General features: G+C 49.5%; 6 protein-coding genes across 13 annotated transcripts; 3 read left to right on the top strand and 3 right to left on the bottom strand.

The window, feature by feature from the left end:
* Positions 1–12,478: 12,478 nt before the first annotated feature.
* LOC120664954 lies at positions 12,479–15,640 on the top strand. Its single transcript, XM_039944353.1, has 6 exons — positions 12,479–12,789; positions 12,923–13,072; positions 13,165–13,423; positions 13,512–13,730; positions 14,324–14,466; positions 15,155–15,640. The coding sequence occupies exons 1-6, from the start codon at positions 12,532–12,534 to the stop codon at positions 15,452–15,454; spliced, it is 1,329 nt and encodes a 442-aa protein (XP_039800287.1). The 5' UTR covers positions 12,479–12,531; the 3' UTR covers positions 15,455–15,640.
* Positions 15,641–16,604: 964 nt separating this feature from the next.
* LOC120664955 (lysine-rich arabinogalactan protein 19-like) lies at positions 16,605–17,481 on the bottom strand. Its single transcript, XM_039944354.1, has one exon. It carries the CDS (start codon positions 17,393–17,395, stop codon positions 17,036–17,038), a length of 360 nt encoding a protein of 119 aa, XP_039800288.1. The 5' UTR covers positions 17,396–17,481; the 3' UTR covers positions 16,605–17,035.
* A 1,514-nt stretch (positions 17,482–18,995) lies between these two features.
* On the bottom strand, positions 18,996–20,774 carry LOC120664953 (translation initiation factor IF-2-like). The gene is made up of 2 exons (XM_039944352.1): positions 19,794–20,774; positions 18,996–19,710 (listed from the first exon to the last, which is right to left on the bottom strand). Exons 1-2 carry the CDS (start codon positions 20,619–20,621, stop codon positions 19,312–19,314), a joined length of 1,227 nt encoding a protein of 408 aa, XP_039800286.1. The 5' UTR covers positions 20,622–20,774; the 3' UTR covers positions 18,996–19,311.
* Positions 20,775–23,659: 2,885 nt separating this feature from the next.
* On the bottom strand, positions 23,660–29,575 carry LOC120664952. Of its 7 annotated transcripts, none has more exons than XR_005671062.1 (8): positions 29,207–29,575; positions 26,652–28,220; positions 26,486–26,558; positions 24,583–24,634; positions 24,433–24,502; positions 24,112–24,235; positions 23,943–24,009; positions 23,660–23,870 (listed from the first exon to the last, which is right to left on the bottom strand). XR_005671062.1 is itself a non-coding variant. In XM_039944345.1 (8 exons), exons 3-7 carry the CDS (start codon positions 26,721–26,723, stop codon positions 24,152–24,154), a joined length of 351 nt encoding a protein of 116 aa, XP_039800279.1. In that variant the 5' UTR covers positions 26,724–26,759; positions 28,003–28,220; positions 29,207–29,575; the 3' UTR covers positions 23,709–24,009; positions 24,112–24,151. The 7 variants fall into 7 exon arrangements, 6 of the variants coding, with proteins under 6 accessions (XP_039800279.1, XP_039800281.1, XP_039800284.1 ...); XM_039944345.1 differs by having other exon boundaries at positions 23,709–24,009; positions 26,652–26,759; positions 28,003–28,220; XM_039944347.1 differs by having other exon boundaries at positions 23,709–24,009; positions 26,652–26,767; positions 28,156–28,220.
* Positions 29,576–33,865: 4,290 nt separating this feature from the next.
* On the top strand, positions 33,866–36,305 carry LOC120664950 (PLASMODESMATA CALLOSE-BINDING PROTEIN 3-like). The gene is made up of 3 exons (XM_039944344.1): positions 33,866–34,054; positions 34,489–34,762; positions 35,524–36,305. The coding sequence occupies exons 1-3, from the start codon at positions 34,003–34,005 to the stop codon at positions 35,882–35,884; spliced, it is 687 nt and encodes a 228-aa protein (XP_039800278.1). The 5' UTR covers positions 33,866–34,002; the 3' UTR covers positions 35,885–36,305.
* A 25,799-nt stretch (positions 36,306–62,104) lies between these two features.
* On the top strand, positions 62,105–64,700 carry LOC120664949 (transcription factor PCF7-like). Of its 2 annotated transcripts, none has more exons than XM_039944342.1 (2): positions 62,105–62,556; positions 63,437–64,700. In XM_039944342.1, exons 1-2 carry the CDS (start codon positions 62,551–62,553, stop codon positions 64,316–64,318), a joined length of 888 nt encoding a protein of 295 aa, XP_039800276.1. In that variant the 5' UTR covers positions 62,105–62,550; the 3' UTR covers positions 64,319–64,700. The 2 variants fall into 2 exon arrangements, with proteins under 2 accessions (XP_039800276.1, XP_039800277.1); XM_039944343.1 differs by having other exon boundaries at positions 62,122–62,556; positions 63,412–64,700.
* Positions 64,701–69,353: the final 4,653 nt, after the last annotated feature.

The following is a 69,353-nucleotide window of genomic DNA, read 5'->3' as shown; positions in this document are numbered from 1 at the left end:
AGATAACAAGAGCAAGCATCGCCATGATTCAAGCGATGATGAAGAAGAAGAAAGGAAGAACAAAAACAAAAGACTTGGGAAGAAGAAGAGTCATGACAAGAAGATCAAGCTCTTCCCAAAGAAGAAAGGGCACACCAAGAGAAGCTTCTTGGTGGAAAAACAAGAGTGGGTGACCGATGTCTCATCAAGTGAAGACTCAAGTGATGAGTAAGAAGATATCGTCACCATCGCCCTCACAAATGAAGAACCACCACTACCTCCGCCTCCTATGTGCCTCATGGCAAAAGGTAACACCAAGGTATGTGAGGTGGATAGTGAAGATGATAGTGATGAAGAGCTTGACCCTTATGAATTCACTAACCTCATTAATGAGTATACATCCATCATCAAGAGGGGAAAGGGCAAAGTCAAGATTCTTGAGAGCACTCATGCCAAGTTAGAGCTTGCCCACTCCGACTTTCTTGGCAAGTATAATGACTTGCTCAAAGAGCACAATGAGTCACTTGTACTCGCTAAGCAAGTTGAAGATAGCCACAAAAAGCTTAAACAAGAGCATAGGGAGTTGGCTCACAAGTATCAAGAACTTGAATTTGCCTATGAAGCAATTGACCCAAGTCTTGAGAACTTTGCTCATGAAACAATTGAGAAGGTCAATGCTTCTACTTCATGTGATGACCTACTCATCAATGATAATGCTACTAATGCTTTGCCCAAGCTTGCTTCTTCTAGGGAAAAGGAATTGATGGATCAAGTAGCAAGCCTCAAGAGTAGTGTGGAAAAGCTCTCAAGAGGAGAATACATCCACAAGGAGATTCTCTTCAACAATGCCCGTGACTATGGCAAGAGAGGTCTTGGTTCATTTCCGGAGCCAAACATAGCTACTACTCCTTCTCCGGAGATCAAGATTAGCTTCATCAAGAAAGTTGGTTCATATTGCCAACATTGCCAAGTCACCGGGCACCACACTAGGGAGTGCACTTTACCATCACGTCCTCTTCCTAATTTACCCAAGAATTACTCATCAATGTTTCAAAATAATCATTTTCTCTTGAGTAAAGTGAAGGGCAAGGTGAAGGCCAAGTTCATTGGCAAAATTGCTAAGGAGTCAAAGAAGAAGCTCCCCAAGTAACTTTGGGTCCCAAAAGCTCTTGTCACACATGTGCAAGGCCCAAAGCTTGTTTGGGTTCCTAAAACTCAAAAGTGAATTCTCATGTGTGTAGGTGAACTACAAAGCCGGTGGAAAACATTGGGTACTTGATAGCGGTTGCTCTCAACACATGACCGGCAATGATAGCATGTTCACCTCTCTTGAAGACCCCGGTGATCATGAACATGTCACCTATGGTGATAACTCAAGGGGGAAAGTCTTAGGTTTGGGTAGAATAGCTATTTCTAAATATTTATCTATTTCTAATGTCTTGTTTGTAGAATCTCTTAGTTTTAATCTTATTTCTATTGCTCAATTGTGTGATCTTGGACTAATGTGTACCTTTGACAAGAATGGTGTTGTAGTAACTCATGAAAAAGACAAGTCATTGGTATTCACGGGGTTTAGGCATGGCAACATCTACTTGGTGGATTTCTCTTCAAAGCAAACAAGCACCATGACATGCCTCTTCACCAAGTCGTCTCTTGGGTGGCTTTGGCATAGAAGAATTGCTCATATCGGCATGAGCAACCTCAAGAAAGCCCACAAGAGAGGGATGATCACCGGCTTGAAGGACGTTACCTTTGACAAGAACAAATTATGCAAAGCATGTCAAGCCGGGAAGCAAGTTGCAACACATCATCCCATCAAGACGATGTTGTCTACCTCCAAACCGCTCGAGCTACTTCACATGTATCTCTTTGGTCCAACTACATACAAGAGCATTGGTGGTAACCTCTATTGCTTAGTAATCGTTGATGATTTTTCACGTTACACTTGGGTCATGTTTCTAGGCGATAATGGTGAAACTCCGGAAATCTTCAAGACATTTGCAAGAAGAGCTCAAAGGGAGTACAACTCCCCAATAGTGAAGATCCGGAGTGACAACGGCACCGAGTTCAAGAATATGAAGATTAAAGAATGGTGCGATGAAGAGGGAATCAAGCATGAGTTCTCCGCCACCTACACGCCTCAACAAAATGGAGTGGTGGAAAGAAAGAACAAGACACTCATCACCCTAGCAAGAGCAATGTTGGATGGTTATGGCACGTCCGAGAAGTTTTGGGCGGAAGCAATCAACACGGCGTGTCATGCATCCAACCGAGTGTATCCTCACCGACTCCTCAAGAAAACTCCATATGAGCTCATCACCGGGAAGAAGCCGAATATATCCTACTTTCGAGTCTTTGGTTGCAAATGCTTCATCTATAAGAAGAAAATGCTCGGTAAGTTTGAGAGTAGATGTGATGAAAGTTTCTTTCTTGGTTATGCATCAAACTCCAAAGCATATAGAGTATTCAATCAAACCTCCGGGTTAGTTGAAGAAACATGTGATGTGGAGTTTGATGAATCTAATGGCTCCCAAGAGGAGGTTGTTGGCTATGAAAATGTAGGTGATGAGGAGATTGACGAAGCTTTGAAGAAAATGTCCATTGGGGATATCAAGCCGGAAGAGGTGCATGAAGGCAATAATCAAGGGGGGGGACCTTCCTCATCTACACCAAGCACCTCCATGGCACCCCAAGTGGATGAAGATCAAGACAAAGATGACACACAACCTCAAGAAGATGTGCCAACGCCAACACCTCAAGTCCAAGAACAAGAAGAGCAAAGTGTTCCACCACAAGCACAAGTCACCCACGATCCACCCCAACAAGCATCCACGCAAGCACCGCTAGTGAAGCATGGTCGCATCTCCAAGGATCATCCAATTGGTCAAATCATTGGTAGTCCTTCCAAAGGAGTAAGAACTTGCTCCAAGCATGCTTCATTTTGCGAATATTACTCGTTTGTTTCTTGTATTAAACTCACTAGCATAGAGGAAGTGCTTGAGGACTCGGATTGGGTGATGGCCATGCAAGAAGAATTGAATAACTTCACCCGCAATGAAGTTTGGGTCCTCGAAGCTCCTCCGAAAGACAAGAACATCATCAGCACCAAGTGGGTCTTTCGAAACAAGCAACATGAACATGGGGTGGTGATACGCAACAAGGCAAGACTTGTGGCAAAAGGGTTTTCTCAAGTCGAAGGTTTGGATTTTGGCGAAACTTTTGCTCCGGTCGCAAAACTTGAAGCTATTCGCATCCTTCTTGCTTACTCTTCACATCATAATATTAAGTTATATCAAATGGATGTGAAAAGTGCATTCTTAAATGGCGTAATTAACAAACTTGTTTATGTTGAGCAAACTCCCGGGTTTGAAGATCCGAGGAATCCTAATCATGTTTATAGGTTGCACAAGGCACTCTATGTACTCAAACAAGCTCCAAGGGCTTGGTATGAGAGGCTTCGTGACTTCCTAATCATGCAAGGCTTCAAGATCGGGAGGGTGGACACCACTTTGTTCACAAAAGACGTCAACGGGGATCTTTTCATTTGTCAAATTTATGTTGACGATATTATCTTTGGCTCAACTAATGATTTACTAAGCCATGAGTTTGCTACCATAATGTCTAGGGAATTCGAGATGTCCATGATTGGCGAATTGACCTTCTTCCTTGGTTTTCAAGTCAAGCAAATGAAGGAAGGGACATTCATCCATCCAGAAAAGTATACTAAAGATATCTTGAAGAAGTTCAAGATGGATGAGTGCAAGCCAATCAAGACACCCATGGCAACTAATGGGCATCTCGACTTGGATGTGGACAGTAAACCGATTGAGCAATCCCTCTATCGTTCTATGATAGAGTCTTTGCTTTACCTTACCGCATCTAGGCCCGATATAATGTTTAGTGTGTGCTTGTGTGCCCGCTTTCAAGCTAACCCAAAGGAGTCACACCTCTCGGCTATGAATAGGATCCTTCGGTATCTCAAGCACAGCCCTAGCATAGGCTTGTGGTACCCCAAAGGCGCTAGCTTAGATCTCTTGGGATACTCGGATTCGGATTTTGCCGGAAGCCGTGTGGATCGCAAGAGTACCTCCGGGGGTTGCCACTTGCTTGGGCGTTCTCTAGTTTCTTGGTCGAGTAAGAAGCAAAATTCCGTGGCTTTGTCCACCGTGGAAGCGGAATATATAGCGGCCGGTGCATGTTGTGCCCAAATCCTATATATGAAGCAAACCCTTTTGGACTTTGGTGTGAAACTAGATAGGATTCCACTCCTTTGTGACAATGAAAGTGCCGTAAAAATTGCCAAGAATCTGGTTCAACACTCTCGCACAAAGCACATTGATATTCGCCATCACTTCTTGCGTGATCACGAAGCCAAGGGGGACATTTCCCTTCAAAGTGTGAGATCCGAGGAGCAATTGGCGGATATATTCACAAAACCATTAGACGAGAGTACTTTTGTAAGGCTAAGGAATGAGCTTAATGTTTTAGGTGCGGCAAACACCATGTAAGTTGCCATGTCATATAGAAAAATGCATACATATATGACACTTGTCTAACCATGGTAAGATAGTGATGAGCAAGGGTTTAGCTAGAGGTGGTGGTCCACTTGTTTTCCTCTAGGCTTGTAGAAAGGCTCATCATGAGGAAGCTTCCCGTGGGTTCAAACTTGACAAGTAGATCTTAATTTCTTGTTATGCATTTCTTGTCATATAGATGTGCACTTCATGTTTACTTTACTTTCGCATGTGGTTGTAGTTTGCATTATCATTGCATGCGTAAGGGTCACAAAGGAGATCACTTGATGAAAATAAGACTTGTTTCATATACAAGATCTTAATTCATGAAAAGTGAATAGAGCAAAGTGTTAGGTGCGTTATTACCTAGTGAGTCATGTCATGATGAGTTTGAAGCTCTCTATCTTCAACATTCCTATGACAAGGCTCATACATTTTATTTGGCGTTTTGTCTCTCTTGCGGCTTTTCCTTGTGTTTGAAAAGAAAATTATTTAAGCTAGTGAGCTATCCTATTTGGTTTGAGGGGTAAAGTCGCCTATGCAAGTCTATTAACTTGAGTTTAGTTGAATTTTATAAGTTTATTGGACTTAGCATAGAAGAGTGAGCTGAGTGAGGGGTTTTTGGCTTCACCGGTTAAACCGACGCTCAACGGATCTATACCCATCGATTTAACCGGCGTTACTAAGTTGTGTGTCAGCTCAGTCAGTTTCAGGCGTTCAACCGGCGTATACAAAAGTGACAGCATCGGATCAACCGGTGAACATAACGCAGTTTTGACCTGTCAATCAACCGGTGTTAGCATCAATCAACCGGCGAGTTCAATTAACATATCGTCGGTTCAACCGGCGTTCAGAAGGATTTCTGCAGGAGTCTCGGGTCAACTAAACCGACACAATCAACCGGCGTTCAAACCCTATGCGTCGGATCGACCGGCGTTAAGAAAATCCGTGGGGTCCACCTATCATATCTCTCTTGCCCCCGCGCCGCCGGCTTCACTTCCTCTGTTTCACCCGCGTTCTCCCTTCACGCCACCGCCCGACTCGATTCGCGCCACCGCCGCCGTTCCACGCCGCCGCCGCCGTTCCACGCCACCGCGTCCTCGCTCACCCACGCTTACGCCGCCGCTCGCCTGCACGCCGCAAGCCCGAGTCGCCGCCACCGCGCATCCACCTCAGCGCATCCTGCGCCGCTCCGCTCCCGCACCCGCGCCCCCGCCGCCAACGCGCCGCCCGTGCGCTGCCGCCATCGTGTGCCTCCACGCCGCCGTCAGGGTCAGAGCCGCCGTCCCTGCACCACACACCGCCCACGCAGCAGCACGCTTCACCGCAGCCGCAGCCGCAGCGCCTTCTCGCTCGCAGGGTGCTCGACGTTTTGCCCGAGCCACTTCTTGCGCTGTTTTCGCGCTGTGTTAGCTTTCCAGCACTCCCGCGCCACGTTCTAGCCACCGACAGTCGAGATGGGTCGCGAGAAGAGGAAGGGGAAGGAGGTCGTTGTGGAGAAGCCCGTCCGCAAGCGGACTCGCGCAGAGGGAGAGGCCGAGAGGGCCGAGATGGTGGCCAAGGCCGCCGAGGAGCAGGCGTCAGGCCGCGCTCGCCCGTTTGCGATCAGGGAACCGCCAGCCAGGGGCAGGGGCAGAGGTCGAGGTATGGGCAGAGTCAGAGGTGCCAGGGCCACCAGAGCCACGACTGAGGTAGCAGCAGAGTCAGATCGTTCACTTTCAGCTGCAGAGTCAGATGCAGATACAGAGGCAGAGCAGTCTGAGCAGTCGCAGGGGCAGGGCACACAGGAGTCACCGACTCTACGACGGTCTGGCCGCACTCGGCAGACGTCCCCAGCAGGAGACACTTCGCCAGCGACCGGGCGTCGCACTGGACCGAGGACGCGAGGAGGTCAGCAGCCACAGGAGCCTCGCAGGTCCGCAGCAGTAGCAGCAGCAGCAGCTCGTAGAGCCGAGGCCCTAGAGGCCGAGCGCGCAGTGTTCCGTATGGACACTGTTGTGCGTCTGGAGCCAGGTGTGCTGCTCCAGAACTTGACCAAGGCCAATGCGGCGAAGGTCAAGAGGCTCAGGTGGAGTGTTCAGGAGGAGGACTGGTTCCCCGTGACCCGTGACAGCAGGGTCGACTGTAGGTTCTGGACGCTTCTTCAGGCCAGTTTCTACGAGACCTACCAGAGGCGGGGCCACAGGATCTTCCTGCACAGAGTACTTGACTGGGTGTCACTGAGGACAGCCGCGGGGGGAGCAGACGTCAGAGAGCACTTCGCTCACTTCAGGGGCCTGCCCAGGTTACTCCAGATTGAGCAGAACAGATATATCGAGGACTGGGTCAGAGTCTTCTATGCCACGGCCTGGATTGCTCCTGAGCGTCGAGCAGTACACTTTGTTTTTGGAGGCCAGGTCTTTGGTTTGTCGAGAGCGACGATAGCAGGGATACTTGGAGTTGACTTGGTTGACGTATCCCTGCACGAGATGGTTTACGGAGATGCAGATCCACCGCGTAGAGCCATGATTGGCGGGATTGCACCTTCTCACGAGGCGATCTCTCAGTGTTTCCGCCAGCCGTTCCCTGCCTCCTACGCCAGAGTTCCCAGCCTGCTGACGCCAGAGGCATACGCAGTACACATGGCACTCCGAAGGACTTTGCTACCGAGGGGTGGCTACCCAGAGGGGTTTACAGGTCTGCAGCAGCTCCTGCTTCTACACATCCTCACTCACGAGCCGTTTGACATAGTTGACTTTATTCTAGCTGAGATAGAGGATGTGATCACAGACGGGATGGGTGTGGTGCGACAGTTACCATATGCACACTGGATCAACTATATATGTTCTATGATTGTGCCAATAGAGTCACCCATCAGTGCTCCTTACCGTCACGACGAGGCTCCCCGGTTCCCAGTTTACCGTCCGACAGCACCACAGGACCGGAGGAGAGGCAGACAGGCCGAGAGAGCTGCCATGGCTCAGTTGTCCCCAGAGGCACAGGCCCGAGTGGCACAGGAGGACGAGGCACTGCTAGCCGCCGAGGCACAGCTTCCCGGAGGAGAGGATGAGATACACTGGTCTGAGCTTGAGTCAGACTCCTCCGAGGACGTCGAGTACTTCCCTGCAGCAGCCCCAGCTAGTCACGACCACGAGGCAGAGGGGTCCAGAGAGCCAGCCCCAGAGTCAGCCGCTGCTACTACAGTTTCTGAGTCCCAGGTGTCTCAGCCGTCCGAGCTCACCACACTTCTACAGCAGCTCGTGACTCAGCAGAGAGAGGGCCGGCTTGCACAGGAGGAGGCCAGAAGAGCCCATGAGGCTCAGCTTGCTGCCATACAGAGGGAGGCCGCCCGAGGGCGGGCTGCGACCGAGGAGCGTTTTGTCGGGCTTATTGACAGAGTCTCTCAGAAGACAGACGCTCAGTTCCAGCAGATGCAGCAGGGCATGATGGCGATGTTCAGGATGATCTCACAGCTTTACTCTCACACCGGACTCGCCCCGCAGCAGTCAGGACTTCAGGGTGTTGCAGCACCTCAGCTTGCGGTCACACCAGCTCCTCCTCCGGTTACTACTGCAGCTCCTGCTCTCTCGACGACACCGGAGACCACGTTCTCGATGTCAGCACTTCTTGGGTCTGCCGGTCGTCCGCTTTTCTCGCCACTGTCAGCGACCACACTCTTCCAGGACTCACCGTCGACAGTCGCTCTCCCCGTCATTCCTCAGACACTACTTTCAGGGGGAGGAGGAGAGGGGTCCTTACTTCAGCAGTCGACACAGCCGGCAGCTTCAGCACTCACTACGTCAGATGTTGACACTTCTTCTGATGAGCCGGTTACCACGTCTACGGACCCTCTTCCAGGCAGTGCTAGCACGAGAGCATCTACCACAGCTACACCCCCAAGTCAGTTCAGATCCAGCAGGCAGTACTGACCAGCAGCTCCCGTCTGTCACCGAGGGTTCACCGTCTGACGACGATGACGACCCGGACCGCTTCCTTGCCGTGCCACGACAGCCGGATCAGTAGCTCGCCTTTTTGGTACTTTGATGCCAAAGGGGGAGAGAGTCAGAGTCAGGGGGAGGGTAGAGTTAGAGAGAGCTCGTAGTTATCAGGACCTTGATGCTTTGTATCACATTTGGTGTTAGTTCATGGATATGTACATTTGTCGCTTGAGTATGCTGTGGTTTGAGACATATCTATGGATTTCGTTTGAGCCGTTGAGCTCTTTGGTCCTTCTTCGAGTTTGCTTGTATTTATCTTGTTTTTATCTTTCTCGCTCTCTCGTTATTTATGTTTGTGTTGTCATCAATCACCAAAAAGGGGGAGATTGTAAGCATCTAGGCCCTCAAGGTATGTTTCGGTGATTAATGACAACCATTATTGTGACTAATGAGTTTGTGCAGCTTAATAGATCATTATCGCTCATTTGGTCATATGTCAAAAGAGGCCCCTTAATTTCATTATTCAAAAAGGCGATCTCGGTATTCAACTCATATATATGTCAAGACTAAGGATCTTTCTAGTCCTAAGTGTCACAAGGTTGAGAAGGACACTTATGTTAGTATAGGTTTTATAGTTTTGTAGTGATCGCACTATTAAGAGGGGTTAAGGCCAAGTAACTTGAGCATGGACATGGTCAATCAAAAATGGATGCACACTATGGTCACTCAGGTTCCTAGAAGTTCAAATAAGTGGCTTTCAACTTATATCTCAAGAATATTTGGATTTCATTCAAGACTCAAATCAGAAAAAGTCGTTAACACCGGTTTAACCGACGCTCTCCCTTTTATATATGTCGGTTAAACGAAGTCAGCAGAGTCTGGACAAGTCAATACACCGGTTAAACCGACGTGTTTGAATTTAACGTCGGTGCATTAGTCCAGAGTTGGTTTTTCCAGGGTAATTCAAGTTCTATACACCGGTTAAACCGACGCTATTTGAAATGAGACGTCGGTGCAATTGACCAGTGAGATGGTTTTTCCATGGATTCCTGAAGTTGTACTCACCGGTTAAACCGACGATGGTTTTGAGTTAACGTCGGTGCAGTTGTCCAGAGACTTGGTTTTTCAGTTAATCAGTGGACAACTACACTCACCGGTTAAACCGATGATACGTCGGTTAATCTGCCCAAGTTGTAACGGCTAGTTTTCAGAAGGGGCAGTTTGCATTCATCGGTTAAACCGACGATGACTATTGGAGGTACGTCGGATTAACCGGCGCTACGCAGTTTTCTGGCAGCTTTTTCTCCAACGGCTCTATCCGTGTGAGCTGCCTATATATACCCCTCCAATGGGTCATTTTGCCACTCTTAACACCAGGCAACATCCAAACACTCATACTATAGTCAAGAGCCACCTTGAGCTTCATCTTTCACATACTTGTTCATTCAATCAATCAAGAAGCAAGATTAAGGACTTGAGTAGAGAGAAGCTTGTGTGCATCCGTTCTTGGTGATCGGTTCTTACTCAAGTGAAGGCCTTAGCTTGTTACTCTTGGTGATTGGCATCACCTAGGCGATCTTGGTGATCGAGGTGTTTCTCGCGGAGCTTGCCAAGGATTGTGGGAGCCCGGAGAAGAAGATTGTACGTGGCTTGATCTCCACCACGCCGGGATGGTGAACGAAGAATCTTAGTGAGCGCCCTCGTCTCGGTGACTTGGGAGGTGACAAGACTCTTTGTGAGTGTCACAACGTGGATTAGGGGTGTGTGCCAACACATCGATACCACGGGAAAAAATCCGGTCGTCTCTTGTCCACTCTCTTTATTCAAGCATTTTCTTTCATGCAATTTATTCATGTGCTTGACTTAGAGATCATAACTTAGCTCTACCTTGCTAGGCTTTACTTCTCGTTTTATCTCTCATAGCTTGTGTAGATAGCTTAGTTATCCGGTTGGTGAATTGGTGCCTTACTAGCATTGCATAGGTTAAGGTTGCTTAATTGTGTTTTAGAAATTGAAAAAGGCCCAATTCACCCCCCCTCTTGGTCCATCGATCCTTTCAGACTCGAATCGGCAAAGCCCGCGAACAAATCCCGATGTTGAGTTTACACTCGCCCGTAACTTTTGCAAGTCATGATCGATCCGACCCACCCGCTCCTTATCTTCTCTTTTCCCCACTCTTTTCTTCTTTTTCCCCGTTTGGCGATGTGGGAGATGCGGCAGGGGCTCCCATGCTGCGGATCGAGCGGCACCACCAGCCCCCTCGGCGCCTCCCTGTAGCCACCGCGCGCTCCCCACCGCCGCCTCCCTAGGTCGCCGCGCATCCCCGCCGCAGCCGAGCTGAGTTTATTTGCGGCGCCCGCCGCGCTCCCTGGGGTCGCCGCTCCCCCTGGGGTCGCCGCTCCCCTGTGTTGACGATCAAAATTGGCACTGGTCGAACAGACCGGTCTGACCGGTGCTTGAGAGCGGTCTGACCGGTCTGGACCATGTAGCCGGTCTGGCAACACCGACCGGTCAGACCGGTGGGTCACCTGGAATCCGAGTACAACTAGAACTCTTTGTAGATTTAGATTTCTTGCGGGATAAGTCCACCCCACCCTATAAATATAAAGGGTCACGGCCGATTAGGATATCCAATCGATCAAATCAATACAACTTTTATCTTTTTACTTTTTTTTTGCCCTAACTTTTTCCCATCTATTATCTGCTGTTCCTCCTTCGTCTCTACGTCGATTGAGGGCGTTCTAGGTGGCCTGCCGACCCTAGAACTACCCTGCGTGCGCCTGCCCCGACGGGTCCTTCCCGGGCGACGTTCGTTGGTTTCGCCGCCGGCCTGCCCGGCAACAACCGGTCTGACTGGTATACCCGACCGGTCTGAGCATCGGCGTTGCATCGTGTCGTCGCTCGCTGCGCATTCAAGCATTTTCGTGTGTTGTCCCTAGTTCTGCGCCAACACCTTGAAGCCGTCGTACCCCCGCCGCCGCCGCCTCCCTAGGCCGCCGCGCCTCCCCGCCGCCGCCGCGCACTGGGTTGTGCGGCCGCGCGCCGCCTCCCTGGCCCCGCGGCGCCGTTTCCGCAGGGGAGCGGCGGGCCGCGCGCAGGTAAGTGATTTTTTTTGCAAATTTTTTCTACATATTTTTCTGATTTTCTTTGAGTTTGGATGAATTTTTTTTTATTCGAGCCTTTTTCTTTTTGTTTGGATGCAAAAATTTTTTTGTCAAAGCTTTTATGTTTTGAATGTAATAATTTTCTTGTCAATTTTTTTGTTTGTTTCTTGAAATTTTTTCTTCCAAATTTTTCTCGGCAATTTTTTTTGTTTCCTCAATTTTTTTCTTTAAAAAATTACAAAAAGTTACTAAAAAGAAAAAAACCGTCGGAAAATAAAAAATTACAAACTAGCTAGCCCCGAACAAACAAGCCTTCGGTCGCGTCACGAGCAGGGTTTACGTTACCGACCGGTCCGGCCAAACCGGCGGGGTCCGGTACCGGTATACCGAACCGGTTTGGCCGGAAACCGGTCCAAACCGGTCGAAGTTAAATTTGAATTTAAAATCCTCTGTGCAAATGGTTCGTATGGGTATACCGGTCGGTTTGACTAGTAATATTTTTTTTGTTTAACTTCAAATCCCGGCAAACTATACTAAATGAACAAATTTTTGAGAATATTTGACACCATTAGATTCGTCGCATCTTGAAGTATTTTCAGAAATTTTTTATTTTTTTGAATTCAAATTTAAATTTTAAATTTAGGCCGGTTTGATACCGACCCAAACCGGAACCGGCCCGGACCGATTTGATCGGTTTTGTGAACCCTGGTCACGAGTCGCGACCACGAGCACGGCCAGGGCGCATCCGAGTATCCGACCGAGAGTCCGAGACGGCGCTAGAAACCCGAGCGAGCGAGAGCTCCCCGCCAGATTCCAGGGAACCATCCGTTGCGGCGCGCTCGTCTCGACTCCACGGTCCACGGCGGGTGGCCACCAGCGCCTCCCAGCCACCCGCCGCCTCCGCGTGTCGCCCCATCCAGCCATCAGCTCGGACCGCCTGCAAATCCAGCGCGCTGTAACCGCCGGGGCCCCGAGAGCTCCCCCCAGCCGCAGGCTTCGGAACCGAGAACAGCAGCAATGGCAGCCGCAGCCGTGGCCTCCAGCCCCACCCCGCGGCCGCTCCGCCTGGCGCCGCGCCGGGCTCTCGGCGGCGCGCCCGACCACGTCAACGCCCCGCCCCTCCGCGCCCGCTTGAGGCCGCGGCTCGCCGTGTCGGCCTCGGCCGGGCCGGAGGCGGAGGCGGAGGCCCGCGGCGGCGAGCGGTTCTACTTCAACTTCACCGGGTTCCCCTTCCCGCTCGGGCCCTTCCTCAACCGCCGCACCATCCGCACCGAGGTAACCTCTCGTCTCTCGCCCGTAGGCAGCCCAGAGCCCTTTTTTTCTTCTCCCTCCGTGACGACGACCGGACGCCGCCGAGTTCCCTCACCATTTACTTCGTTGGTGCGCGCCGGCCGTTGGGGTGGGTCAGGCGGTGAAGGGCAGCATATGGCTGTTCGAGCAGGAGCAGGCGCTGGGCTTCAGCAGCGTCTCCACCAACACCCGCATGACCGTCATCAGGCTCAAGTCCGGCGGGCTCTGGGTGCACGCGCCCATCGCGCCGACCAAGGAGTGCATCCAGGTACGCCCGCTACGCTACCTACCTGCCAGCCCGGTGCGGTGAGTTCCCTTCCCCCCTGGCACGCCGCTAACGTGGTCGCGATTGGGTTGCAGCTGCTCAAGGAGTTGGGCGCGCCGGTGGAGCACATCGTGCTGCCGACCTTCGCGTACGAGCACAAGATCTTCGTCGGGCCCTTCTCCAGGAAGTTCCCCAAGGCGCAGATATGGGTGGCGCCCAGGCAGTGGAGCTGGCCGATCAACCTGCCGCTAGAGTTCTTCGGCATCTTCCGGGCCAAGCCCCTCAAGGACGAGGACGACGCCACCCCGTGGGCCGCCGAGATCGAGCAGAAGGTGCTCAGCTCGCCGGAAGTTGGTATTGACCCTGCAAATGTTCAGCGTTGTTTTCGTTCCATGCTGTGTGCATTTCTGTCTGAAAGTCCGAATATATCGATTTCTTTCAGGGATTGGGCCATACGTGGAGGTGGCTTTCTACCATAAGCCTTCAAAGACATTGCTGGTGACGGATGCTGTCATCTTTGTTCCGCGGCAGCCTCCGGAGTGTATCAGCAAAGAATCTTTGTTAGCTTCTGCCAAGAACGGATTGGCAGTAAAGTTATTGAGCAAAGGGAAAGAGGTTCCAGATGAACCAGTTGTGGACAATACACTGAATCGTCAGAAAGGTAACTAGGACAGTCAAACCTTACTTTGCACTTGTCAGTTTGTCACTACATTGATACACAAGAAAACAAGACAGATGAAATTAGTGAAACGTAATTCTCATATTTTAACCAAATGTAATCTAGAGTCTAGTAGTATCACATCCCTTTCGGACTATTTTTGGTCATCATCTGCTAAGTCGTCCCATATTGTAGCTTACATACTAGGAACAGATGATGTTCACATAATTCAACTGGTTGATCGATATTATCAAAAGAAATTACCCTGTAGACAGGCCTAATTTGCAAATGATGTTTTTTATGTCACTGATTAAGAGCTTTACAACAATTTTTTTTTGGACCTCCCTTGGTAACTTCATTCTCTCTGACGTTTTGGTGTAACCATGTTCCAGCTGGTTAGACTAGTGATTATGCAATATTTTCTATGTGTCGATTCAAGATTCTAGACAACAGAAATAAATGTTTTTACATATTTATTTTCTTGTCAAAGGTCAATATTTTGTGGAAAACAAGAACAGCATAATGGAATGCTGAATAGTAAAAAGTCATGTACCACATCAAAAATACTGATACAATCTTTATTCATTATACAACAGGATGGGAAAGGATGGTGCTTCAAATACTGTTTCTTGGCCCCTCAAATCTTCTTGAGCCAAATGCAAGTTTTGCTCAAATGTCACAAAAATTGATCGTCTCACCAATTGTCAAGACACTCGTTTTCAGCAAAGTTCCAGAGAAGGTATAAGTTTCTTGTGGCAATTGGAAACCTAGTATCACACATCACTGTTGATACCTTAGTGAGTTACTTGAGGTCGCTCTTGTGCTTATGGTTTCTAAACCATTTATCCCTCACAATACCAGCGTTTAATGTTTGCATCTTTGCACCAAATAGGCCATTTGCACCTGAAATATCACAGGTCCTAGGGATCAGAAACGTGTTCAAGAAAAAGAAAAGGATCATAGACAAATTATGATTTCACTGTCTTTCAGTAGGCATTGTCTATTAGCAAATTAGTTGTCAAATCGTCAACTTGTTAGCTGTTATTATGTGCTCACTGACACAAACCGTCAGCACGCAGCAGCATTCATCTTTTCAGTAACTGGTTAGTAACTTATATCTTCTTCAGATTATAGTTAGCATTTGAAATATAGGCATTCTTTTCCATGTGGTATTCTCAGAACTGAATGTTCCAGATACTTGTGTAATGATCTCATCTTACCAGTAATCTTTCTGAGGTTTCTAAAGTTGTACATCAATCTACACTCAAATTTAGAACACAATCGTATATGTTTGGTGCTAGTTCACTTATTCTCCAGCATTTGCATCCAACCCTAGATAAGGCGAAGTCAACACTACAAGCTAGCACTGCATAATAGTAGCCATTCAACTATTCAAGCTAATGAAGGTCATTTGCCACGATCCACAGGTGAGGGATTGGGTCGACAGGATCACTGCCGACTGGCCATTCCGACGGATAATCCCTTGCCATTTTTTGGCCCCAATCAACGCGAGCCGATCAGACTTCCTGGCCGCCTTCGCCTTCCTTGATGAGCTGCTCCCTGATCGCCCTGCCCCGGTGCCTGGCCTCTCCCTGCTATTTGCCTCGTTCATGGGGAAGGCGGCCAGCTACTTCCCTCCTGACGACATGAAGACGCTTTCGTCGCTGGACGAGTTCTTGGTTTCGGTTGGTGCTGTCAAGAAGACCGTCTCCGGAAGGAAGAGGTGATGCGGAGACAGCTGGTGGATTGTGCATAGTTTTGTAAGGAAACATAGTTGCTCATGCTTGGAGCACGGGTTACACTGTCAAATCTGTACGTAGTTAGTGGACAAAAACTGGTCCATTTTAGGCTATGACATAGGAAAGAGTACATGTATCTTCTTGCCTTCAATAGAAAAGCCAGATTTTACTGCATATGCATTTTGCCAGACTGTAGCAGAGCGATGTTTTGCCATGTTTGAACACGGGTGGCGAATTCGGTGCTGCTCATAATTCAGGCTACAGAATGCGCAAGATTGGGGCACTACTGTCTACCCACGGGCGATCGGCAAGGAGTCACCACTTGATCCGATCCAACTCTGTTTCAGTTAATGCTGCAGGTCTGCCGCCATGAGCAAGCGCACGCGGTACGCCAAGGCTTCTTTCACGCGTGAGAGCGTCGAACTCATCACAAGCTTGCAGTTCACACGTCCAAGGCTCGAAGCATCGTCGCCGAGATCCGGTCTACGGCTCGCGCGGCGCCGCCGCACGCCCGCTTTGCCGCTCGCCGCGCCGCCCAACCGATTCACCGCGGCCGTGTGCGTGGGCAGCGCGCGCCGGGGGACCAGGACGGGAGATCGTCTCGTCAGCGAGGGGGAGACGCTGCAGGGCTGTCAGCCCCTGTCACTGTCAGTTCGACTCGTCGTCAGAGCTTAGTACTGACGCAGCGGTCAGGCTGCCACGGCAGTTAAGTTCGTTACGACGGCACCCCGACCGGAAGTCGTGGAGTTTACCACGCCGTGGCCGTGCGCTTTTTTTACCGCGACCGCGAGCACGAAGGCGCGTCGCGTCCGCCCGTCGACGCCACGAAATCAATGCGGAGGAAGGCGAAGCCGTGGGGCGCCATTAAACCCCTGCGCCCCTTCCCTCCTTTTGCAGTCACAGGAAGAACCAGGGCGCATTAACTGTTCGGAGGCGTTGCGTCGCGGCGGCGATGCCGACGGCCGACGCGGACCACGGGGGCGGAGTAACGCGCGTGACCTCATCCCACCTGTCGCCTCCGGGTTCAGGTAAGCGGCGACGCGAAGCTAAAAAAAGATGGCGCGTTGGGGCACTCGTTTCGTCGGAGACGGGCGGCGCGCCCCGGCGAGGGCCGAACAGGAGATGGCGACTGGCGAGCGAGACGACAAATTCTGCGGACGTCACCGCGGGGAGGAAAACACCTCCAGTTTTCTGGTGAACAATGGAAGCCAAGAAGGCTACAGCTACAAGGGGAGGGGAACCCAGCAAGAAACAGAGCAGCGGCAAGAGCCAAGAAGTCAAGAATCGGGAAGACGACGACGAACTAGCCTATACATGCATGGCACACCCTCCACCTATCTATCCAGTAACAGTATCTCTGTTATTGTCATGCGGGCGCCGGCGTCGATCGGGCCTCCATTGTAAGTCCTTTCCGCCGGGCCGGAAAGCAGGAACAAGAGAGGCCGACGGGCGGCGACCGCATGGCGCTGCCTGCTCCTGACGCGCCAGGGACTTGGCGTCCAAGAAACCACGAACCGACCGCGCCGCGTCGTCGTCGCTGTGGCGCGGCGCGGCGCGGCACGCGTCTCATCAGTTGTGCAGCGGGTTGGGCCCCGTCGGCACGAGCCGCTTGGCGACGCCGTAGCGCGCGTCGATCTCCTCCCCGCCGCCGCGTCCGGGCGGTGGGAGCGGCGCCGGCTCGGGCCGGTGGTGGTGGTGGCGGCGATGATGCCCCGCGGACCCGGCGCGGCGCCTGAGGTGCAGGCCGTGGCACCAGGAGGCCGGCGCCGGGCGCGCGCTGCGTGGGTCGCACATGCGGGCGAGCAGCGCGTTGGCCGCGGCCGGCTCGGGCGGCGGCGGCGGCGGCGGCGGGTGCAACGCGGCAACGGAGAGGACGAGCAGGGACGCCACGAAGAGGAGGCGAAGGCCCCGGCACCACGACGGCCCCATGGCTGCGGCCGCGCGCGCCTGTCCGATCGGGAGGCCCGCCCGCCCGCTTCTTGAGGTTCCTGGGGAGGACGGGGGCGGGGGGCGGGGGGGGGGGGGTGGCGAGCAGGGGAGGAGGCCACAACTCGACGAGGAGGCGCGAGGGAGAGGAGGGGGATTGGAAATTTGGGAGGGGAGGCGGACGAGGGAGAGGGACGTGGGTGCGAAATTAGGAGGGCGGTGGGCTTAAAAGCTGCGGCATGAGGCGCATGAAAAGCTGCAGAAAGTGAAAAAACAACGGAAAAGAATGTAAAAAAAATTACGAATGCTAAACAGACGCCTGATTTCAGGCGTTTTCTCAGACGTCGCCGTCACCCTAGGAACTCAACTGGACGGCCGCGATGTCAAGTTCCACCACCTCCTCACCTTCTTTTTCAGCTGTGCGCGCTCGATGTTCGGAAGAAAATTGGGGTGAATCCCGGGCGCGTGCACTCCCACGCTGGATCCTCGCCACGTCCTGCGCTCCAATTTTCCCCTCTATTAAATACTCATGCCTCTATTAAAAACAGGTTAAAACTAAAAAAAATCCATTGTAGGCAGAATTTCTCCAATTTCAGGCTTAGTAGGTGAGAAAAAATAGCTGCAGACGAGTATACTAGCCCGTAAATCAAGCCAGTATTTGTGAGCACCAAACATAAGCAACCAATTTTGTTCCCTTCTAGTAGTATAGATTTGCCACCATTTGAAAGAAAAAATACCTTGCTTTTAACACTCGTAATTGTTCTTTATTGGAGTATTTGAGCAAACCCTCAAGAAAAACTGAAAAGGCAATAACTAGATATTTCAGTTTGTAAATGGCGTTGTTGACCACAACTACCCATAATATAAAGAATTCGATTTGGTGGTTACTTCTGTATTTTATGTAAATTCACGAAATCTAACAAACACCAGCTCTGTTTCAAAAAAAACACCAGCTTATGGGGAAAAGAAAGAAAGAAGTATCAACTTCACAGTTTCATAGTGCAAACGTGGTGCAACAAGGAAAAATCACACCGATCAGTTGTTCATCTGGGTTGCATACTGGTACTGTCAATGATTAACTGATAAGACTGTAAAAGATGAGTTGTTTAGAAACTTTTCAGCAGGTATTTTTCTTGAGCCCTGTTACATAGAACTTGTCATTTTTCTTCGCGGATCTAGACTGGACAGTGGACACGTTCAGCGATCAGTATTCAGATTCTTGTGCGGATCCACCCCTGCACAACGGTCTTGTTCAGAAATCAGCAGCAGTCAGTACTCAAGCATATCAATGTTCACAATCACTGCTCTGCCAATGCTGTATCCTGTAGGCAAATATGGTAATTATCACAATTATTCATTCGCTTCACAAGTTCAAAACATGAGGTATGGTTCAGCATGGCAGGAACAGTCTTATTTGAATCAACAGAACCGCACAAAATTAAGGCACACTAAAAGGAACCCTTGACAACTGATCAAACATAACAAATTAACAATGGCTGTACTTCTGGTGAAACAGCAAAATCACGCCATAAGCATGGGTCGGGCTGTCTTCTCAACCAGCAAGGACACCATCAGAATATGGTGGTACTGTGATTCATCGATCCAGGATAACAATGAGCATTGTTGATCAGAAAGAAACATGATTATTCAAGGACCTAAACGTTTCAGTTCAACGAAATGATTCAAGCTACAATTCTTGCTCTCAGTGCCAAAAGTTGATACTAGTACAGTAGTACAATCCTACAACAAAATGCAATTAACGGAGAGGTCATCTGAGCATACAGCTGCCCTAGTTCTAGAGCTCTACCATTTGAGAGATCCAATCTTCCCTCATGAAACATCAGTGTAAATGCAGCAACGAGATGACAATCCACAGGGTTATAAACCCAAGCGTGGCAATACATGATGCGAATAGAAAGCTATCTCCTCTCATCAGCAATCCTCCTTGACTCCATTTGCACGGGCATTGGTGCAGCAAGCCCAGGCTTACCATTAGCACTCCTCTTGCTAGGCTTCACCTCATATGACTCAGCAGAGCTCGAGTTTTCTGAGCTTTCATCCACCTCATTTCCGTTCTCCGTGTTTCCATTGAGCTCGTGAACCTGGCCATTACCAGAGAAACTCACCTTCTTGCTCGTAGACGGGCGTCCTGCCACGAACGCAGCCTTGCAGGCTTCATGGTACTCGTCAGTGTCCAATGCATCACCCATGGCCACCTGCTCGTGCTCTTTGACCAACACCTTGTCAACGAACTCCAAGATCCGGGTGAGCTCCCGGCTCACGGCGCGCTTCCCCTCGCGGATCATCGGGTCCCCTCCCTGATCCAAAACCCAATTCAAAACCCAGCACACCGATGGCATCCTGATCGAATCGAATGAGGTCATGGTGAGGCTCACATCACCTGGATCGCGTTGAGCCGGAGGAGGAGGCCCATGGCGGCCTCGGAGACGGCGGCGGGGTCGGCGCACCCGCGGCGCCCGGAGAGGGACCCCCGGATCGCCGCGGCCTTGGACCGCAGCACGGCGAGCTCCTTGAGCTGGCGCAGCGTCCGGGAGCGCCGCGCCAGGAACCGGCGGAAGTGAGCCTGGATCGTCCGCGCCGCGCGCTCGCTCGCCGCGGAGGGCGGCCCCGCCCGCGCTGGTCGCCGCGGTCGCCCCCGCGGCGGAGGCGACGGCGGGGATTCCGGTTCCGCTTCTGATTCCGATTCCTCTCCCTCAAGCTCCTCCTGGTAGCGGGCCCCACGGCGCGGGCGAGGGTTTGGGCGGGGCGGCCGCCGCGCAGGGGGAGGAGCGGCGAAGCTGCCGGGGAGGGCGGACTCGAGCGCGGCCACCCGACGAAGGAGCGAGTGGAGAAGGAGGTGGCCGTGGTCGCCGGATGGGTTGGGCTGCGGCGGCGCCGGAGGGTGGGTGTAGGCGTGGGTTTTGGCCTCCTGCTGCTGGTGGTAGGGGTAGGGGTAGGGATAAGGATAGGGATTCGTGGCGTGGTGCGCGGCAGGAGGAGGAGGCGCCGCCGGCTGGGCCTGGGGCTGCGGCGGAGGCTGGGCGGGCGCCGGGGAGCTGAGGAGGAGGTGGGCGGCGATGGCGTGGAGGAGGTGGTCGGACGCGGCGGAGCTGGGCGGGGCCGGGACGGGTGCGGGGTAGTAGCACGGCGCCGCGCCCGCGCCCGCGCAGCCGCATCCGCAGCAGCAACAGGCGGGCGGGGGCGGGTCGTGGTGGCCATGGCGAGGCATCCTCGCCCGATGCGGCGGGGATCTCTCGGCGGGCCGGGGCCGGGGAGCGGCGGCGGCAGCGGCGGAGTGGGTGTCACTGGCTCATCCGGGGGAAATCAGATGCGCTTTGGAGCGGAGGCCGCCCATGTGCCGGCCGCTGCGGCCTGTCCAGCCAGCGAGCGGAGCGCACGCACGTCGTGGCCTCGTGGCGCCGCGGTTTTCGGTCGCTGACTGGCTGGTGGGGCCTCTGGCGCCCGGCGCGGTTTTTTTTAAATAATAGCAGGAGCACTGTTATGTCATAGGAGCACAGGTATGTCATATAAGAAGAAGAAGCATCATTCGTACATAACGCGCCGAATCGTACATAACACAAACAAACGCACACAACACTACACCACCACCATCTAGGAGAGAAGCTGAAAGCAAACCGCCAAGAATGCGTCGTCGTCACCAACGCTGGGTCACACCATAAGCTGCAGCCCGCTGCAAGTCTGAGCAGCCACCTGAACTCCTCCACCACGGGATTATCACCCTCAAACCGCACACCCACGATCGCCGAAACCCCAGCACAAGCGTTGCGATAGCAGAAGACTCACATCACGGCACCAATAAAAAACACTGATCCCGGCCACTCTGCGTGGGGGCCTCGCCTCACTCACCGTCTCTCTGTCAAGGACTCAGATATCTGAAACCGCTTTGAGAGCACCACTTCCACCCAACCGTCACCAAGATCACCACTGTCATGCGTGCCGATTCAAGACCTCCAGCACCTCTGGGCCCTCTACACCTTGCCGTTAACACAAAGACCTTGCGCACCTCCTCAATCTATGCACACGGGCCAACCAAACCACCACAAATACTGCCACAAGCCGTGAGGGGTCGCTCGTCCAAAACTGGACTAGGTTTTCACCCTGAAACCTCTAGCTTCAGGACACGGCGTCTCGTAGTGGTGCCCTCACGGGAAGAACGACGCCCCAAAGACGCCGCCACCACTACCACCGGCAAGAGTGCCGATGAACGACAAGAGTGCCGATAAAGACTTTCGTCTGGATTATCACCGTGCCTGTCGCAGACTCACGGACAAGCAGCAGCAACATGCTCCCCGACACCTCCGCAACACCATTGCCGGAGAGATGACTCAGGCACATCCCGTAATGCCACCACGGCACCACGAGAGCACACCGCAAGCCGCCTAGCCCCACCACCGAAGCAGCGCCGAATCTGTCAAGATGTCGAGGAGAACCAGAGAACACCAGCCATGTCATCTCCGTCCCCACAGCCCGCGCACAGATGTCCGCCGGCACCACCTCCAGGCCACCATGGCCCAAAGCAGCCAGCCACGCCGGCGCCCCCACGCAGAGCCTCCCGCGGCAACAAGGCGTCGCGCCTGCACCTCGCAGGCCGCCGCCGCCGCCGCCGTCTCTGCACAGGGACGCGCCTGTGCGCCTCCGGCCCCTCCGCCGACCGCCGTCATTGTTCCACGCCGGCCACAGGCAACGCCGAAGCCGCAGCGACGGCCGCAGCGACGGCCGCGCCATCCGCGCCGGCCGAAGCAGCCACCGCCGCCGCCGCCGCCGCGGGACGCCCGCACCGCGTCCCCCCACACAAACGCGCGTCCCCGCCGCGCGACCACCGGATCCGCCCGAGACGACGCCGGATCCGCGGCCACCAAGCTCCACCGCCGCCGGCGAGCACCCACAGAGGGCCGGACGGCCATGCCCGCCCCGACGCCCCCCCCCCCCCCCCCCCGAGCCAGAGAGATGGCCACACGCCGCCGCCGTCCTCGACGCCTCACGGGCTTCCGGAGGCCCCTCGGGCGGCGGCGCGACGGTGGGAGCGGAGGAGATGGGAGGGGGGGGGGGGCTAGGGTGCGCCCTCCGGTCGCCCGACGCGGAGGGGCGTATTGTTTTTTTCCCGATTTATGATTGTATCGGCGCGGGGTTTACCTGTCGGGTTGCTCCGGTTGCGAGCCCGTGGATTCGCTTTGGACGCTGCTGGGAGGGAAGCCGCCGGCCGTGGGGGGTTTTGGCGTTGTGGGGAGTTGCGTGCCGTGCCGGACTCGCCGGAAGCTGGCCGTTCACCACGGTTCTGAACTTCTTTCGATCGCTGGCCAAAGGATGGGCTGCTCAAGTGCAATCCTGCAGACTGCAGGCCACGGAGTACCGACCCTCCTACTTGCCTCCAGTTCTCTCAAACAAAAACTGCTCCAGCTCAGTGTTAATTGCTGCCGTTCAGCCAGTATCAGGCCAACATCGTCCTCCATCCTCGTTACCTTCTAAAATATAAGACTCTAGTTTTATCACAACTCACAAATCAAACTTATATAAAATATGTAAATGTTTAAAGTTAAATCGTTTTTACTAAATCCACCATGAAATAATTTTAATAGTGCGTTTCTTTTATATTATAAGTGAGTATGTACGAAGTGGTAAGAGAAGATACTTCATAATTAACATTCTTTGGCATAGTTCTATAAGATTAGCTTGAGCCCATTATGCTGGCAATCTTTGGCATAGTTCTTATTTCCCTCTCTTCCACATGGGTAAAAAGACTGATGTGGCATAGTTATGAGCTACATCAGCTTTGGAGGAGGCCTAAGATTAGCTTAAGCCCATTATAACATTACAAATTATTGGGAATAACACATGCGCCGTTAACAATTGTTGTGCTTAGTGATTATCAATATTTGACAGCATTTCAAATCTTATTCAGCAGGAAGAACTCAAAAAACTCCATCTGTTCATTAAGAAGTCGCTCCCTGAAATTGTGTGCTTCATGATATGTGTTTGAAAATTCAGTAAAGCTCGAAGATACGTTTAACAATGGAAAACCTTCTGAGACATTCAGGCACACTACCAGGGTTTCTTTCTTTCCAAATAGAGCTAGGTCCGTATCAAACTACTGTCTAAGCTTTCAATTTGTTAATTATCTCTTATCCCCAGTCCAATTTTGGTTCAAGGCCGCGTAGAACAAGCCAAGCCCATCATCAATGACTAAAACAAGCATTCCACTTCCACAACATAGTTGAAACGAATAAAATGTACATTGCAAAATCCATGTAACTAGAAATATGGAGGGCAATATTAAGGCGTTGCTTTTCTGCATGTGTTAGAAGGCAAGGGTAATGCTTAATCGAAGCTACCGCACAACTCCATTGATTGGATATCCAAGAGTCAACAAAAGCTGTACAAGTCAGTAAACACGAACACAACTGAACAAAACACAACTTCAGTGCGGATGCCTACTACCAACGGATGGCCTAGACGACATCTACTAGGAAGTTTTTTTTTTGAACGAACGGGCACGAGAATGTGCCTATTTCATTGATAGAGAAGAAGACATCTACTAGGAAGTGGGAGTCGCTAAGAACCAGCTCCCTGATTTCTCTTCCAGAGGACACTCAAAGTACCTGCAAGACCAGAGCAATTTAGGATCACAATTGTACGTGATGATCAGAAAAATAACAGCAAGCTAGAACCATTCAATTATTTAGAAGCTGTACAATGCCTACCTTGGATGACATTGTGAAGCATGTTATGAGCTACTTGCTATTATTCTTCCTTGTTGAGGAAGCTCTCTGGCAAGGAAAATTCTTCCCCTTGACTGAAGTTGTCCTTTTCATCATCCTCTGGTTTCTGCATTTGTTTCGACAAAACAAAAAATAATAATTAAGTCTTGCAAGCTGCAACCACACTGTAGACTCTAGACACCAATGTGAAATTGGGGTAAACTTATGCACAACTCAAGTCTAATTGATTCCAATCATTCACATACATATAAGGTCAGGATAAAAGGAACATAGGAAATTGAGATATAGGGTTTCTCATATTACCAGCATTTCTAGGTTAAAGAAACGACCCAATAGTTGCAAAACCTCATCAGCAGAGAATTGACGGTCAAGGCTGCAAAATATAATACATTGTCAGCCCAGATTCCATATATTTTCAATGTGGTGGAAATTGAAGGATTCCAACGCAGCCACCTTTTTCTCAAATATTCCATGAGGCCATAGAGAACAAAGTGACGATGAACGCCTACAAACAAGCATGCCAAATTAGAACATATGTAAATAAAAGAAAGGTATTCTTTAGAATATTGTTTATGTTGGCTAACAAAACAGTATTTGCCAGAATTCCCAAATCGTAGACAAGAGACAGGAACTAGTTGGTTCCCAGTTCTTTTCAGACAATCCATTTTATCTATTTCTTTGTAGTATTTCTTTACTGAACCTCTTGTGTCCATTGATCATGTATAAGTATCACCACTCTTTTACTAGCAATATAATATAATCTGTCATTCTAATCATGGTGCACCAATTTTATGTTGCATCAATTGTCAAAGATTAAAAACTTATATACTTCTATTGCAAAGCGCTCTGTCAACACAACTTGACAATATAGGCAATCGTCTATGAATGCCAATGGTGCCCCGCTATGATATTTTACTCAACACAGGGACTTAAATGCCCTTCTACTAACACCATACAAATTATTTTACTCAGGTGTGAAGCTACTTAGGGTGCGTTTGGTTACCTGCATTAGACCCTAGCCAGGCTCCAGTAAAACAGGCTGGACCTGTTTGGATGCCTGCAGTCACTTAGCCAGGCCCCAGCAATGCAAAGAAGGCCCGCGGGCCTGGCTTAGGTAGTACGCGAAATTCGGCCGAATTAGCTAAGCCAGGCTCGGTCTGCGCCTCCCGTGAACTCCCTCACCTCCCTCTGCCGCAACCTTTCCATCACCTCCGCCCACTACATCCCTTCCGTCTCCACCTACGGCCTCCGGCGAGCGCACGCGGCTGTCGGAGCACCCGCGCGGACCCACACTAGACCTTGGCGCTCCTGCACGCATGGGCGGCCACATGATGGATGCGCTCCCGGCAAGTCGGAAATCGCTCGCCCCGCAAAGCTCGCCTGCGTGACCGGTGACGATGCATAGCCCACGACGGCCTTTAGCGCGCTGCAGGCTCAGGCCCCATGGCGGCCGGTTAACGCAGCCATAGCTGACCTTAGATGAGGGCCACGGGCCACCGACCACGGCGGCGGTGACTGTGGGGCACTGCGCTTCACTGTGCCTTCTACTACTAGGACCGCTTCGATTGAGAGGATTGAGCAATGGCGACACAAAGAAATTCCATGAATCAGAAATTCAAATCACCTTTCTCTTGCCTAATTCAATCTGATTCATGGGCGATGCACAAGATCTTGCCGGGGAAATAAACGGTCAACATTGCTTGGTGATTTGTTTGATTTGATTTTGATCTTCAAGACAAGGGTAATCCGGAGCCTTTTTTTTCTTGTTTATTCATGTTCCTTTTCTGCTTCCTAGACTACACCGCCAGAGCCCAAAGCATTCTTGCAAAAACGGCTGTGCTAGTTCACTGCCGGCGCCTCCTCCATCACTCATTAGATGGACTGTTGCCGGAGCTGGCGGCCATTGGACCGGCGAGCCTGACTTGCTGTGGCAGTGTGACATGTGTGGAAGGAGTGCTGTAAGCTTACCCTTGAAAAGAGAAGGTGATTTTACACAGAGCAATGCATGCAACCAAACAAGCACGATTCTATACAGACTTAGCAGATGCATACAACCAAACATGATGTAGTTGTATAGCACTAGCCTGGCTTATGATCTAAGCCTGACCAAACTAGTACATGAACCAAACAGACCCTTAATGACTACTGGGTGCGCATGCACTCAAGCAAAATGTGAAAATAGTGGTTGCCCTCAATTTTTTTAGTTTTCTACCACTTGTGCGCCCCCACAGCATGAAGCGGTGCACCCCTCCCCCGCAAAATGTGAATTAGTGGTATTAGCATGGGTGTTACCAAAACTGACGATTATTCCAAAAGGGAAACCAAGCAAGGAACGGAGATACGGGTCTGGTTACACCTTTGAGTTTGGACGGAGGGTCGAACTCAAGGGCCTGGAGAAGCCTCAGCTCCAACTCCACCTGCGATTGCTCCTACCATACCAAAAACAACAGGAAACAATAAGTGAAATGATAACACGCCCCCTTCCTTGAGAAAGAGAAGAGGAGGAGAGGGGATAGAGGGACCTTAGGGAGAGACGAGGCAGAGGACGGCGGCGCTTGCACCGGGGAGTCAGGGGCGGACTCGACGTTGTCCATGCGGCAGGAATTTTGAACAAAAACCCGCACTGTCACCTGGTGCGCTGAGAAGAACAAAGGACAAAATCAATCCACGATCGGAGGGATCTCCACTCCAATAGACTCCTGCTGCAACACCGCTACACGAGACACCCGCTACACCGAGGTGGGAACGGCGGTTGGAGGATCCGGCTGAGAAAATAGGGGAAGTGGCGGTGGGGTGGGAGCCGGCGGCGGCGTGCCCATCGCGTTGGATTTGCCGAGGCCGGGTGCGTGCAGAAGAGACACCATCTTCCTACTCCGCCACGAAATTGCATGGCCCAGCACGGCCCATCTTCCGTAAGGAGTTCGGTCTATCTTTTTTGCTAGAATGCGGCCCATGTTTGTTTTTCTTCTTCTTCTTCTTCTTCTTCTTCTTCTTCTTCTTCTTCTTCTTCTTCTTCTTCTTCCCTTTACCTTTCTAAATCTTTGTGATTTTTTTTATGAAATACAGTACAGACGGAGACGTTAATATACACGCTCCACAATCACCCCCCTATAAACACATGCACGTGATCCTACCTCTATGAGCATCTCTAAGAAACTAAATCGGCAGATTCTCAATATTGACATCGTCCGTGTCATCGTAGTCATCTTCTTGTTGATGGGCATGTCACCTACCACCTACTAGCTAAGCTATCATATTTCACACTCTGCTAATCCATTACAAACACCATTTAATAGATTGCCCCATTTTCAATGGTTTGTAATATTTTAATAAACACTTTTCAAACTTATGTTGATAGTTAAAGACTAGATTTAGGTTCACTTTTTTCTAATATTGTACCATTGTATGTAAAAATTTTAGACTACTCTATGAAATGGATCTTTTTACAAACTAAAAAGAATTTGTGTTTTATTTGTACTACTATTTCCGTGGATACTAGATTTGAAAAAAAAACAATATTTATGACTTGACAAGAAAGATGCATTTAAAATCAATCCCATATTCTCCTCTAGGTTCAGTCATCGCTAATTATGCACCAGTATCTCATGTCTGATATAAACCTCATCATGAATGTGCAATATATACGTGTACTATATCAGGCCTCCTCTAATAAGACCACCTTAGCTAACTCGTAGAAGTTCAACTCATCATTTTGCTTACATGGAAGAAAGAGAATGTAACGAGAGAGAAAGAGTACTATCTCATAAAAGTCTAACTCATCATTTTACTTACATGGAAGAAAGAGAATGTGAGAAGAGAGTGTACTATTCCTTTTTCAAGAGCTAGCTCCTGGAGAAAAAGTGGGCAGCATACTCTATCAATGTCGGGTCCAATGGGTAGCGATGTCGCTGGCTTTGGTTCAGTTGGCGGAGAGAGAAACGAGCAAAATTCTTCCACTAGTGAGTAACCTGAGCCTGAGCCTAGACAAATGGGTTGGATATTTCAAAGTAATATGCAAAATCTTACTATTACTAATTGGAGGTTTCTTTAGAGCCTTCACGTGAAGCCACCTAGGATCTTAGGTGGATACTCTGAAAAAAATAAAGAAATCCTATAAATTCTCACAAAATTCAGAAACATCCAGCCATCAATCCAACAACTCTAATTATAATAACCATCGGATCTGTTATCTTTCGCAATAAATTACACACCTCTGCCATTATGAAAATAGATTAAAGCAACCCCCTAAATATGTATCTAAATTACCCACCTCTGCCATTATAAAAAAATCTAAAATAACCCCCTAATCTTTGTATAAATTACCCACCTATGCCATTATAAAAATAATACAAATACCCCCCCTAAATTTGCACATAAATTATCCAATTATGTCATTATTATTACAAATTAAATTACTCATAAATCTGATTCTAAATTATATAATTACAATAATATATTAAAGTGCACCAATATAAATTCTAAAATTACTATTTCTTTCATTATTAATATATTATTTATATAAAAATACTACCCACGATATATGTCACCATATATTCATGTATGATGGAAGAGACAAGAACATCAATTCACAAATAAATAGTTTGACTAAACATATATTGAATACATATGGAGGTGCACAAAATGAAATCTATTGTAACTAAATAATGAAAATATATATTTTAGAGTATGTGATAAAATATTTAATAGATGAAACGGGCGTGAGATGGATAATTATAATTATTGATCTTATTTTTATATTAATTCTAATTAGCCCGTGCTACCGCACGGGTTGACAAACTGGTACACCTAATTAGTGGAACTGTGGAAATGATAATTGGATGTAACATACCACTTCGTAGTGTTGGAGGCAACTTTATCAAACGAGCCTTCAATTCTTGAAAATGGTATAAAATATCTCCATCTTTAATGCGAGCAAAAACATCTCGCTCAATATAGCATGTCATCCGATGATTTAACCAATTATTCCCTATCTTATTTTTCAACTCTGTCTTAATGATTTTCATAACTGAGACTAATTGCAAGAGAGACTAATTGGGAGGTAGAATAAAAAATTAACCTTTCTTCCTGTGGCTTGCTGCCTTCGATGCTGGTTGCTAGCCTGCCGATGCACGTGCTAGATGGTCACTGAGCGGAGCTGTGGAGGACGCCAGGCGCTGGCCGCTGGCCGCCTGGAGCCCTGGACGCCGAGCGGCTGGGGGATCCTAGCATGCCGCGCCGTGCGCCGCCGGCCGGGACGCCGCCCAGTCCTGCGATTGCCAGAGCGGTCGCCGACTCGCCGTCACGGACGCCGCGCGCCGTTGTCGCCGTTTGGAGCTGGAAGAGCCAAGAGGCCAACAGGGAGATGAGCAGGAGGCGGCGGCGCTGCGCTCGTTAGGTTAGGCGAGCGGGTGGTTGCTGCGAGCGCGTGCAGCTTGCCTTGCGGGTCGTTGGTGGGCTGCGAAACGAACTGGCCCACCTCATTCTATATAAATTCTCGTTGGACCGTAAAAAACTATAGAGGGTATAAGAGATTTTTTGGGCCGCGACTAGGGCCATGGTCCTAGTTGCCATAAACTCAAATCCGTCTCACACTTCGAATATTTGACCACGTACTATTAAATGTGGATAACTGACAAAACATATTCCACGACCTCTGGTGTAATCGTGAGACGAATCTAATGAATATAATTATGCCATGATTAAACAATATCGCGCTATAGTACAAAAATATCTAATGATGGATTAATTAGATTTAATAAATTCGCCTCGCGATTTTCAATCCATCCGTGTAATTAGTTTTACAATTAGTCTATATGTAATACTCCTAACTAGCGTTGTAAAAATTGCCAACATTTTTGGCAAAATTTCTTTGGCAACTAAACAGAACCTTAATGTAGTAACCAAATAAGAGAGCTCGGTACTGCGCAGCCAGACTTAGTCTGGCCATGGCTAACTCCCGACCAGGCTTCGGTTAAGCCAAGTAACCAATCACAATCTATAATCACTGTGTTTGTTTGGCTATGGCTGGTGACTGGTACTTATTTATTATGAAAGAACAATACTACTGACTGACTGGTAGCTGGTGGCTGGTGCTAATTTAATACGAGAGTATAATATTGTTGCCTGGTTGACTGACAAGCTAAACGAACACAGCGAGTGGCAAACTCATATATGTACCTTCTTATCCCCGAAAAAATCCGCGCGATGGCAGTGCTTCTCCCGTTTCAATCTATCATTGAATGACACGTGTAGCCATATAGCCGTGTTTTACTTTTTTACTGTTTTTTAAGAAACTTTTTAACTGCTGCTGACCTGGGTTGCTACGTTGTTGCAGACCATCAGTTTCGGGGCCGTCCATTCCGACGTCCTTATGGGTTTGACCTGCTGTGTCCACCGTCTGTGTCCTAGAATACCTTCTTATCCCCGAAGAAATCCGCGCGACGGCAGTGCTTCTCCCGTTTCAATCTATCATTGAATGACACGTGTAGCCATATAGCCGTGTTTTACTTTTTTACTGTTTTTTAAGAAACTTTTTAACTGCTGCTGACCTGGGTTGCTACGTTGTTGCAGACCATCAATTTCGGGGCCGTCCATTCCGACGTCCTCATGGGTTTGACCTGCTGTGTCCACCGTCTGTGTCCTAGAAAATTTTTGCCCAACAGTTGCTGGCCCAAAAGCCAGCCGCCACCATGATCAGAGATGTTTTTGAAAAGAGAAAAAAACCATTGCAACAAATTCATTACTTTAGATAAGCTTTCACATCGCTAACTTGCTCTTTAATGCATGGGGCAAATAATCTATTAAAATAATTATTTGGTTTAAATAGATCTTAAACGCATCACTAGCTTGCTCTTTTGATTAATACTCACTCTGTTACAAATTATTAGTCGTTTTAACTTTTTAGATACGTAGTTTTTGCTATATTTAAGTGCATAGTAAAATTAATGTATCTAGAAAAGCTAAAATGACAAATATTAAAGCAGGACAAAGTGTCGCTACAACAAGATCAAAGCTCTCCGTGAAGATTTGTTCCGCCGACCGACTATGAAGCTACTACCTCTTGCTACTATTCAAGAAGAAATATAAGAAATTGCTATAGTTATCACTTCTATCATACAAATTTATAGTATGGCAGATCGTCTACGTCATCTGCATCTTTCAGGCACTATAACTAGCATATTTACATATCTCAGTTAATTTAGTATTTCCAAATCATATAATTACTGCAATTTTATACTCCAGCATAGATTACTACCTCCATTTAATGTGTTGCATTTCTACAAGTGAATATCCTCACTTTTTTATTACTCCTATTGTGGTATAAAACAATAAATATCATGCTTAAATCAATATGGTAAAGATAATTCTCCAGACTTTAGAGAAGTTAGCATCATTCGTATAAGGGCGCGGCGAAGCGCACTGTTCATCCTAGCACTAACCGTTCAAAATCGATAGGAACTGAACCTAACCAAACTGGTTGGACCCGACCCCCGAAATTCAAGTTTCGTGATTTTTTACGGTTCAAACCGGTACTTGTCTCACCCGTTTGCCGACATAATCTTAGCCGCGACAATCATTCCATACCAAAAAAATAAAAAATAGAAAATAAAAAGTTTACCACTACTCAAGCCTTTCTAACTTTCTTTACTGCAGAAGGGGGCAGGTTATGCCATGCCCTGATGCCCACCATTAAAAAGAATCCTTGGGACGCAAAGCGGTCAAGCAGACAACCTGCATCCGAACGTTGAAACTCCTCAGGCGTCCGCAATTGCCGGTTTTGCCCCCGCCCATCGCCACCACCATCTCGATGCGAACGAGAGCCAAAAGCCAGCCAGGCCCCAAAAACACAGGTAGGGATGGCAATTGGACCGTGGATACGTGTACCCGCGGATTTCAGATCCGGTAAATGCGGGTGCGGATTTTAAATTCAATCCGTGGATGCACCTGCACCCGCACCACAATATGCAGGTGCGGCCGTGCGGGTTTAGAATTTCACCCGCGGATGAATCCGCACCCGCACCATACATAAATTCTGGCCCAGATAACCTTTAGGCCCAGCCCATTTATCCAACACATATATAGCTGGTTGTAACCCTAGCTCCCAGTCCAATCCCCCATTCCCTCGACCCCCACCCATCTCAGCCGCCAGGCAGGCAGGCAGCCCGCACGGGCGCACCGCGCCCGGCCGCAGCCGCTGGCCTGCTGCTTGCAGCCGCCCGCCGCCCCGCCCCCTCCCCATCCCGGCTCCTGGTCCTGGCGGCCGGCTGCCGGTGGTCCAGGCGGCGCTCTCGGTAGGCGCGGAGGCGCCAAGGCTCCAGGAGGCAAGCGCCCAGGCGGCACCGCGGCACTCTGCACTAGGCCGGCGCCCAGGAGGTCAGGCGGCCCTCGGCAGGCGCGCAGGCAGCATAAGCAATCTGATGTGGTGGTGCTGCATGCTGACCTGCTGGGAGTGTTGTCATAGTGCTGCTGAATTACTTGTGAACTTGAAAAAAATGACTGTACTGGTTATCTCTATGTGGCTATGTTGATTGTTCAATGTATTGTAACACTTAATTGTTAATTTGTGGTGCTACTACTGTGCTGAATTGTGATTTGTGACCTTGAACTTATAAATTTATTGTTAGCTTCATCTTATTACTATGCTGAATTGTGATTCTTATTATAGCTGTTGTCAAATCCGCGGATACCTGAAATCCGCCCGAAACCCGACGGGTGCGGGTGCAAAAATACACCTGCGGGTCTGCCTGCGGACGAATTTTGCCCAACCCCGCGAGTTTACCTGTGGGTGGGTTTTTGCCAAATCCGCACCGCATCCGCGGGTGCCGTCCCTAAGACTGACCACAGCGGATCGAGTAAATGGATGAGTAAAGCACGGAATTATACTGTAGCAAGCACTGTAGACAGAGTGGGAGGTGGGGTAGGGAATAGAGATGGGGGAGAGGATGCTCGATCCGCTGTGGTCAGTCTAAACACAGGGTCGCATCGGCTGATCGGCTCCCACATCTCCCATGCCATGACAAAGCAGGACAGCGCAGGCCAGGCCGCCGTTCGGCGTGCACGCACCCCCTCCGGGCCTCCTCCCTCTCTCTGGCCTCTGGGCTCTGGCTGACACAGGCACAGCGAAAGAGAACAGACGACGATGAGTCACCCCACTGACTGCCCTGGCAATGGTTTTGGCCGTGTTTGGTTAGTCCTAAAAAAATTTCATGAAAACTTTTTCGAATTTCGATCACTAATTAAAAATATTAAATAAAATCTAATTACAAAATCATTTTCACAACTATGGAACTGTAGCAATTATTATAACTATTAAGACTTCTGACCGTACAATTAGAGGATTATTTGGTATGGTTACTGTAGCATTACTGTAGTCAATTATGGTGGAATTTGGCTTATTCGATTCGTCTCGAAAAATTATATCCATCCGTAAAAAAATTTATAAATAAATTTTGTTTAGTACTCTATATATATATTTGTCTTTTTTTGAAAAAAATCACGAGGCTATCCAAACACGGCCAAAGCTTGCCAGCGAAATCGAGCCGTTGGCGTCCGGACACGGCCGGGCTTCCCGCCCAAAGGGGCACGGCACGGCGCGGCGCGGCACGGGCACCCACTCCGTCAGTCACAGGGGCGCGCTCGGTGGCGGTCGCAGGGGGGAAATGGGGAAAAAAATATTTGGGGCGCCGCTTCGGTGTGTGGTCGGTGCTCCGTTGATAAAAAGGGGTGACGCCCTCGGAGAGCTTGACGACGCTGCACACCACTCCCCACCCCGAGCTGTCCCCCCCCCCCCCCCCCCATTCCTTCCGCACCAGCTGCTCGCTCGCTCTAGAGTTCCCTCGCGGTCCGGTCCAGAGAGATCGAGCTCCTGCAGCCATGGCGGCTCCCCTGCTTCTCCTGCTGCTACTGGCCATGTTCGCAGGCTCAGGTGAGTGACCTCCGGATCTGTGCAGCTTAGCTAGCTCTCTGCTCGAAGCGCCGGGTGCCTTCGAGTTTTCTGCCCCCCTTTCTTCGGTGTTTGCCCCCGGACGATCTGTAGCATCCTGAAATATTTTGCTCTCGAGCTCCGAGCGTCGTGCTTCTTGAAGCCGTAGTTATTCGGCTCAGCTGCTATCTGGTTCTCCACACATTTGTTGGAGCCGGGGATTCTTAGGGACAAAAAGAAATCCGTTTATTTTCCGTTCTAGTCACTTACTTTCCTAGTAACATTGGTTCTTGGGCAAGTTGGATGCGCATGAAAATGGTTGGAATCCATGCATATCCACAGAGCTCTGATGCCCAACTGCAACCAGTTATGTAGAGATCTTTCGCCCCCAGCTAGTGTCAGATTTGAAGTAACCCTGCTCCTCTGCCCGCGCGCAGATGCGGCGTTCTGCGTGTGCAAGCCGGGCACCCCCGACGCGATGCTGCAGAAGGCGATCGACTACGCCTGCAGCAAGGGCGCCGACTGCGCCCAGACCACGCAGGGCGGGCCGTGCTACGGCAACGGCAACAAGGTGGCCGTCTGCTCCTACATCTGCAACAGCTACTTCCAGAGCAGGAGCTCCATGGGCGCCACCTGCGACTTCGGCGGCGTCGCCACCCTCACCGGCACCGACCCCAGCACCGGCACCTGCAAGTTCGCCTCCGGCCCCAGGTAAGACCGAACCGGCCTCCTCGCTTCCATCTCCGCCACCGATGCACATAGTAGTGTTAGGAATCTGGGAAGTCGAGTATCCTAAGCAGGACGCGGTATATTTGGCATACTTTAATGGGGTTATTGGCCTCAAAGTTTCAGATTCTGTACATGGGGAACGCACGGCCGTGCACAGTCAAGTCACACAGATGACATTAGTCTAAACTCAGGCCTTGAATAATGTTACACTCCAGTCACCAGGACACAAGAAGTAGTGCTGCTCGAGTACACGAGCTCGAATATCATGCAGCAAGTTGCAAGCTTGCAATGCCAACCAGTACACAAGAAGTAGTGCTGCTCGAGTACACGAGCTCGAATATCATGCAGCAAGTTGCAAGCTTGCAATGCCAAATCAGAACAAAAGAATTCTAAAAAGCGTCCAACTTTAGCCGCAGCAGCAGTGTATTGTTCCCGGCATCGAGTTCTTTGCCCATGTGAAAGTAAAGGGCATCTGAAACGGATCCTCCGGTCCGAGCTTTAAAGCAAGCCCGCTGGCCGGGGTCCCTCTCCGCCCCGCGTTAACCAAAGGACACTGAACCTGCTGGAGCCTGGACCCCAAGTGCACCGGTGTCGATGCATCCGCGGTTCATCCGTTTACTCGAAGAGCTCTCTTTTTGCCAAGCAAAGCATGCGGATATCCCCAGATTTTTCGGTGCACGATAGCTAATAAAGCGTGGCTCTTTCATGCGACTAACGTTTCCTGCTCTTGATTCGTGCTGCAGCAGCGTTGGCACCGGCGGCGGCGGCATGGGCACCGGCGGGGCAGGCGCCGGCACCGGCACCGGCGGCGGCATGGGCGCCGGCGCGGGCACAGGAGGAGCAGGCACCGGCGCTGGCACTGGAGCGGGCACTGGTGGCATGGGCGCGGGGACCGGGGCTGGCGCTGGCATCGGCACTGGAGCAGGCACGGGCACGGGGATCACGACCCCCGGGAGCAGCGCCCTGAGCCCACCGTTCGGCGGCACGGGCGCGTACGGCCCGGTAGGCCCCGACTACAACGGCGCCGCCGCCCCGATCGTGGCCGGGCGCCACGTCGCCGCCGCGCTTCTCCTTGCCGCCGCGGCGCCCCTCCTTTTCCGCTGAGCCGCCGGCGCGCGCTGCCATCCCTTGAAGAGGCAGCAGCGGGTTCCGCGGGCACGCCTGCCGGCGCCGCTTTGGCCGCTGCCGCGCGCGCCTTTCCGGGCCTGCTGGGTTTTGATCGACCACAAGCCATCGGTGTGGTAGCCGGATTGTAGCCACTGGCACGGGCTGCTACCACCATCCCAACTGACCTCGTGCTGGTGGCCGCCATGTGGTGCTCTGTACTGGTAGAGATCTAGGGGATTCTTTTGTAGTTCCGGACATACGTGTCGCCGTGTTCGCCCGTCCCTTCTTTTTTTTTCCTTTTTCTGGTTTGTTGCTATGCCCTGTTATGTCATGCTAGGCTGTGTTACTGTACTATGCTAGTTGTTCGTGGCGGCGGCCACTTTCCATGCTTGGGGTCTTCACTGGAACACTCTGCAAAGCAAGTGCGTCTCGTGTTGCACGTTTGGGCACGGCATGATCAGATTCAGCTCACATGTTGGGTGTTCACATGCCTAGCATTATGCGGCGCCGTTCATTGCCTAACACGCTGCGAAATCTGGGGTGCGCGCGTGGGGTTGGGGTAGAATCGTTGCCGATCTACTGGAGCCACCATGATGTTCCAGGTTGATCCCGTGGGGCGCTGGGGTCCTCTAGCGCGAGCCGGCGAGGGTTCTGGTCTTTCTGGCTTGGCTTGTCCCATCGGTGATGGGGCGACGTGGCCGGCGAGACATGCCGACACCGACACATCACACATGAGGCTCAGCTGATCTCTTCGGAATCCGCGACGGGGGACCATCGGCGACCTCTGCCCCGGCGCGACTGGATCCGCAGAGGCGGTGCCGGTGACCGTTGTCGCGGCCCAGACCGGCGGCGGGCGACCAGTCAAGGCGCGGTGGCGCGAAGTCGCGAACCGACGCGCGAGGCCGCGCCGGCGCAGCCGGCGTGCCGCGCCGCTGCGGCTGGCTGCTCGCGGTTAACGGCCGCCGGGCTCTGGCAGGGGCTCTGGACCTCTGGTCCGCAGCGGCAGCAGCTGGGGGGGGGGGGGGGGGGGAGGGGGGGGGTGCAGACGTGCAGTTGCCGTTGCGTGCGCGGTTGGTAGGTGGCGTGGCGCCGGGTGTCCGCTGTGGACTTGGATTCAGTGACATTGCTGGCGCCGGGTGTCCGCTGTGGACTTGGATTCAGTGACATTGCTATGGCATGTCACGGTGAAACATTGAGGCCATCCGGAGCGTGGAAGGAGCATCCAACGGTCTGCTGCGCATCCCACCCCTGGCTCCCTTTTCGGGAAAAAAAATTCTATGCAGCCGGGCTGCAAACTGCGTCCGCTGCAGTCCCTCTCTAGATTAGAGACACGCGTCCATGTATAATGATCCGGCGCTCGTGAGGCCCCGGCTCCCGGGCACGTTATATTCGGCTCATCCAGTGCCACGACGGCTCGCTCAGCTCCCTCTAACGAGTTTTCAAGCCAGCCAATAATTTCTATGATACATCACATCTGCATCTGCACCACACACCGACGGCCAATCAGGTATAGCCTTTAGAATCGATGGCAGCCTGTAGTGGTGTTCATACACGCCATGGTCCAATCGGGCATCAGGTATACACTGCACGTGAGCATCATCGATCAGTTGCGGGCTTGCGGCTGTCTCCGCTCCTCCTGAACACGGAGCTCACAGACCAAACTCTCATCTCAAATCTCAATTACGTAGAATTCGCATGCGCGTTACTAAACAAGAAGTGAATCAGGCAACCTACTAATGAACTTTATCAACTCTAGCTCCAAATAAAACCATGCATAGCAGGGTGACCAACAGCATCAAGGTCACGATGGTAGTGGACACGGTCACACGGAGCTTCTCATCAGGGCGGATGAGGCAGAGGTCCACCTCACAGATGTCCGCCGGACTAGGTTTCGACCTCACAACTCTAGGTGTTGCGTCAGAGGCGGCGAAGCAAGGCAATAGATGCAGAGAACGTGAGTCTAGGAGAGCAGATGCGAGTGCCGGCGTGCGGCTAGCGAGCTGAGCTCGAGCGAGGAGGAGCCGAACATCGCCTTCCTAATAACGCGCCTAGGAGACTAACGCCGGATTAGGTAGATAGACACGTGTCATAATGTATAGAGGAGCTGCACCGGGCGCAGTTTGCAGCCCGGCTGCACAGAATTATTTTCCCCGTTTTCAGACCCCCAGCATACCGTTTTGGCTCAGACTGCCGCCTAAACTCCTCTGTTTTGACCCCCGCGCCGCCGAATAGGCCCCCACAACTGCCGCCGCCGGAGTCAGCCGGAGTGCTGCCGCCGAAGTCCGCTGGGAGCGCCCCCGCTGGAGTCCGCCAAGAGCGCCGCCGTGCCCGTCGCCGCGCGTGGGAGGCGGGCGCGCCGGCCCTGCCGCCGCCCGCGGAGGCGCGCCCTCGCGCAGGTGGAGGCGTGCCGCCGGTGCTGGGAGAGATGGGCCGCTGCGAGAGGCCGCCGAGCGCGTCGAGGTGGCTGCGCTGGTCCTGATGCGGCGAGGTGCGAGCACGGCCGCCGGGACCGGAGAGGAGGAGACCGCCAAACGCGTGGAGGCCGGCATTCGGCATGTGGACTTGCAGGCATGTGCCATCGGCGGTGGCTCCTCCCTCCTCTCCAAGCCCGTCCTGCCCCGCCGCTTGTTGGTATTGCAGATGGATCACAAACTTCTGATTTCTTATCCACTATGGCTGTATTGATCAAAGCAGGGCCATCCAGTTCATTAATCTTGTCATCAAGCAAAGGGGATAGAGTGATTTGAGAATCATGTTCATCTAAGGTGCAACATTCTGAGTCTTGTTCTGTTTGAAAAGAAGTCCTCAAAGCAGAGGCTTCTAAATTGACTTCCACTGGGGCATCAACATCCATCTGCTCTACATTTTCAATAATAAAATAATGCGGAACAAGATCTTGTTTCACTTCAATAACGTTGCTTGAAGGGAAGCAGCATTGTTCATCAGTCTTCTCTTTATCCGGCAAAGGAGACCTATGAGAATCAACTTGGGACAACAGATGCTGTTCCTGTTGTAAATCCACTGGAACAGAGAGTACTAATTCAGCACTTCTATTATCACTGAAAGACATGTATGCTCCAAAAAAATTGTCTCACAACATTATCAACTCCTATTTGGCTGTTTTGATGCATCTATATTGGCTCAGTCAATTAAATTACAACATACATATATGGCTCGGTCATACATGAAACAATTGTGGGAAATTGACAACCAAAATACAATTACCGTGTGTTTGGTTGCGGGATCAATGGATTGGGTTGGATCCAACCCGGATTTTGGGGACGGAGCCGACCCATTCATTTGTTTGGTTGCACTTCTGATTTTAGGGACGGAGTGAACCCATTTCATGTTTGGTTGAAAGAATTGGGAATACGGGTTGGATGGCATGATAACACCGTTAATGAGGGTCCCACTTGCCACCAATGGACCCCACTTGTCAATCTCTCACCTTTTTTTCTAACCCTTATCTTCTTCCTCAGGGGGGCACCGCGCCCGGCCCCCTGCCCCGGCCGGCCCCCCTCCCGCGGCCTGCGCCCGACCCCCCGCCGAAGCCGACCGCCTGCGCCCAGCCCCCGCCGCCGGCCGGGCTGCGCGGCCCCTGCCGGCCGAGCTCGCCTCCTCTGACCGCGGTTGCAGAGCTCGCCGCCTCGCCCCGTCCCGGTAGCCGGAGGTCACCCGCCGCCGCCCCAGCTCCAGCGACCGGCCCTGCCCAGCCACGCGCCTGTTTCCACCCTCCTCCGCCGCCCCGCCCTCCTCCGCGACCGGCCCCGCGTGCGACCGAGCTCGCGCCGCCGGATCCGCGCGCCGCCAAAGCCCCGCCGCCGTCGCCCTGCCTCCGATGCCTGCCGACGACGCGCCGCAGCCCGGCCTCCGCCGCCCGCCGCCGTCGTCCAGCCGCAGACGCGCCGTTTCTGGTCGGGGCTCGAGCTCGCTCGCGCCGCTCCTGGTCGGGGCTCGAGCTCGCCTGCCGTGGCCTCCCAAGTCGAGCACGCGCGCGGCCTCCTACCCACCGGGTCCGCTCCTGCCCGCCGGCGCCCGCCGCGGCCTGCTGCCCGCCGGCGCGGTCGCGAACGAGGACCGAACGACGCTCACGGCGCTCCCAACGGAAGAAAAGGGGGTTCGCTCCGTCCGCCAGATTTCAGCGGACGGAACCTACCCGCATCTTACGCGAATATTCGCTTCTGGGTCGAACCCAACCCACCTCGGATTCCATCCAAATAGCCGTAGGGACGGGTCCAACCCAACCCACCTAGGGATGGCACCCGCGGATGTGGGTGCGGGTTTGATGAAAACCCGCCCGTAGGCTAACCCGCGAGGTTGGAAAAAACCCGCCCGCAGGTAGACCCGCGGGTGCATTTCTGCACCCACACCCGCACCCGCGGGTTTCGGGCGGGTTTCGCGTGCCCGCGGGTGTGACAAAAGATATAATAAAAATGCACAAATCCGTCAATTTAAATAGTCAAACATTACATTTCTATAAGTAATAAGGGCAAACTAACAACAAATTCCCAAATTCAAAGTATTAACGACAAACTAACAATAAATCTATAAATTTTTGTGCTCATTTTATAGTTAGGATAGTTGGAATAAGCCTTACCTAATCACGTTGGATTAGAGTTTCTTTGTTTGCGGATGGGTGCGGGTCCACCCGCGGGTGGAATCTCAAACCCGCACCCGCACCCGTCGGGTCTAAAATCCGCGGATACCCGCATCCGCGGGTGCGATTGCCATCCCTAAACCCACCTCACCCCAACCCTCCACCAAATCCGCAGGTGCGATTGCCATCCCTAAACCCACCTCACCCCAACCCTCCACCAAACACACGGTTACATAGTCTCACATGATTAGCTTCACATATGCCCACACAGTTATTAATACACACTGCTTCTACTTCATTATAATCTGTCACTGATGCAATTGGGACACCAGTAGAATAATCCCAGTTCAACACAAATATATGTAGTTCTTCACGGTTCCTTCCTCATGCTCAATGCTCAAATTCTTGACCATTACCATGTAGGAGAGCAGTCCTTGCATGGTCGCAGGGTCCAGAAGAGACGACAAGTGATCAGGCATCCTGAAGACCTGAAAATTCCAATTAGGAATCTGCATCGCAGGCTGTGGTGGCGACCGTCCTCCCCGCTCGCGCGACAGCGGCTCGCCCGTGTCCTGCTCTGCGCTTGCGGCGGCAGGGGCAGCACGGCCTCCTCCACGCGCTGGGCGGCCGCCCACCTCCACCCACTCGAAGGACAGCCCGCCGGCCGCCCGCCGGCCTCCACGCGCCTAGCGGCCCCCTTTCTCTCCGGTCGTGGCGGCAGGGCACGCCCGCCTCCCCACTCGCGGCGGCCTCCCACGGTGGCAGCCGGCGTCGCAGCGACCTCCCAGCGGACTCCGGCGGCAGCACTCCGGCTGACTCCGGCGGCGGCAGTTTTTTTTTTTTTGACATGGAAACGCATTCCATAATATTAAGGAGCTCCAGCAAGTCGGCGGAGACAAGATTACAAATAAAGTCCGGTGCGTGATCTAGCCATAAACTAGAATCAACGTCACCTGAATTAGCCCCATGAGCAGCTAGACAGTCAGCAACAAGTTACAGCTTCTATGGCATTTTGACACATTGCAGTTTACAAACTCAGAAAACATCCTACATTTAATTTCCCTGAATAACACACCCAAAGCGGAGAGGTCGTATTCCTGTGAAGTCAGCGCCGCCTTCATACAAGCGGGCATGAAGAGGATATCAGCATCAGTTCCGATCAGCACATTTTGCATTCCAAGGAAAGCAGCTATCTCCAAGCCTTTCATACAAGCGATACACTCGGCATGAAGAGCAGAGGATAAGCCAGTCAAAGCACCCGCCCCTGCTGCCAAGAAGACACCGTCATGGTCCCTAATGATGCATCCCCAGCCGCCCAATCCAGACCCCGGTAAATATGAGCCATCACAATTTATTTTGTAGAAGCCTGCCGGGGGAGGCTGCCATTTCAAATTCAAAGGCGGACCTATAGCAGGTGTTGTTTTCGGAAGCTTCTGCATGCTCATCAGATGATAGGCCACAGAGTTACACACCTCTTCAGTAGAGCTACATCCTTCCCCTTGGTTTGCCTTATTGTGAGCTGACCACCAGCACCATAGTAGCAACACAACCTTGATCTTGATTTCTTCATTGAGAGCTAGGATGGATCCAACGACCTCCAAAGCCGAAGCTTTGCTTTGCAGGAGTATTCTTATATCCTCTAGACACATACTCCTCCATACGTGCTTCACGTTTTTACATTTGAAAAAGAGGTGGCCACAATCTTCATCAAATCGGGAACACATGGGGCACAATGTATCAATTTTCACACCTCTTCTTGCTATATTTGCTCTGACAGGGTGACTGTTATGAGCTAACCTCCATAAGAACATTTTGATTTTGTTAGTTACATTCACATTCCATATAGACTTCCAAAAATTATCCCCATGCCTGCTAGTTGAGGATGATGCATCAGCATTATTGTGATAATCTCGCCGCCTTACTGCCAAAGCATATGCAGATTTCACAGAGAATTTTCCTTTTGGATCCCCATGCCATGCTACAGTATCCTCCATTCCTTCCTGGATTGGAATAGTTAGGATGTAACCTGCATCTTCTTGTAAGAAGGTGTCACGGACCAAACGGTTATCCCAGCTTCCTGTGATGGGATCAATCAGATCAGCCACCTTGAGTAAAAGTGAGCCATTTCTTGGAGTGATGACCCTTCTCGTTTCCCCCTAGGAATCCATGGGTCAGCCCATATATTCACTTGACTTCCATCCCCGATTCTCCAAATTATTCCCTCCCTCAATAAATGTAGGCCTTTTAGCACACTGCGCCAAGTGTATGAAATGCCACTTTTTACTCTAGCTTCCAACACATTTGATGAGGGGAAGTATTTAGCTTTTAGGACCCGTGCACAGAGAGAGTCAGCTTGAGTTAGTAGACGCCACCCTTGTCTAGCCAGCATAGCCATATTAAAAGCATATAGATCTCTGAACCCCAGTCCTCCAATTGACTTTGACCTTGTTAATTTCTGCCACCCAATCCAATGAAACTTGTTCAATTTGTCTTGGTTGCTCCACCAATACTTCCCAATCATAGAACTCAGTTCATCACATAGGCCCTTTGTGAGATCAAAACAAGACATTGCGTATGTTGGAATCGCTTGTGCCACAGCCTTGATTAGGATTTCTTTTCCTGCCTTGGATAGAAGCTTCTCCTGCCACCCCTCCTGAATCTTTGCCCATACCTTTTGTTTGATATATTCAAAGGCAGATTTCCGACTTCCCGATATGGACCGGGAGCCCTAGGTACTTATCGTTACTAGCAATTTGGGTGATGCCTAATTCAGCCATCATTTGAGCCTTTACTGATGCAGGTGTATTCTTGCTGAAAATAGCCGCAGTTTTGTCCTTATTTATCACCTGACCTGAGGCGTTTTCATACAAAGCAAGGATCTGTTGCAGATGTGCAGCCCCTGAAACTGATGCCTTGATAAAAATCAGTGAGTCATCAGCGAAAAAAAGATGGCTGACACGAGGAGCGCCTGGACAGATCCTCACTCCTTCAATTTGCCCTCTTTTTTCAGCATCCTCCATAAGTGCAGAGAAAGTTTCAGCACAAATAATAAACAAGTATGGCGATAACGGGTCACCTTGCCGAAGCCCTCTTTGTGGTCGTATTGTTCGTGTAAAAGCCCCATTTACTCTAATTCTGTATGACACACTAGTAACACAGAGCATAACTAAATTGATCCACCTCTCCGAGAAACCCATCCTCCTCATGATCCTTTCCAGGAAAGACCATTCCACCCTATCATATGCTTTGCTCATGTCTAGTTTAAAAGCAGCTAAACCATATTTTCCTTCTCTTTTGTTTCGTAGGTGGTGAGTCATCTCATATGCAAGGAGGACATTGTCCGTTATAAGGTGTCTTGGCACAAATGCACTCTGTGATGGAGCAATAATCTCTAGCAGTATGGACTTGAGGCGGTTGGCTAGCACTTTGGCAATCAGCTTGTATAGCACATTGCAGAGGCTTATTGGGCGCAAATCTTTAACTCTTTCTGGGTTTTTTACCTTCGGAATTAGGACAATGATTGTATCGTTCCACCCCCTGGGCATTGGACCACCATTGAGTACTGTTAGCACCTCTTTCTTGACCTGCTCACCCACTATGGACCAGAATCTTTTATAGAATATTGAAGGGATTCCATCCGGGCCAGGGGCCTTGAGATCTCCTATGGATTGGAGAGCTTCCCAAATCTCCTCCTGAGAGAAAGGTTTAATTAGTATTGCGTTCATCTCTTCTGTAACGCGTGGTGAGATGGAGCGCAACACCTCAGCCGTAGTATGACCTGCAGAAGATAGAAACAGATTTTGATAATGGTTAGCAGAGGTAGAAGGGAGTAGGCTGCAGGAGTTTATTGCCGGCGGCGGCAGTTGTGGGGGGCTAGTCGGCGGCGCGGGGGTCAAAACAGAGGCCAAAACGGGATGCTGGGGTCTGAAAACGGAGCCTAGGGATGGGATGCGCAGTAGACCGTTGGATGCTCCTTCAACGCTCCAGATGACTTCAATGTTTCTCCGTGACATGCCATTGCAATGTCACTGAATCCAAGTCCGTCCGCTGTGCCGCCGGGCGACGCCATGCTTGCTCCAAGTAATTTTTCCTCACCGTCAGTGGGCGGTGGCCGGGGGCGCGACTATGCATCACTTCGGGTGATGGTTTCACAACCCAATCTGAAGGGCTCCAATGGCAATTATTTTTGTATTGATTTGGGTCGGCCCATTAGATGGTTTAACTATTGTTGATAGACATATTGCCAGCTAATCAAAGGATGCATGCAGGAAAAGATACGATGCTCACATCAGCCACATGCACACATATTTGGTAAAAAAAGCTATAAATATTAAACCGAGCATCTATATTAAATTTAGATTTCATCATTATCTTTTTCATGACAAGATCTTCAAAACAAGACCACACTTGCCTATATTTGCACAATATTTAAAAAATCATTTTTTAATACTAAATAATTAGTTTCGAATACCGCGAACAAATAATTTAACAACACGAACAAATAATTATTTTTACGAACAAATTTTTTTACACATAACGGACAAATAATAATGTAGAATGAACAAAATATTAAACATCACGAACAAATAAGCTAATATGGCAGAACAATTTAATCTATAGAGTGAACAAATAAATTATACGTCTCGAACTTTTATATTATGACAGAGAGTAATAGAAATATATCAAAGAAATATAAGAAGAACAGGTAAAAAGAATGGAATAAAATCAAAGAAATAAAATATAGAATAGAATAAGAATACACGAGAAGAAAAAAAGTAAAAACTAGTTTAAAAGGAAAAGGATAAATTAAGATAAGAATACAAAAGGAAAATAAGTATAAATAAATGGAGAAAAAGACATAATTTTTATAAATATAGGCTTAGAATAAAATAATAGAATGAGAAAAAAAATAACGATGGAAAGAAAATTGTACATAAAAATCTAATGGTATGAATATATAGTACAAAGAGTTGTACTGTCTCTCTACCATCCTAGCTACTCACTAGTCCGCTAGCAGAAACATTAGGAAGCAAACTCCGTAGCAACCTAGCAGATTGTATTGGACCCACAACGTTAGTAACAAAAATCCCATCATCCAGCACCACATGAGCTATTGTGTTCAACTAAAAGAAGTTAATATACAAAGGAAAAAGAAAAATAAAATAGAAAGAAAAAAGGAAAAAAAAGAAAATTAGAACCCAAAAGAAATAGACGAAAGAAAAGAAAAACAGTAATAAAAAGATGCACCTCAACTTTTGGGTAGCAAACACCATGTGTGTTAATTACGCGACCAGCGGCCACATGCTGCTGCGGCTAATAGGTCGCTAGTTGCATATTGCCTATCTCACGTATGTAATCACGATAGGCAGCCCAGCTAGTATGTCAGAACTATAATTTTTATATTGGGCCGATTCGCTCCACCGAGACTACACGATGGATACAAAATTTGTACCACAAGCGATGCATAGTCTTTCCGGGTGGCCGGTGGCACCGTTCCGAGCTGCTCGAGCGTTCAACCACGGCGGTCGATGAGCCGGCCGGAAAAGCAGCAGCCTTGTGGTGTGGGGCCTATGCTAGCCGGCTACTGGTTGAGGGTGGTGGATCTCCCGAAGTCCGAGAGATGCGCTAACTCTCTGATCGTGTGGGCGGCCCACAAATACAGAATGGGCTACGTGCATACATAGAAACCCTGACCGACCCTGAACACACAAAGCCCATACGTATAAACAACATTGAAGTGCCCTGTTTCCGGCCCGCTAAGTATTATTTTCGCGGGCCGACCGGCCTAAAAGGTTTGGACAATTACGGCATGGCGAAATCTGTAGCAGTTTTCTTTTTTTTCTCGAAATGAAAACCTACATTTTGCATTATGCTCCTTCTGTTTAGTATGCGAGCATTTTATTTCCTGAAAAGCTAGGGGGCGGTCGAGTGTTTGAGCCTCTCGAGCACTTGTTTTCGTAGAGCAGTCCCAACCTTATTCAACTCAGTTGGTTTTTATAGCATTAAATATGTTGTCATATAAGCAAAAAACTGAGGTGGCAGCAAAGTTAATAATGATAGAAGATAAAATATGAAGAAACCAGGTTTCAGGCAAATTTCAGTGGGAGTGTTATAAGAGTATCATGGACATTAAATTTGCTAACATATGCCAATAGTATGAGGAGAGAGAAGAGATGAGTGTCATGAAATGTGAGAGGAGTGTCATCACCATGACACTCCGCTAGCACAGTTCTCAAATTTCTAGTCTTGGTAATTGTGTCGATGACACTCCCACTTAGGCTAATCCCAATGGAGTGTTTCATATTGATGTTTCCAAGATAGCCACATAAGCAACTAAGAAATAAAATGGTATTTAAAACCAACTCTACAATGCATAATTTCATAGCACAGTTTCATAGGCTCCAAGTAGCATTTAATTTTATGACTGAACAAGAGTTGGTATCTGTGTAGACATGGTTTTATCTAGATAAAACTGATTTCCTCTCTCTTCTTAAATTGATGTCATGTCATCAAAAAATCCTATGTAGCATGCTATTTAATGAGAATGAAACCCTATGAAACTTCCCACTGGGAATGACCTTAGAGCATGTATTATGGTGGGCTAAAAGCAAGCTAAATGCTGAGGTGGAGGAGAAAGAGGGGAAGTGGGTTGTTAGCTTACAGCCAGTTTCGACACAAGAACCAAAACATTTTGTGAGATAGATAAGTGGGCCATGTATTTATGATGGAGAGCTAAACTATTATACTAGTGGGCTGAGAGATGAGGTACAAAGATTCTTACACCCAGCAGCAGGCTAAATCATTAGCCTTGCTCTTAGACTGGCTTCATGCAAGAAATTATGTCTACATGAAAATCAAGACAAAAAGAGAGGGGATTGGAGATGAATAGGAGAGAGAAGAGATATGATTGGATATTAATTTATTTTGAAGAAACTATCCGTTGCAGGTATAGTTTCTGTGAGTAGTGTCTATATGACATGGTAATTATAGAAATTACTAGTGATTTCTTGGGTTGGGAATGGCCTCAATAGCAGGACGTGTCATCGATTTCTGCTTTGTTCAACTTCTAATTGGGTGACGGCTCTGACGAGTCTTCAACATCAATTACCCGCAAAAAAAAAAAAGTCTTCAACATCAATTGCCTCATGCATTGGGATTTGGCGCAAAAAAAATGTGTCCCAAAATAAATGCATATTTAGATATGAGATAAACTAAGTCTAGTTTTTTCTCTCTTCCTAAAAAGCAATGATTACACATTTCATTACACTTTTATATAAGTATCTATGTAATTTCTCAACAACATTGATCTCTTGACCTCAAATCTAGAAGTGAACTTATTTTGGACAGAGAGTACTTCTATAATCAACTATATTAATATGACACATCGATAAGATACTACCAACAACTGCTTAAATTATTAACTGTACTCATAAGAAGAGGACGTGGGAGGAAGTTAAGCGCGTTTGACTTCCTAGCCATATAGAGCGGTGCGACGAGAGGTAAGCGTGGGCATCATGTCTTCTTTATAATTCAAAATAAATAAAAAATATTAATATTCTGCTTTTCAAAATGCCTTTTTAAAAAAAATAGCAAAAGGTACATTTCGTTCATAGGAGCGTCTCCGGGAGACTCTTTATATCTTTTCCAGTTTACATGAATAGAGATTTTGGTGAGAAAATATCATCCAACAACCTCTTCAATTTGATATCTAAATATAGACATGCTCTATTCTAATTTCTCGCCATCCAAAGATGGTGAGCGAAAATGACTCTCTAGACTACATGCAAGATATAAAAAAGCTGTTGGAAACTACAAGAATATAAAAATGATTTTTACTCGAATGACTATCTAAATGATGATTTAGAGAGTAGATTTTAGAAAGCCTCTTGGAGATGCTCCATTGGCACTAAAAGCTCATCTGTTCTTCAGAGTTTCATCAGCGCTCGTGTTCCGTGAGCACTAGTGCTGGAATCAGGTCTCGGCATTCTCGATTAAAATCCAAACCTATAGTGCGTGTGAGGCGAATCGATTTCTGAACTCCAAAATTGTTCTAACTCGAAAACATTATATTCCAGTTGCACGCTTGGGCCCGGATCGCGAAATATGAAAATACTCCTCGCAGAGCCAGTAACCCAACAGTGGCTGTCGCAGCGAAGCAATCTGTACGTGCTCCCATAACCTGAGCCGTCGATCCCCTGCACCAGCCAGGATTAACCGAACCGTCGGTAACCGGTCCGGTTTGACCGGTTACCGGTCAAACTGGTCTGGTCCGGTTTCGGTTCGGTCCGGTATGAAACTGGTCCAAATTCAAAATTTAAATTTGAATTCAAAAAAATGAAAAAATCTTAAAAAAATTCCTAAAAATACTTCAAGATGCAACGAATCCAATGGTGTCAAATTTTCTCCAAAATTCATTCGTTTAACATACTTTTTAGGCATTTAAAGTTAAAACAAAAAAGAAAAAGAAAAAAATGAGACGACCCATTAAGGCCCACTTGATAAACCGGTCTAACCGGCCGGTAAACCAGTCAAACCGGTCTAACCGGCCGGTATACCGGTCCAAAATGGTTACGCATGCGATTTTAAATTTGGATTTGAATTCAAACCGGTCAAACCGGCCGGTAAACCGGTCAAACCGACCGGTAAACCGGTATAACCGACCGGTATACCGGTACGAACCAGTTGAACTGAGTTTTTTGAATTCAAATTTGAATTTGACCGGTTTCTACCGGTAACCGGCCAAACCGGTCCGGTAAACCGGAACCGGTGGCCGGCAGTTACCGGTTAGGTGTCGGATACGTTAACCGTGGCACCAGCACCATGCCGCTGCGCTTAGTGCTTAGCCCCGTCGTGTCTTGTCCCTTGACCCCTCCCGATGCGACCACTCCTTAACGACCCGAACGATTTGACCCGACGTCGAAAGGTGTCGGGTCGCTTTGCCACACCGGACTCGCGCCTTCACTTCCTCGTCCCATGCGCGATCGGCGCAGGCCCGTAGGTTGGTGATGGTGCGTCGTACTACGCGGTACGCACGGGCTGCTCCCCGCGCCCGGCGGCAGCGGCGGCAGGGCAGGTACGTACGGCATGGGCTCCGCCGCTCTACGGTCTTGTCACTGGTGCTCGGCATGTGAGGTGGCCGCCGGGACGGGGTGGCGCCTTTGCATGCGGCGGCTTTGCCGCCGTCGCCCTCCGCGGCCTCGTCTCGACGCCCTTGTCCCGTGTCCTTTTCTGCGGGCGGGCGCGCACTGCGGGATCGAGTGGCCGTCCCTGTCGCGCCCCCGACCGGCTGCCGGCGGCGTACGCGCGCGGCGGGCCATGGCGCCGCGCGCGGCCACCCGCTGGTCGCCGATGATGCCGCGACGGCCGCCCTTGTACCGGCGGTACGGTGGGCCAAGATCGATATCCCGCAGCGGCTGTGCTACACGACGCCGCCGTCGTCGACGCACTGCATGCTATGCTGCGGCAATTTGTGGCTCGGTAGCTAGAGGTTGGAGGAATCTTACGCGTAGACCTTTGCATTGGCACCTCGAGATCTCTTATCGCGGATCGGGGATGGGCTCCATCACCGTACCCCATGGCGCACGCGACCGATTGCTCCAGGGATTCGTCGTGGCGTCGCGGCGACCTATCGATCTTGCGCCGCGTTCGGTCGCTCCCAACGCGCGCGCGCGCGCGGGGCAAAGCTGGGGCCGATCCGATCCTCCGATCCGGCCGCCGCGCGCGCACGCGACGGGTGGTAGCGCTGGCTTTTGGAATAACGTAGCCGTGCAAAAGGGGCGGCGTCGCGACAAGCAGGACGGAACAAGGCGGCGTGGGCGCTGGCCCCTGGCCTTTTGCTGTTGTGCGTGCCAATGCGGAAGTGCACCAGGCATCCAGCCGCGGCCGGCTCGTCTGCCCGGCCGGGTGCCGCTCCGGCTGGCACCGCCGGTCCGTGTCGTCCGCGCGCGCGGACGTGCATGTCGCGGACCGACTGGTCGATCGATCTCGCGGGGGGACATCGACAACGGACACGCATGTCGTCCACGCTGCGCACAGGCGTTTTGCACTTTTGTGTTTAGTTTACTCGGTGTGTTTAATTTCTCAGGCATCCACAGCACGCACTTCGTCATGCTGTTTCCACTCCAGCTTGCCCCAGCGGGCGCTGCCATGCTAACTTGTCAAGTTCAGGTGTCTTCTGGCATCATCGTAGCACTGCACCACTTCTAAGTTGACAGGGTCAGAAGACGAGCCATGGTTTCGGAGAAGATGAACAACTTTGGTAGCGTATGGGAATGAGGTATTTCGAGTCTGAATGAGAGGGGGAGGGGAGAAACTATTCATGCAAGCTAGAGCATCTCTCCTGGAGAAAGAGAAGGTTAATCTTGTTTCTAGCAGCATGACGAAATCATCAATAACCTATACTAAAGCGCCAGGATTCGGCGCGCTCTCGTGAGCCGTGGCCCCACGGGGGGCGGAGGTACTGTTCATACGGGCCCGGGAGCACTGTTCATGTAGTCCCCGGGGGTACTGTTCATAATAGAAAATAATAAAGCTACTGTTTATGTGGGCCAGGTACTGTTCATAATTAAAAAATAATTTATAATAATTTATAATATAAAACTAAACCATGTGGGACCCACATGTTTAAATGTTTAGTTATTTTTTATACACAAAAATAATAAAAAAATTTATATACTATATTTATCCTCTATTATTTATTGGATTTTGTTTTCACTTCGTGAACTCGCAAAATATAATTGAGTCATCCATTCATTTCTAATCTTATCATTTTTTCTATCAAATAAAATTACTAAACTTATCTTTAACCCTACCAAAATCAATAATACATGTAAATCACTCCACCTACCGTACCTACTAACATAAAACAAAAAATTATTAAAAATATATATATCCATACATTTAGCGTGCTCTCGGACTTTAAACTACTATACCTATATCCTGTAACTTTCAGACTTCATCCAATACATCAACACATTGTTAAAATATATCAACACGATATTACTTTAACTGTAGCACACGATACATCAACACGTTGTTAAAATACATCAATACGATATTGCTTTAACTGTAGCACATGATAATATATTTCTATTATTATTTTAGATCAAACATTTTGATACAGGCGTGCAAAGCGCGCCAACCTGCCTAGTTAAAGCTAACCGGCCGGTCCGTGCCGCAACGCTGGAAACATCAGGGCCGTGTTTGGTAAATTTCGCACACGTTTCCCGAGAAAAGAATCTCGCATGTATGGAGTACTAAATGAAGTCTATTTGCAAAACATTTTTAGGAATAAGTATAATTTTTCGAGACGAATCTAATGACGGTAATTAATTGATGATTTGCTACAGTAATCATCCTCTAGTCACGCGGTCAAAGTCCTCATTAGATTCGTCTCGCGATTTACACGGAGGGTTGTGGAGGTGATTTTATAATTAGACTTTATTTAATACTCGTAATCAGTGGTTAAAGTAGGGTGAAAAAATTTTCACCCTACAACCAAACACGGCCCAGATCGGAATGAGTATTAGGGCGGGGGGAGACGCGACGTACGCTGTTGGACAGGTGATGGATGGGAAGGAGTAATAGGTCCTCGTTTTGTTCACGCTCGCTATTCCATTCTACAAGAAAATCTTCTATGCATGAAGTAGTAAATAAAGTCAATTTGTAAAACTTTTTCAGGGATGAGTGTAATTTTTCGCGACGAATCTAATGACAATAATTAATCGATAATTTGCTACAGTGATGCTATAGTAACCATCTTCTAATCGCGCGGTCAAAGGTCTCATTAGATTTTTCAGGGTCACTAGCGCGGGGTTCTGGCGTTGATTTTGTAAACTAGTTTTGTTTGACATCATAATTAATGGTTAAAGTGTCACTATTTACTGGGCTACAGAGGCACTCACGCCTACGCCTCGGATTCACTCACTCCGGGAAAGGGAAAAGCCTGGCCGAGAGCAGCGACCAAAGAAAGGCTGCTGGAGCCGAACGCCTTATGAACCGCCAGTCACCGATTACTGCTCAGACAAATCAGGTGGGGGTGGGGCGCGAGAGAAAAAAAAAAGCTGAAAACAAAATGACAGTTTGAAGTTGGAACCACAGCAAACTGCATGCGTGGTAAATTCTGACGAGCCCGGCCGGTGGCGAAGTTATCCGGACCCCGCCCCGGCGGTGAACTCCTGGTGCTGCGCGGCGCAGCCCGGTGCCTCCCCGGCGTGGCCGCAGACGCCGCCGCAGCGGCGCGTACGCGTACGTACCCGTCGTACCACCACCATACACTCTCACCGCGGCAGCGGCTGCGAGTAGGGTTGAAAACGGACGGAAATATTCCCATTTCAATTCGTTTCGTTTTCTATTTTTGTCCGTCCGTTTTTGTATTTGTGGGATTCCGTTTTCGTATTTACAGAAGTGGAAATAAGGTTTCTCTGTCCGTTTCCGAGAAATCTCGTTTTTACATGGAATTGGCCCATATTTATTCTGTTTTTCATCTCGTTTTTAATCTACATAAGATATGTCTAAAAATTGATATGTTCAAAAACATACCAATCACTAAGTATGTATGTTAACATTTTAACACATGGCATACTAGTAAATATTGGACTAATAACTTCGTACGTGTATATTATTTTGTGACTTTGTTAATGTATACTCGAGAATATTTGATCGCGTTATTCTTTTCGGTTTAACGTCCGTATTAGTTTGTTTCCGTACTTCCGCGTAACCCGATTCCGTTTCCGTACCTGTATTTTCCGAATCCGATCCCATTTCCGCCAAAAAATATAGAAACAGAAGTAAAAATGAGGTTTTTCCGTCCGTTTTCATGGCTAGCCGCGAGAGGAGAGACTAATCCCAGCGGCCGTTTTACTGTGCAGCTAGCCCCAGTAACTCGATCGTCGAGTTCGTGTACTGCCCGACGAAAAGATACGTTGCCGCCGCTTGGGGCGGCATCCTCACTGGACCTGCCGCGCGCAGCCCTCGCTGCCGCCGCAGATGGTGGCCGCGCCAGACCGGATTAATTCGCGGCAGGGCCGCTGGGGCGCGCCCGCGCCCGCGCAGGGAGGAACTCTGGACGTACGCACGCAGGCACGCAGGCGCGGTGAGGACCGGCCGTGAGAACCGGGGAGCGAGAGGAAACCTTGGGGAGGAACGGCCGGAGCGCGGAGGCCGGGGGGATCCGCGTGCGGTGTGCCATTCGGTTTTTCTTGCGTTGGTTCTGCAGGGGTTTGGGTCGAGGGGGGAACGGAACGGATCTGCCGGCCGGCGGAATGGCGGCGAGGGTCATCGTTGCCGGAGGATCGCTAGCGACCACTACTACAGAAGTTCTTTTTCCAGACCATTTATTCCGGTTATATTTGGACCTGAGATAAAAGGTGGCTTTTGTTCCGGATCCAACAGCTAGCCGGGCCAACGTGGGGGACAGGGGCTTTTTGTCCCGGGTGGAGCCACCAATCCGGACAAAAGGGGACCTTTTGTCCCGGTTGGTGGCTCCACCCGGGACAAAAGGTCCAACTCTTTTATCCCTTTTTGTCCCGGTTGGTTTTACCAATTCGGACAAAAGGCCCCTCCACGTGATAATTCAAAAGAAAATTATTCTATACTGAGGCCCTGTTTAGATCTTTACATGTTTTTGCAAAAAAGCCGTAAACGCATTAAAGTGAAATGGAATCTTGCTAATTTGAAGTACTAAATGAAGTCTATTTACAAAACTTTTTGCATGGATGAGCTGTAAATCGCGAGACGATTCTAATGAGCCTACTTAATTCATGATTTGCAACAGTGATGCTACAGTACCATCCGCTAATTATTGATTAAACATGAATTAATTAGCATCATTAGATTCGTCTCGCGATTTACAACCCATCTATGCAAAAAGTTTTGCAAATAGACTTCATTTAGTATTTCAAATGCCCTCTTTACATCTTTACACAATTTTGCAAAATGAACTAAACACCCCCTGAGTCACATGTACTAATTCAGTGAGTTGTCAAGAAAACCATGCGCTAGTCAAGAGGTCTTAGGATCGAATCCCGTGGTGTGCAAAAACAATTTTAACGTCAGGCGCCTTTTCTTGGGATCGAATCCCGTGGTGCGCAATTTTTTTTTAACGTCAGGCAACTTTTGTCCCGGTTCTGCCACCCGGGACAAATGTCTCAGAAGGCTTTTGTCCCGGAAGTCTTGTCCCGGTTTCAAAACCGGGACAAAAACCAGTTTGGAATCGGGACAAAAGGCTGAATTAGTAGTGGATTGTACCCTACACGGGCGGGCGCGTATTTAAGCGGCCGGCCGGGGCCGGCGGCCAGCTTGTTGTTAGTTCACAGTTCACTGGCGTAGCTACGAGCTACTACTGCGCCCCTGGGATCGGCACCGCTTGCTTGGGTTAAAGCCTTCAGGATGTGTTTAGTTCACTTTGTATTTTGTGTTGTTGCGTTTTTCAATGGAATCTTCAATATTTGAAGTATTAAATGTAGACTAATCATAAAACTAATTACAGATCTTGTCTGTAAACTACGAGACGAATCTAATGAGCCTAATTAGAGGATCATTAGAGCATGTTTACTGCAGTATTATTGTAGCAATTTAGTGCCTAATCACGCCCTAATTAGGCTCATTAGATTCGTCTCGCGATTTATAGTCCATTTATATAATGCGATTTATTTTTTATTACATTTAGTACACCATGCAAGCGATTTACAAAAATTTTGCGTTTTGCCTTTTGGGATTTTGGGCCTGTTTGGCAAGGCTCCGGCTCCTTAAAAAACGACTCCGGCTCCCGCTTTTTCAGTGGAGCGGCTTCTCTGATGGAGCTGGAGCCGTTTTGTAAAATGTTTTGCAAAACAGCTCCACTTTACTTTTTTAAATGGATTGAAGAGGTCAAGTGACCAATATACCTTTAGCTTAGCTATTTGACGTGTTTGTGCATCTATGTTTACACTAAGTTTACAATTCTAAATCATATGAAAATAAATAAATATCCATGACCGTGTTTTTATATTTTCTATTTTCCATCCTATTTCTTTTTCTTATTTTTCTTTCCTCCTTATCCGTTCCACTATCCATCGGTCCAATCCATCCCTAGGCTCCCGGTGTTGCTGTTCTCGCAGCTTCCCACCGCCTGACCCCAGCAGTAGCCTGTCGCGCCTCCAGCTCTTGCCGCTTGGAGCAGGAGCGCCAGGAGCAGCGCCTCGACCTCCTACAGCCGCCCACCGTGCCTCGGCCTCCCGCCCGCCGCGCCTCGGCCTCCCGCCCGCCGCGCCTCGATCTCCCGCTGCCGCGCGACCTCGATCTCCAGCAGTCGGCCGCCGGTCGCCACCCGCCGCTGCTCGGGCTCGCGAGTGGAGCGCGCAACGAGGGGGGGGCGTGCTGGAGACGAACACGGGGGCAAAGATGGTAGACCTGCGGTGGAGCCGGACGGAGCTACAGAACCGTGGCTCCTCCTCCGTCTTTGGGCTCCAGAGAGCGGGTTTCCATGGGCTTCTCCGATGGAGCCGCCTTCCCGCATCCCGTTTGGCAGGGCTCCGCGTGGAGCCGGAGCCGGAGCCATGTCAAACAGGACCTAAAACACGACCTCAGCTCCATCCGCTGCTCCCGCCTCCCCAGTAGGCCAGTGCAGCGCAGGACACACAGGACCACCGCCTCCTTTCGCAGCTACGCCGGGGGCTACCGGCTATGGCTGCCTGCCAGCCTCCCCCCTTCTCTCTCTCTCGCAGTCTCTGTCCGTCTGTCCCTGAGTGAAGGGGAGGGCCGGGACAGGGACAGCCAGCCTGCCTCGCATGTCTTTTAGCGCAGTCGCTGCCCATGATGCAGCCCTGTCAGTGCAGGTGCCCCAGCAAGGGTCCTACACGATACGTGTATGCTGTCATGCTGAGGTGCGATCCGAGCTCGCCCCCTCCCTCCCTCGCTCTTCCTCGCTCGCTCATCAGTATTTGCTCCATATGACCATATGGGGATTGGTCCAGGAATCCTTCAATTCACATCGACCGCTCGCCAACCAGGAGGGATCGGCAGCAAGCATAGGCAGGCAGCACCCGACCGATCAACTCGCATCGCATCGCAGCTACCACACTCCTATTCCATCCATGCGTCGTCGGCGTCGCGGGGGCTACCGTCTACAGGAGTTGGTGCCGGCCACCGCGTGCTACTGCTGACATGACACTTGACACGCGAGCGCGTAGGCCGCCGCGCCGCCAGCGCCCAGCGGGGGCGCGGATCCGAGTTAATAATCGAGCGCAGGCTAGCTGCTGGGCTGGCCCTACATGCAGGCCGGCCGGCCGCCGGGTAACTTGAGATCGATCGACGAGAGTAAAGGTGAATCCGTGCGGTAGAGTTCGATCAGGGGCGGCTCCACGATTATCAAGAGTGACCGATCGATTTTTTACCTTGGATTTTTTACAGGCCGGGTCCGCGGCCGTGGATTGTCACCCTCGGTCGTACTGGGATGGTGAAACTGATGCAAAGGATCTTGCGAGTACCGGGATGGGATCCGGCCGTGAACTGTCAATTGTCCTGATGAGATGGAGCGAGGAAGAAACCGATGGATGTGCCTCCGTGTCGTTTGTCTCTGGAGTGGTAGATAGTAGATAGTAGCCGCATTAATGTTTTCGAGGCTTAACCACCGAAAACGATGGTGATGGGCCCGGGCCAATGGGTAAAAAGGGAACGTTTCAAACATGCATGGAGGTCGATCTGGATGCTGGATGGATAGGATGCATACGGCGAAGATCGGTATCCATCGGTTGTGGCCGGCCGGCCGGCCTAGAGTAGTGGGAGATGGGCGGGCTTGTCGCCACGCTGTCAGCTGATCAGAGAGTCAGAGAGGGGTGCCGGATGGCGGTGACAGGGGGTAGCTTTAGCGTATGGCCGGGTCGATCTGTGGGTGTTATGTTGCAGTGAACCAGTGGTAATGCTGCATGCAGCGCAGTGCAGCCGTCCCAATGGAGCTAGGAGCATGCATGGATGATGGGCGCCAAGAATATTCCTGCTCGACTTTTCTTCGTGGGTAACTGCCTGCAAAACGGGGGAATGATGGAGCCAGGAAATTCGTTCGCACACAAGAAGCATGCATGATACTGTATTGTATAATTATTGCTGAATTTGGTATCCAGTAATTCAGCTTTCTGATGCCCCTGTCAGAAAAAAAAATCAGCTTTCATGCATGTGTACAATTCACTTCACACATGACACGGTGATCTGATTAAGCTGTGTTCTTGACGTCTGCTCAGAATGCACAGCCATATACACAGACCGTCAGCGCTTCTACCTGGGCTTGCATACTAGCTTCAGGTGCTGTGCCTATGCATGTGTGCTATTAAGCATTTCCAGAGTGAAGATGTATGCAGGGGATGGGAAAATATATCCTTTGATTTTTGACTGAGGATTTGATGGGGAGATCTGGGGCTTGGGATTGTGGTCATGATGGTGGCGCGGTCTCTCTCTTCTGGTTCACCCGGATTATGGGGTAATCTTACAAAAGGATAAAAAGTCTCGCTGCAGGCAAAACGGTGGTCCTCTCCCGGGCTGGTTATTGGATGCCCAAAAGAAAGCGCGCATGCATGGTCCCTGCCCTATATGAAGTAGCCTCCTAGGTTCTGGTGCGCAAGGACATGCAAAGCTTGGTCGCATATATGCTGCCATGCTGGTACAGAAAACATTGTGAAAGACATTGTATGTGTGCCTGTAATAAATTTGGCCCGCGCATTTGCACAGTTCTAATATTAAAAATTCAAAAATTTACATATTGTTGTATTCTTACTTAAAATTATACTTTTTTACCATACATCACCCAGTTTATTATCGTAAATTATGTCTTATTATTGGTTAAAACAATTCAAATATGACCTACCTATAATAACAATTTGATTTGTTGAGCTTTAATAATATTATGTGTATAATATTTTTATTTTCGTTTTATCTTGATTGATTGTTGTTAGCTTTAGTTTTTATCAATAGTATATGTTTGTAACTAATACATAGCTAAATGATATTTTATATTTAATTTTTCATAATGGCATTGGTGGGTGACTTTTAATTAGGCACAGGGGTATTTTAGGCTAATTTTTATCATAATAGCAGCGGTGGGTAATTTTTTTTTTATTTTTTTTTTATTTTTCTCCGATTAACGTGGGAATTTCTAAGCCTTGAGAGCGAATGTGGAGGCTTCGTTTGTTGGCTAAATAATAAGATAACTAGCGAGGTGACCCGTGCATTTGCGCGGCTAGTATTGATATTCTAAATATATCTTGTATTTTATATTTAATTATTATTCATAAACTTAAATCTTTCTCATCATATGCTACTTGCTTCAGTAATCAAGAGTGCTTCTCTGCTGCTAGTGCAGTTGTGCTTCCTTTTGCCTACATCTTTCTTTGTCAGTGATGTGGCCGAATGGCAACCGCACAGCCCTAATTCTGTCACGAATGCCTATCTTCTCGATCTTACCTACTACCATTCGTTGTAGTAGTAGTAGCATGTTTCTTATCTGCCAGCCCTTGCAGTAATGTTGTCCACTTCTCAGTTCAACAGACTCAGTTGTTCTTTTGCTAGTTTCCCTACTTTATGATCATCTTGGTCGTCTGTTGCTACTATGTTTAATTCTGTCGTCTGTTGCATGGCGTCATGCCTCCATGGCCTAGTTTCTTTTTGGGAACAATCGATCCGAATTTTTTGCTTTTTGGAAGCCAACAAATCTCCATAGTGCAGAGCACAAAATTCAGTTCAGAATTTCAGCAATCTATGTTCATGTTCAAGCCTGATGAGCTTACTATACCAATCATGGCCTGATCAATAATGTTCTGGTTCCTGATCTGCTTGTGGTGTTAATTTTTTTGAGCTTGTTGTGTTAATTGTGAGGTGTGGTAGTGTCTTGCAGCAATATCGGCAACAAACCTTTGGAGTAATGTCAAGGACCCTCCCTCAGCAAGGATAGGCATGCAGGAGGATTGCGAAAAATGTTAGGTTGGATGTGCAGTGCGTGGCCTTGTGCTTGCATTGGATCTGCGGACATGCACGTTCAAACATCACCAGTAGATAGTAGGTGATGGATAGTCTGCAGACTCGACGGAAGATGAAGAAGCTTGCGGCGCGGCACTTACCTTTGCTCTTAGCCTTCAACTCTGTGATCCTAATCGCTGGCCCAACTTTGGTCACCCTCTCATCATGATCACTGCAGATCAGGTGGTAGTCTAATATAGTACAAATTCTATAATTATCTTGTTTATTTTGACTAATAATAATATAATCGTGAAGGTGCATTTGAGATTTTGGTAATATAATAAGATATACGTGTGGTAAAACATGTGAATTGTTTGTGTAGCTAGTATCATATAGATATGCACGATATATAGCTTGATATGCAAAACGATGGATAGATTTATATTTATAAATAGAAATATATTTTAGTGGTAATATTGAGTAATTTATAAACATGTATATGGATATTTTAGTCTAGTTTTTTCGTAATGGTAGTGGTGTGTAATTTTAATATTTCTTTTTTCTCCAATTAACCTGGGAATTTCTAGGCGTGGAGGCTCGATTTAATCACTGCAAGAGAAGCATCAGTAATAGTTAGACCCTGGAGCTGGACCTTGACCAATGAGGTGCGGAGCAGATGATGCCAGACACACCCTGGTCATCAACATGAGCGCAGTTCTTGATGTTCACCGCCTGCAGCTTAGCACAGCACCGGCCGATCGCCTTGAGACCCTCGTTGGCAACACAGGGGCATGCCTCTATGGTCAACGACTTCAGCTCCGGGCAACCCTGAGCGACGGCGATGAGGCCCTTGTCCATGACCAGTGGGCATCCATTGATGTCCAGACGCTCCAGCGCGTGGCACTCGGCGGCGATCTCAGCGAGCCCAACATCGGTCACCTGCGGAACATCCCGCGCGTCCAGCGACGGCTCCTCCCTCCGTTTCTGCCGCTTGGGCTCCGCGGCCGTCACGGGCTCGTCGGCCGCCGACGCGAACACGCGCTTCCGCAACCGTACGCCAGAATAGAAATATATTTTAGTGGTAATGGTGGGTAATTTATAAACATGTATATGGGTATTTTAGTTTAATTTTTTCGTAATGGCAGTGGTGGGTAATTTTAATTTTTCCTTTTTTTTCTCTGATTAACGTGGAAATTTCTAGACCTTGAGAGCGAATGTGAAAGCTCCGTTTGTTGGCCAAATAATAAGATAATAGATAGATCTCTATCGAGCTGGTGATGATATCATGAGGGAATATAAATGTTCAATGAAACAACAGATATGAATACAGTATATGTATATCCTCGATCTAATCTTAGATTATCGTTTCCCCTCGTTCACTTAGGGCGGGTATGTTTTGTAATAATTTTTTGACTGTATACACTTTGTAGAGGTCAGAACTTGTTTCCATTATTCAAAAAAATAACTTAGGGCTAATAGCTAGCTAGGGGACTCAAAACTATTTCCTACGAAATTCATGCATGCGCTATTCGATCAGTTTGAGAGGATTATTCTTCAGTTTCTTGTTTTTCAAGTTAGAGTAAAGTCCATCACCGGTCCCTAAACTTGTGTCGATGTGTCATCCCGGTCCCTAAACTCACAAATCGACCGTTCAGGTCCTCAAACTTGTCCATCTGTGTCATCTTGGTCCATAAACTTGTTCCACTGTGTCATCCCGGTCCTTAAACTAGAAAATCAAACATTTACATCCTCAAATTTGTTTAATTATGTTATTCTGATCCCTAAACTTGGTTTTGAGTATCATATGGGTCAAAACAGGGCGATTTAAAATCTATATATCAAAAAGTAATTCATAACTTTTTCATATGAACTTGAATGAAGATAAACTTTATATCAAAATGGTAGCTCTCGATGTAATCTACAATTTTGTAGTTGAAATATTTTTGAATTAAAACTATTTAGGGTCTCAAAATATTGTTGTAATTTTATAGATTTTGAAATTTAAAAGTTAAAATTAAATTTTGGGACTCTAAACATTTTTAATTCAAAAACTTTTCAACTGCAAAGTTGTAGATCATGTCGAGAGATACAATTTTGATATAAAGTTTGTCTTAATTCGAGTTCATATGAAAAAGTTATAAATTATTTTTTGATATAAAGGTTTTAGATCGTCCGGTTTGGATTTAGATGAGACTCAAAACCAAATTTTGGGATTGTGATGACACGGCCGGACAAGTTTGATGATTTAAACAGATAGTTTATAAGTTTAAGGACCGGAATGACACAGTCAAACAAGTTTGAGGACCTAAACGATCGATTTACGAGTTTAGAGACTGGGATGACACAATCAAACAAGTTTAGGAACCGGTGACGCACTTTACTCTCCAAGTTATTAATAGGTAGATGAAATCAAACCTCACAATGCTGGTACTGGACTACTGTATTATTTAATTATTAGTATCTAATTAATCGAGCTTGGGGAGCAGCTCATGCTGCGACTTATGTAATCGTTCAGAGACCGGCGGTGCCTTTCTGACGAGTGACGACCACGTACACATGAAGGTAGGCGGGCGGCGGGCGGCGGCCGGGCAGCTCATCACGACCGTCGACCAGGCCACTATACTACTATACCCGCCGAGAGTCACTGCGGTCGCCATCCGCGGTCGACGGTAAGGCTCATAATCACACACGAGGAGCACGATTGGGGGTGAAAGGACAGGGACCGGAAAGCGTCGCCAGCTGATCATTTAGTTGGTGCAAAACAAGCACCACAAGTTCAATTCATTCACAAGTGCTTGCTCCCATCAGTACACACACACACTCACACCGGCCGGCCGGCCAGGCAGCCAACGACACAGCTCTCCCTTTCCTTTCCTTTCCTCCCTGCCTTCCTTCTCCAGCAAGAGATTTCTAGCTAGCTAGGGTTTACACTACAGTAATACTTGTACCGAGCCATCGATCGATCACCGCTCCTGCTTCCTTGGCAACGCTGCCGCCCGAATTCCGGCGTGCGGCGTCAGGCGCGCTCGCTCGCTCTCAGTTAGCTCAGGGGCGGCCGGCCATCCCGTCAGATTCAGCGGAAGGGGCCATGGTGCAAGTTATTTGAGCTCATCTGAGAGGGAGGAAGTGTGGACTCTTGGTCATGCTTGTAAGTGGTTCTTGTTGGATCTGCCTCTGAAATCTGAATCCTGATTTGTTCTTCTCTCTTCTTCCCACTTCTGACTTTTACAGTTTACACTTTGTCCTGAAAAAAAAAGTTTTACAGTTTACACACTACTGCGCTGCCCACTCCATTATTTGTATATATATTGAGTATCTTCTGTTCTTTAGAGGGGGCAGAAGTTTTTCTTGGTTGCATATATGTTAAGCCTGCTTGACATGAAAAAGGCACTTATTAGCCCAAAGATATGACTCTCCAAATATATAGTCAAACTGATTTTCATGCACTTTTTATTCGTTATCCCCACTGGCTGGTAATTTTCTTGGGCACACTTCTTGTGAATCTTTGACAGGATTATTATTGTAATATATGATGATTTGATATCGATACACTATTGTATCCAATTAATTAAGTAGCTAGGCCACAATTTAACTGATGAGTTCTTTTATTAGAGCAGTTTTTGAAATAAAACTCCTAAAAGCTTCGTTTTAATTCATATCCTTTTAAAAATATACTCCAAAGATTTTTATGAAAGAATTTGCCATTTTTTTGGGGAGGCTACAAATTAACTAATGGACTAATGCACAGGTAGAGTATGCAAAAGCATAAAAAGAGAGCTACAGCTCGTTATCCACAAGTTCATGTTTCAGTGTCATATCTTTCTGTGCTGTTGTCATGTGTACCGAATAAGGCTGCTCGTTTACCAGTGGAGAACAGTGGCCAGATCGATCGATCCACATGCTGCAGGGCCAGCACGCACTGAGATCGATCTCATTTCATGCACGCCCAATTAATTGCACTGCACAGCCTGCTAGCTCCTGAATTCTGACGATCGGTTGTTAGGTGTGATCATGATCGCGGTGGCTAGCTTAAGATGATAAGGGGCAACCTCACAAATGAAGAGCTGGCGGCCAGGTGCACCAAGGCCGAGGCCCCGGCCGCCGGCGCCGGCGCCGTCGTCGCCAAGAGTCCCGCCGTGCCGAGCTCGCGGCACTGGCCGCCGTCCACGGAGTCGAGGATCGTGCGCGTGTCGCGGGTGTTCGGCGGAAAGGACCGGCACAGCAAGGTGAGGACCGTCAAGGGGCTGCGCGACCGGCGCGTGCGGCTGTCCGTGCCGACGGCGATCCAGCTCTACGACCTCCAGGACCGGCTGGGCCTCAGCCAGCCGAGCAAGGTGGTCGACTGGCTGCTCGACGCCGCGCAGCACGAGATCGACAAGCTGCCGCCGCTCCAGTTCCCGCCACAAGCGCAGGACCTCGTCGCCCACCTGCCCCCCTCCATGGTGGCGCCGTTCACGAACGGCGCAGCCGACCGCGCCGCCGCCGCCGCTGCCGCGAACGCGGCGACCGGCGCGTCCGCGGCGATGGCCGACGGCGACAAGCGCCACTGCCACGGCGGCATTAAAGGACTCATGGGCTTCAGCAATTCAGTCGGCCTCGTCAATGGCGCGATGCCGCTGGCTCACGGATTGTACTACACGCCCGGTGAACCTTGGGCAAATGGCAATGCCGTCCACGACCAAGTGAGCCATGACACTTCGCATCAAACGGTGGCTCACCACTCGCCGTTCTCATCGCTGCTGTCTCTGGCTCCGGGGCCTCAGCTCGTCTTCTACTCGCCGGAAGGTGGTGGCTTCGCCATGAAAGAAGCCGCCGATCATCAGTTCCCAGTAGGTAACCTCGACCATTCGGAAGGGCAGCTCTCACTGAGCTCAGCAAGAAGCTTCCTTCACCCCGGCAGCCAGGGATGATTAGGTCACTGATCTCTACTGCTCCAAGAAGGTACGTAGAACAATAATGCTTGGTGTAGTAGTAGTCAGGTACGGTACATGGCTGGAGGTTCGTTAAGCTTATGATTGCAGTTTTGAGATGGTATTTCTACAAATAGGGGGCTCCAGAGCTACGTAGACCTGCTAGCATGCATAGTAATTAAGCCTTTTTTTCAGGGTATGCAATGCAATTCGTTGCTTCTTTTTTATGCAAGGAAGTAACTGGTGCTATGGTGTGTGTGTGTTGGTTTTTGTAATAACAGTTTATTAATTTTTGAATCTGTTCTTACCTAGCTTTGTGTTCTGGTTGGGACTTTTGCTTCTTATTGAGCAATATGATTGTTCCATATCGCGATATGCTGAAGTTCGTTGTATCATCTTTTTCCCACATTCCTATTTATATTCTGTGCATTTAATCTCCCTTTAATTGGGACTATATATCTGTTCTTCGAACAGAAATTTATTTGGGTTATTTATAGATTTCATTGCCAACAATACAGGAAATGTTGTTATCTTTATTATATGCACATATATATGATTAATCATCATAACCATGGGGATTTCATAATTTCCTAAGTGGCGGTAATGTTATAGTATGATAGACAAGATTTTTTTTTAACTTTTGGTTTATTATTTGCTTGATTTTCTTAAATCCAAGTCATCTTTTTGACATAATAGCCATCTGATTCTATTTTCCTACAAAAAAGGCACTAAGGACCACTTGTTTGACCGAGGGAGTATTCGAGATGGTCACTATTTTCTGCAGTACTACTAGTCAATTTATCAAGCATGTCAATGATCACAGACTTTGGCTCAATTGTATTAGAGATAGTTCATCCCATATATTACGTTTGGCTCTTCCCAAAACTGTTATTTAGGTTCTTTTAATGTAGAGAAGCAGGGCCACTGTTTTGGTTACCTTGTGACACATCTTCAAGTAATGTGGATGCTTCAATAATATATTCATTATATCACAGATGTTTTGATTCAGTAGGTTAAAGAATGCAACCACTAACACTCACCAAATCACAGCTCATAGCAATATATATTACAGTACTTCTCCTTTTTTCAATAGCGCAAAAGGCACTGTTCCTCTTTCTGTAGTAAAATCCTAACACGGCGTGAATATGCGGATATGTCTCAAGTTTTGCCAGAGTACTCTTTTTATGACTCGTATAGATGCTGCAATCTAATAATTTTCTTGCGTACATACGCTCTTAGCTTGATTGTGCACAATTTTATGTAAAATTCATGTATGGCAACACAAGCCGTCAGTATAAAGATCAAGCAGCTTACACTTAGGCACTTCATCCCCGCACTGCTACCTTTTTTTTGGACATTCGACTAGCCACAGGCCGGGCCACACAACTATGTTTCTCCCTGGTAGAAGAGAGACTCTCGTTGAGTTCAAGGGGAGGAGATTGCAATATAGGTTGTGTTTGGATAGGCTAAAGTTGAGTGCTAAATTTTAGTTTCTATTAGCACTTATATCTTTGCTAAAGTTTTTAATCTTGGCTAAATTTAGCCAATTCCATTAGCACTACTTCTGTTCAGATGAACTAGTGCTAAAATTTAGTACTTTTGGATATTATTAGCACTTGGATCCAAACACCCTATTCGCTCTAGTTCGTCACCATCTGCTCACTGTAGCTACTAGATATAAGTGCCAAACTGTTTAAACGATGGCTTGTTTGGCCAATTCATGAGCAGCTGCATTTTGGCCCTGCTTGTCTTCATCCTTGCAACACATCCACAGCTGACCAAATAACAACGAACTAGAGATGAAGATATACAGCAGCAGGATCGATGCCTTTTGATGTACGGCCAGAACTACTGTCAGTGCAGGGCACATAGACCACTCCTCACTCCTGGTCTGGTCTGCGTGCATCTGCATGTGTCATCCACGCGCCAAACGTAGCAGCAGTAGTGTCGAGCTGCAGAGACGGCGTGGCGCGATCAGGAACGCATTTCTGTGCCTGGGTCCGATGTGCAGTTAGTAGTAGTGTTGGTAACACACACACGCGCGCGCGCGCGCGCAGCTTTTGCTGTTCAGAGATACATCACGGTCATGGATGCTGCTAAGTGCTAAGGCACGCCGCATGCGTCGCGCGGAAAAGCCAGATCAGCAGCATGCATGAGCTAAACTGCTAAAGGTCGATGACACATCTGAATTCCAAAGTGGGCAGCTGCTTTGCATGTAGGAGCGTAGAACTGTAGACGCCACAGGTCGCCGAGAGCAAAAGACTGTAAAAACTCGAACGCAAAGTATGATGGCCAGAGCAGCAGCTAAGGGACCTTTCGATCTCTTTCACCCAATCACCCCTAACCTATCACTGTTCTATCATTACCTTCCCTCTTGGCTCTCTTGCAGTCAGTCTTGCTAGTACTGTACTACCACGGTCAAATCATCCACCGGCCCTCTGCCCCTGCGGCTCAGCCAGAGAGAGAGAGAGAGAGAGAGAGAGAGAGAGAGAGAGAGAGAGAGAGAGAGCACCGAGCCAGGACAAAACTAACCTTCCATCGAACGGTTTAGCCTGTCTGTTGCTGTGTCCATGCATGTCGAGCAGCGGGAAGACAGGCGTGTATCGTTGTCGCCGGGTGTCTCGTCCCGCGCAGGAACAGAAGGACCTGATGATGCATCAGCGTCACCCTGCCGCACCCGATTGATTGATCGAAGACTCAGACCGGCGGACACGCCCGCAAAAGGGAGATGAGATCCAAGGAGGGATGGAGCCCCGAGGTAAAACCAAAGCGGCCGATCGATCGAGCACGGCTGACAAAGCCACACGGCCTGCTTCACACTGCTTGGGAAGGGGGCCGGGGCCGGGGCCGGGGCGAGGGCCGAGGGGAGATGGCGGTCATGGGATACCTTGGCGAATACATGATAGGTGAGGGTATAAGTATAAAAAATTAACTATGGGTATGAATTTTTAACTACGAGTAGATTGCGGGTAAAAAAATTTAGGCTCCTTTCGGCGAGCTAGTGCACAATCTGTAGCGGTTAGTTTTACGAGAGATTGGAGAAACACTGTAGTGGCTGATTTATAGACTGGTTTGATTTGTAATATGTGAGAGGGATTGTATCGGCTGGTGGCTAGCCAGCCGAACGGCGCCTTACTTGTGGGTTCTCGTTAGGTTACTCGAAATCTAAAATGCACACTAGAATACATAGATTTGGCTTGGCCCATCAAGAAAATCGAGCAATCCCTTTTCTACCTCACTCCCTTAGGCTCATCATGTCCTCCATCTGACCGATGCCCACCTCTAACTCACCTCGCCGATGCCGCAAGTCCGCCACCCCCCAACCCTAGCTCCCCTCCGGCCACCGGCCCCTCCACTGCTCTGACTTGCTACTCTGGATGGTCTTGCGCTCCGGCCAACTGCCACCGAGCGCTCTGATGCTCGGCTCAACTGCTCCAAACGAATTTGGCACTTCGGTCTCTCCGCCTGTGGAGCTACTTGCCCTCTCCGCTCGTTCTTCTTGTGGCCCACCACATAGCTACCACTACCGCCCCTCGATTCTCCGCCTATCCTCCTCGAGGCTATCCGTCGCACGGGCTGAGGCGTCGAGCAAGACAGGCCGCTCAAGCCACCGGGCAGGGTTGCACGACACATAGGCCGCACTGCCGCAGGAGGCACTCGAGCATGGCCACTTCCACGGGTCCTCCCTTTGATGCCACTCGCAGCCCTCCTTTTCTATCCCCTCGTCGCCCGACGGATGCCCGATATCCAACCGCGATGGGTGCCCGATACCCGACGTGTACATGTAGGAAATTTCATCTGAAACTTTTAGCATGTAAAGATACAATTAGAAAAATCGAATATAGTGTCGGGTAAATACTTTACCAGTATCATACCCGACCCCGCGACCCGGTGCCATCCCTATTGCCGGCTGGCAAAATCGCACCAGCTTAGTGGCAGCTGGCGCGCGCGGAGGCCCCCATGTGTGCACGGTGGGGCCTAAAGCTAAGCTGCGCGCTGCATGTACATAGCCCCTGTAGCAGCTAGGGTTTGGCATGCATGCTGTTGCGCAGCGCAGCAGATCATGCGGCAGGTCGGTCGATGCAGGAGGAGCAGTGCAGGTGGCGCGTCGACTTTTGCCCTTGGCATGGACCAATGCGCGCACAGTCACATGAATGTGCATGTGCTGGTCCCTAGCACCAGTAGTGTACAATGACCATCGCAGCCGCCATGGCCCATGGCCATGCCGAATGTTGGCTCTGGGAGGTAGCTAGCTGCTAGGTAGTATAGCCCGATTAGTTATTGAGCACGGGCGATGTGGGCAGATCACAGATGGGCTTTGCTGTCGCTGATCCGTGGCAAATGATCCACGAACCAGCAGGCCAGCGTCGCGGCTGATCAAGTGACCATTGATCTCTGACAATCTTACCACTACAACCGGTCTTCACTTGACCTTTCAGACGGATGCCGCATGCGTTGAACGCTTTTCAGATCGAGCACACGCCCCGCCATTCCACATGATAGCGATGCAAGCTGCTGCGGTAGCCACCATCTGGAGCGCGCGGCTTCGCGGGCGCCCGCGTGTCAGCTCGATCTGGTCGGTCCCGTGCGCGATGACTATATATCGCGCGCGCGACAAAACTTGGTGCCATTGTTTGAAGACCTCGCGTTTCTTGCATCGTCGCTGCTCGCCGATGCTGCTCGCCGCCGATTGGGATTATGGGTTGGGGTTTGGGAGCTGGGGCGGGATCGGAGGTGGGGGGAGTGGCCGGCGGCGAGGTGAGGATTTTGGGATTGCCGGGTCCGGGAGCTCCAATGGCCGCCGACCTTAGAAAATAAGGTGGGGTGGGGTGGGGGGGGCGGAATCGACAAGCAATGGGCGATGATGTACTGATGTGTGGGCGGGCGGCGAGGCGGCGCGGCCGAGCTCCGCCGGCCGGGGTGGTGGGTGTTAGCAGCCGGGCCAGGTCCCGGGCGGGAGGGCGGAGGATGCGCCGGTGGTGGTTGGTGGACGGGAGGCGCGGCGGCGAGAGCCACCAGTTGGGGCGGAGGATGA

The sequence above is a fragment of the Panicum virgatum genome, chromosome 3N, assembly GCF_016808335.1.
Source record: "Panicum virgatum strain AP13 chromosome 3N, P.virgatum_v5, whole genome shotgun sequence".
NCBI lineage: Eukaryota > Viridiplantae > Streptophyta > Magnoliopsida > Poales > Poaceae > Panicum > Panicum virgatum.
Note: the sequence above shows the minus strand (reverse complement) of the source record. Positions and strands in the feature narration are given on the sequence as shown.

Excerpts from the sequence above, each read along its gene's own strand:
- LOC120664954 (XM_039944353.1), top strand. The coding sequence starts at position 12,532 with ATGGCAGCCGCAGCCGTGGCCTCCAGCCCCACCCCGCGGCCGCTCCGC. Across the intron at positions 12,790-12,922 it reads GCCGCACCATCCGCACCGAG|GCGGTGAAGGGCAGCATATG; the intron begins GTAACCTCTCGT and ends GGGGTGGGTCAG. Across the intron at positions 13,073-13,164 it reads CGACCAAGGAGTGCATCCAG|CTGCTCAAGGAGTTGGGCGC; the intron begins GTACGCCCGCTA and ends ATTGGGTTGCAG.
- LOC120664955 (XM_039944354.1), bottom strand. The coding sequence starts at position 17,395 with ATGGGGCCGTCGTGGTGCCGGGGCCTTCGCCTCCTCTTCGTGGCGTCC.
- LOC120664953 (XM_039944352.1), bottom strand. The coding sequence starts at position 20,621 with ATGCCTCGCCATGGCCACCACGACCCGCCCCCGCCCGCCTGTTGCTGC. Across the intron at positions 19,711-19,793 it reads TCCGGCTCAACGCGATCCAG|GGAGGGGACCCGATGATCCG; the intron begins GTGATGTGAGCC and ends GTTTTGGATCAG.
- LOC120664952 (XM_039944345.1), bottom strand. The coding sequence starts at position 26,723 with ATGGACAACGTCGAGTCCGCCCCTGACTCCCCGGTGCAAGCGCCGCCG. Across the intron at positions 26,559-26,651 it reads CTGCCTCGTCTCTCCCTAAG|GAGCAATCGCAGGTGGAGTT; the intron begins GTCCCTCTATCC and ends TTGGTATGGTAG. Across the intron at positions 24,635-26,485 it reads CCCTCCGTCCAAACTCAAAG|GCGTTCATCGTCACTTTGTT; the intron begins GTGTAACCAGAC and ends GCTTGTTTGTAG.
- LOC120664950 (XM_039944344.1), top strand. The coding sequence starts at position 34,003 with ATGGCGGCTCCCCTGCTTCTCCTGCTGCTACTGGCCATGTTCGCAGGC. Across the intron at positions 34,055-34,488 it reads GGCCATGTTCGCAGGCTCAG|ATGCGGCGTTCTGCGTGTGC; the intron begins GTGAGTGACCTC and ends GCCCGCGCGCAG. Across the intron at positions 34,763-35,523 it reads AAGTTCGCCTCCGGCCCCAG|CAGCGTTGGCACCGGCGGCG; the intron begins GTAAGACCGAAC and ends TTCGTGCTGCAG.